Genomic DNA, 72,089 nt, shown 5'->3' on the forward strand with positions numbered 1-72,089 from the left:
ACGGTTTCTAGCACTTCCGGCTCACTGGATGCCCATTTTCGCAACTCGAAGCCTGCTTTTTCCAGCAACTGAATTAGCTGTTGTTGGAGTTCGATCGCTTCGCGCACAGTTTCACAGCCACCCAGAAAATCGTCCATGAAGAAGTCCCTCACTAGTACACTTGCTGCCAAGGGATAGTTTTCACCCTCGTCTGCTACTATCTGTTGGAGGCACCTAGTAGCTAAAAAACTAGCAGAGGCAGTTCCGTATGTCACCGTTAATAATCGGTAGTCTTCTACAGGAGAGTTCACGGAATTGCGCCACACAATTCTTTGAAAGTCAACATCTTTTCTATTTACTATCACTGCCCGATACATTTTGGCAATGTACGCGCATAAGGCCACTTGATGTCCACGAAATCGCACCAAAAGTGGGAAAACGTCGTCTTGTAGCTTCGGACCCACCATTAGCCGTTCATTGAGAGAAACCCCGGATGTTGTCTTCGCACTGCCATCAAAGACCACTCGTAATTTTGTTGTTGAACTCGTGGGTTTTAGAACTGCGTGGTGGGGGAGGTAACAGCTCTTCTCAGGTGCCACGTTCTTCTCTTCTGGGGGAACAAGCTCCATGTGCCCCAACCTCAGATATTCTTCCATGAACGCACGATATTGTTCCTGAAGTTGAGGCTGTTTTGCTAACTTGCGTTCACAATGTAACAATCTTCTGACTGCAATGTCACGTGATTTTCCCAAGGGCGACGCATTCTCCTTGAATGGTAATCTCACTACATAACGGCCATATTCGTTACGGTAGTGGGTATCTGCAAAATGCTTTTCACAGTTCTTCTCTTCTTCGGACAAGTATTTTTTGGGAGTAACTTCTTCTAGCTCCCAAAACTTACGAAGGGTTGTGTCCACTTCACATGACGCACGATATGCCGCCACTGTTACGGCTCCACTTGTGGTACCTACGCTACCAGAAAGCACCCAACCAAGAACAGTCTCTAGAGCTACGGGTGTACCCGGTGGTCCAACACGCTTTCCACTGAGCATTAATAATGGAAACACATCCGCTCCAAGAAGCACGTCAATAGGGCCTACTATATTGTAAGTGGGGTCCGCTAGCTTTAACCCTTTCAAATGTGGCCAATGTGAAGCACTGGCACAGGGTTGCTTTGGGAGATCAGATGTTACCTTCGTCACTACAATCGCTCTTGTTTCGAACGTTTCGTTCATCTGACCAAACGGCTGAAACTGCAAGTCCACCATCGCTTTTGCAGATCCTACCCCTGCTCCCGTTATGCCCGAGATCACCACACTGGATTTTATTTTTTGTAGTCCGAGCTTTTGCACGCACTTTTCGGTTACAAAACTAGTCTCTGACGCACAGTCTAGCAGAGCTCTGAAGGGATATGACACACTGTTTTTTCCCTTTATTTTTACAATCGCTGTACACAACAGAACATGCGGCACACTTGCTTCGGAAGCAAAATGTGACGTGACACTAGAATCATGCTCTGGTAACGCATCATCTCGTTCGAAATGTAACATTGTATTGTGCTTTTTGTCACACTTGCGGCAATTTCCGGATGAACAACTGTCCTTCCGACAAGATTTGCGCATACAATTGAAACACAAGTTCTTTTCTTTCACGAGCGCGATACGCTCCGCCACTGAACGATTGACGAACTCGGAACACCTGTATAGCGGATGGTTTGAATTACATAGTTCACACAAACTTTGAGTCCGTTGTGCAGTTGTCACGTGAGAAGATGCAAGCCTCTTTTCTCGGTTTTTCACTGTATCACTGCTTGCGGAGTGTCGAGTCTTCCCATTGGTCGAAACAGCCAGAGCGCGGGCTCTGTTGTCCAGAAATGCCGCCAGCTTGTCGAAAGATGGCTGTTCACTGGAATTTAACGAAAGTTCCCACTGTCTTCGAGTCTCACTGTCTAGTTTATCCGCGGTGTGATAAACTAAAACCGCGTCCCAATGCTCCACTGGTTGCTCAAGCACTTTCAGCGATCGAGTACACTCCATCGTTGTGCCAATTAATTTACGCAACGCCGTTGCCGATTCTTGTTGGATGGGTGGTTGCGTAATTAAGCGTTTGAGAATTGAGTTCACAATTTCACGTTTATTGTGATACCGCGCGTTCAGAATGTCCCATGCTTCTTTGTAATTACTGTTCGTAATTTGCATCGCCTGAAGGAGTTGGGCTGGCTCCCCCTTCAGGGATGTTTTTAGATATTGCAGTTTTTGAGCACCAGATAATTTATCGTTGCTGTGTACTGAGGCTACGAACAAATCGTGGAAGGAAAGCCACTCGAACAAATTACCTGTAAATGTGGGTAACTGTATTTTTGGCAATTTCACCTCACTACTTTGCTTTGTTTCTGAAGAAGAAACCGAACTGTTTTCCACAACTTGTAAATCCCTTAGCACCACACACATCTTCAGTAATCGATTGTCCATTTCCGCTAGCTCTTCTTCTTCTTTTTGAAACTGCTCATCATTTGAAATGGTTGCAATCTCATCCAGAAGCTTCGAACAATCCTGTTGAAGGTCACTGACCCTTCCCTGGTGAACCGCTATGAAGCTGGTTTCTGTTGCCGATAAAGCAGCGATCGCTTTCTCCTCCCGCGTAATTTTCGCTTTCAGAGTCCGTTTTTTGATTGCTAGAGCTTCCATAGTTATTTGTTTGCACGACACAAAATGTTTTAATTGAAATCACTCACACTCTGTCTGTAATGACTGTGTCCTACACTGATCCACGACCGGAGGACCATTAAATATGTACGAACCAAGCAAAGGTATTTTGCTATGCACATATATTAAAATTAGAGGGTTCTATAACTGAATATATATATTTCCTTAACAACTGGATCAAACAATTAATTAACATTAAATTACATTAAATTCAAACTATGGAAGCTGTATTGTCCACTAAAACACTGTAGGCACGACGACGACCACAAGCTCACATCATAGGGACGCGCACACACAAAAGCAACTGGTCTAACGGCTCTTTTTAAAAACACACTTGTCCGCCCAAAAGAAAGAAATTCCGAGGGTTGACAAAAGTGAACCCCGGAGCCCTCTGCAGGAGGGAAAAAATACTATTTGAGGACCAGATCTTCAAGGAAGGGCGATCGGCCCGAACAATGTTCATTTCTTCTTTTTCTTTAAAATTTATTTATCTATGAATGCTGAAGAAGAAATATCGATTAATAAAAGAAAACCTCTGATAACTTAATGTAACATGTAGCACAAAAAGCAAAAGGGAGACAAAGTTCTGCCAAACTTCATTTGAGTCCTCCAGCAGTTCACCATTTTCTTGTGAAGCACTGTGTGGACAACATTGATTCCTTTCTGCGAAATTATTAGCGTTTGACCTTGGTCTGCTTTTCGAATTGATGCTTTGCACACTTTCTTGTTGTCCAACACCTTCTGTATTCTTGTGCCAACATCTTCAGCGTCATCGCAATTAATCGCATTTTTCAAAATAGCATGAGTAGTTGATGTCAAATTTCGAAGTGAATCGTCACTGACGTAAAATGAGTTGTGAACTTAAACCACTCACAAGTAAGGGACCATATGGTTGTCGCGCAAATCAGATGCGGACATACGCCATCTGATTGAGCATGAAAAGATGTGGAGAACACAGAAATTTAAGGTGCTAAGGGCCATAGGGAGCGGATCGAGGAAAGACTAAACATTGAATGTCGGCAAAATTGAAGAAAATCAGGAATGACGGGAAAAGTTAATTTCGTACAAACAGGGAAAGAAAGTCAACCAAAAGAAAGAAACTAAACATAACAAGGGCATCAAGGACGAAGAAAGATCATAATCAGGGTTGCCATCCGAACCGCAGTGTTGTCAGCGCTGCATAACATTGATATGGAAGATATAGCACAGTATAGCAATTTATGCACAAGGAAAAATATTAGTAACACAAAAGACAATTGAAAAGACTCTGTACACATGCGTAAAAAGGTTTAACGTAGTCGCGTAGTCGTGAGTGAATATTACACCCGCGTGAATACAAATGGAGGAAAATAGAGAACAGTACGCACCATTTGTAGTTTAATTGCAGTTGACATGAAGATCACGAATGAATGCGTGGTCAACACACAAACATTTCTCGCAATGAGCACAAAGGATGAAAGCAAGCTGGTCACACGCGGCTCTGCAGCGTTCCTCTGTGAGTCCTTTCTCAAAGCAATATGCGGAAGGTGGTTCAAACTGTCCAGGATGTTCATTGGAGTAGCCACATTTGAAAAACGCACAGCGTATCATCTTTTGGAATCGCGTAGAGGAAAACTGGTGATGAACAAATGACTGAAGGCGAAGAAAGTTCTCACGTTGCCACACATTAATACTGGAGAACACTAACGTATCTGTGATGAACTTGACCATGTTTTTGAATGGACGAGAGAAGAACACATCAGCAGGTTGTATAAGGCCTGTACATTTCGGAGGAATCAGCTTTTAGTAGAACTGAACACCATCAGAAACTGTCATGTTGTAAAGAATGTCATCCTTGTTTGGAGTCCAGGAGTCAACCAAAAGCAAAACACGATCCTTACCCTGAAGATAGGGCCACAAAACTTCCTCCAGGAAGATTTGCAAATCCCGTTTGGTCATATTCGCTGATCTGCTTGCATATGCTTTCACATTGGGGAATTCAGCGACCATGCGCGCTGGAAAGTTACCACTGGGTTCCGAAACAAGAACATACATGGGTGGTAGCAATGTACTGTCCATCCCAATCACTGGCAGAATCATATAGGAATGCGTCGTTGCGGTAACTGAACCTACGGCACCAAAGATTGGGTTGCTTCCTTTAATGGCAAGGGTTCTGCCTGAATGCAACTCTTTAGCAAATCTCGATTGATCTGTATTGAGGACCTGCTCTGGAATCAACTCGTGCTCTACAATGAAAGACTTGATCTCGTTAACAAAATCTGTGCAGAACACCGATCATCATCCTCATCATGGAACGATGCTCCCAAACACTTTCGTTTCTGTGTTATCATGTGCACCCCCTTCACTTTCATGTCTATATCTTTCCTCCTTCAAGTACATTATTCACTCACGACTATCGCTAAACCTTTTTACGCACGTGTACAGAGTCTTTTCGATTGTCCTTTATGTTACTAATATTTTTCCTTGTGCATGAATTGCTATACTGTGCTATACCTTCCATATCAATGTTATGCAGCACTGACAACACTGCGGTTCGGATGGCAACCCTGATTATGATCTTTCTTCGTCCTTGATGCCCTTGTTATGTTTGGTTTCGTTCTTTTGGTTGACTTTCTTTCCCTGTTTGCAAGAAATTAACTTTTCCCGTCATTCCTGATTTTCTTCAATTTTGCCGACATTCAATGTTTCCTCTTTCCTCGCTCCTCTCCCTATGGCCCTTAGCACCTTAAATTTCTGTGTTCTCCATATCTTTTCATGCTCAATCAGATGGCGTATGTCTGCATCTGATTTGCGCGACAACCATATGGTCCCTTACTTGTCAGTTACCTGATTTAGATCTGCTGCATCACGGTTCCTTCTAGTCGTCCTCATTTCAATGTGTTGTTCTCCGGAAATGTGACGATTTACAGTTAGCGAAGTCATAGCTTCATGGACAGCGAAACACATATTCACTGTGTAGACCCAAAGCAATCTTACATTGTAAGAGAATACCCTTCCTTGACTCAGACCGCCTCTTAATTAGCGTTTGTTCAATGACAAGGCCTGGCTATAAACCAGTCTATTGACAACTCGATCGACGGATTGTACAGGCATTTGATATGAACTATTCATATAACCAAGGATAAGATTCGGAAATTTGTACATTTTGCGTATTGTATGTGTCCAATTGCTGCAAAGAGATTGAGCATATGACTGACAACAAACAAGTACCAGTGTCAATCACCAATACGCTCAGCATGAACAAATAATTTCAGTTTCCACATACTCGAGATACTGCAACCACAATCGTGATGTCCGGAAATATTCTGCAAGAAATTCTTTGTACTTCTGGAGATGGCGTTTCACTATAAGTAATTTACTGCAGTCATATTGGCTTAATACGTCAAACGAGAAAATACACCTTGCACCATAAAACAGGTTACATCTCTGCCATCTTAACGCATGCTGTACTGGTACTGAGCTCGTTTGAACGTTCATGATATACTCAACTCCTGATATTAACATTGCACACACACACACACACTCAGACACACACACACACACACACACACACACACATATATATATATATATATATATATATATATATATATATATATATATATATATATATATATATATATATATATATATATATATATAGAGAGAGAGAGAGAGAGAGAGAGAGAGAGAGAGAGAGAGAGAGAGAGTTTTTACCATTAAACACTGTGAAAGTCAATTTCTTTTATTCATATTTATTCATATTATAAAAATGAATATCATAATATGCTTTTATTCATATTTAAAAATGGCCGCAATATACACATGGTATTTTTCACATAATTTTTTTTCTGATGCATTCTCTAAGAAGTGAACCGAAAATTTAACTTTTCTAATGAACGGTAGAGCTTTTATGCACATTTCAATGTACTGAGGCAAAATTCACTAGCGGCCCTATTGATGACGTCATATCTTGATATTCCTGAGTGGGATTTTGGTGGATTTTGGTTATGTTGAAGTACAACCATAAATCTTTCAAACAAGGCATATATCTTTTCCGTACCAATTTTTCCCGGGTGTCACCTAAATGAAGGGTTCTGCTACTGTACTGAAAAGGCAGTACATATGTAGCATATAGACAACGTATGCCCCGTACAGATTTTCGTACTAAACACAAGGATGCCATATATTTGTACAACATACCACTATCTGAATAATGGATTTTTCTCAGTGTAGGTGGTGCGATTATTGTAGAGTATCAATTTTACAGTTTACAAAAAAAAAAAAAAAAAAGTTTGTTTTTCTTGAGTTTCTTAAAAGCTACACAGTTAGATTCACCTCATTCGTATTACTTTGTTCAATTGAACGAGACTAATCGATCGTCATTTGTCTTATTAATGGACAAACGTTCACCCTGTCAATTGGCTAAGAAGGAACTATATTATAAGGGACGTGCTAGAGGATATGGCAGCAGGAAAGAGTGGGAGGAGTCGAAGGAGGATACAATTGATGGATGGTGTTTAATCCTAACTTATTTAAATTGTTTAGTTTTTGTTAAAAGATGGCAGTTCAATATAACTTGTCAACAGCAGAAGAAAAAGAAGCAAGTCGAGTAGATACTTGTTGAAACTGTGTAGAGTAGTAGTCAGTGTGAGTGTGTGTGTGCAGCCTATAGTTACAACACCGTAGTATTGTCCATGTTCATTTTATTCTAACTGTGGAATTGAGAGAGACATTCATAGTATTATTAAACCGGACTATTACAAAGTTAGTTTTTGTCGATTTTCTTGAAAACTACACATGAGAATTCACCTTCAAGCCATGTCAGTTTGTTCATTTCAATGTGATATGTCGATTGGTATGTAGTTTATCTTTCAACAATACAGGGTCTTTCAAAATGAATATTTTAGTTTTAAGGCTTTGTAGTTACATTTAAAGACAATTATAAGTAATACATCTAATGGAAGAACAACACAAACAGATTTCACCTCAAGTGTTCAATGTGAGCACATTCGTCACACGGCACACATCGTGTCAATACGCGAGATAAGCCCATAAACTTACTACCAGGATATGGCACAAAACACATTCAATTTAGGAGAGTTGATGCAACTGTACCATCTCTTGGGGATTTGCTGACCCTCAGATGCAAACATTATGAGTGTTTACATCGCCACTTAGGTGAAATGTCGATTCATCACTGAAGACGACACTATTCAGAAAATCTTCATCGTCACGCAACAATATTTCATTTGCGAAATTGGCACGTAAACCGTAGTCTGTAGGCTTGTAACAACTTGCAAACGATAAGAACGTATAGTAGAGGCAATATACGGTTTGACCCGGAAATAATTGCAACACAAATGGTTTTTTCGTCTATCACTTCCAAATAGCGTTGCTAATAATATATTCAAAATCCGCTTTCGTAATGCTTGGGGAAAGTCCGCCATCTTGGATTCAACATGGCGGCCACACCGAGACATCGACTCACACTTAAATGACAATATCTACTCACAGATTTAAGCTGAAAACTTCGTTCATGCGCCATTTTCAAGATAATAGCATACCTTAAGGGGTGCAAGTTTGCATGCCTCTATGTACCACCGCCATATTGAAAAATGGCGGCGATTATTAAAAATATAGTTTCTTTTTCAATTGGCAATAATGTTTTATTGGAAGATAACTCAGAAACTAACAGAGATATACAGAAATTTCTTGAAATAAACGTAAAAGCTCATGATCTTAGCTTTCCAACGAGGGTACTTATGTTCGTTTATCTTACAAAGTAACGGAGCTAGTCGAATTTATGTGGCACTGGGTGTGCGATTTTCGATAATATGACTTTTTTTCTCAGGTTCCTGGTAGAAGCTAAGTAGACGCAGTATACGGATTGACCAGTAAATAATTGCAACACAAATAATTTTTGAACCAGGATGTGTAACAAGGTGTATTTAGCTACATATTAAAAATCTTCTACTCACCTCCTTGGGGAAAGTCCTCCGAAATTTCGAAAAATATGACTTCTGAGATTTCGTTCAGATGTCGCTACAGATCGCGATAATCCATCATTGAAATGAAAGAAAATGTGAAAAATTGCTCAAAATTACGATATTTCTTCAGTCCTTGTTATGGTTAACGCTACATGTCTATTTGAAAGGCAAGAATTAAAACAGTGTAGCAACCTCTTCACTGAAAAAAATGTCCTCGTCTTTACAAAGTTTACACCGTTTTCCACATTATCACAAGTTTTTTCCAGGCAATTGTCACTAATTTATATTAGTAATAGATCATGTTTCTGGCATGAATACATGTCTCTATTGTTTTCATGTATGTGTATATATAATGGATAACAATTGAAACAGTGTAGCTATCTAATCATTAAAATGAATGATCATCTTCATAAAATTCTAGAATTTCTTTACACATTGCACAAGTTTCTCTCACATAATGCCCACATTCAATGTACAAACTATATCTACTTTGCACCGCATACGTGTATGTTCATACCTTATATGCATATTCAATACATAAAAACTACATTAATAACTAAAACTAATAATTTTCATTTTCAAAAACTTCAGTTTTGTCTCACATTATCAAAATATTTAACCAGAAACTGGTCACAAATTGATGTACAAAACTGTCCATACTCCTTGCATCAACACACCATACTGACATAGTTTTCTGCGGATATGTATATTTAGTAAATGGCAAATAAGAAGCACACCAACCAGCATAGAGATATTTCATTGAAGAGGATGAGTAGGGATGCAGCTGATACTAAAAAAAAAAAATACTTGATTTCTTAACATTATGTCAGCCGTTCCGAACTGAAGAGGAACTTATTAATATTACGAACGGTTTAACTGCCCAAGATCGTGTCAATGTTGATAAAGCAAAATGTGTTGGACAAAATATTTTACTGAAAATGAAGGAAAATTCGTCACACTCATTGATATTTTCGAAGAAGGATAAAGCCATTACAATGGCAGACAAAAATTCCATACATACGATTACCGGATCAATCAGTATGGAACATAACAAGCTTTTCCAAAGATTAGCAATTGTTGCTATGATAGGAAACATGAATCTAGAAGACGTTTTCTCCTATGAGCTTTGTTCTGTTCCAAGAACTTTATTTGAAGATTATGAGAATCTACGACCAGCAAATAAATCAACACTGGCTAATGCTTTATGGAAAATGACAAGTTCACCTTCAAATACACCAACGTCTTGTAAATATGTGATTGACGGTGGATGGTTGCTCCACCAGATCAATTGGCCAGTGAATCATACATTCAAAACAGTATTTGAGTCCTACGTTTCTTACATGAAGACACACTTCAGTGACGCTTCAGTTGTTTTCGATGGTTACATTAGGGGTCCATCGATAAAAGATTGCACACACCTAAGGAGAACTAGAGGTTTGAGCGCTCCTGAAGTGCTCCTTTCTCCAGAAATGAAACTTTCTATGAAAAGGGAGAGACTAATTCGAAAATTGGGTTTGCAGCTTTCTGCTGTTGGATTTCAAGTTTTGTATTCAGACAGGGATGCTGACACACTGATAGTCAACACAGCTATTCAAGAGTCACGAAACCAAGATACTTGTGTTGTTGGAAATGATACTGATCTGCTCATTCTTCTCCTAAGTCTATCACCGTCAAACACGAATGCTTTGTTTTATAAAACAGAAACTAGGATTTGGGACATTAAATCTACGAAAACAGACCTTGGCGAACTCTGTAACAGTCTTCTATGTATCCATGTATTTCTTGGTTGTGATACAACATCACGATTTTTTGGAAAAGGAAAACAAGTGGCATTACAACTAGCTAATTCCGATGAGGCCTTTCAGAAATCCATCTGTATTTTTAATTCTAAAAATGCCTTTAAAGAAGAAATTATTCGTGCTGGAGAACAGGCAACAGCAAGGCTGTATAAATGCAAGGAAGATGAATCTCTTGTTGCTTTAAGAATAAGAATGTTTTCTAGCAAAATCAGTACAGCAACAGATTTTGTACGACCAGAAAACCTTCCCCCTACTCCTGATGCACTTAAATATCATTATCTGCGTGTTTACTACCAAATCATGGAATGGAAGAGTCTATCCTCTCAAATGCGACCAGAAGATTGGGGATGGCGACTACATAAGGGAATGTATTTTCCAGTGATGATGGACAGGAAACCTGCTCCTGATAATATATTGGAAATCATTCATTGTAATTGTCATGGAAATTGTATACGCATGAAGTGTTCTTGCAAGAAGCATGGTCTGTTTTGTACATCATTTTGTGGACAGTGTCTGGGACAAACTTGTGATAATGTAGAAAGGGAATCAACATTTTGACAATGAAGACGACTTGTTTTAGTAATTAGGTTGGTGTGCTGCTTATTTGCCATTTACTAAATATACATATCCGCAGAAAACTATGTCAGTATGGTGTGTTGATGCAAGGAGTATGGACAGTTTTGTACATCAATTTGTGACCAGTTTCTGGTTAAATATTTTGATAATGTGAGACAAAACTGAAGTTTTTGAAAATGAAAATTATTAGTTTTAGTTATTAATGTAGTTTTTATGTATTGAATATGCATATAAGGTATGAACATACACGTATGCGGTGCAAAGTAGATATAGTTTGTACATTGAATGTGGGCATTATGTGAGAGAAACTTGTGCAATGTGTAAAGAAATTCTAGAATTTTATGAAGATGATCATTCATTTTAATGATTAGATAGCTACACTGTTTTAATTGTTATCCATTATATATACACATACATGAAAACAATAGAGACATGTATTCATGCCAGAAACATGATCTATTACTAATATAAATTAGTGACAATTGCCCGGAAAAAACTTGTGATAATGTGGAAAACGGTGTAAACTTTGTAAAGACGAGGACATTTTTTTCAGTGAAGAGGTTGCTACACTGTTTTAATTCTTGCCTTTCAAATAGACATGTAGCGTTAACCATAACAAGGACTGAAGAAATATCGTAATTTTGAGCAATTTTTCACATTTTCTTTCATTTCAATGATGGATTATCGCGATCTGTAGCGACATCTGAACGAAATCTCAGAAGTCATATTTTTCGAAATTTCGGAGGACTTTCCCCAAGGAGGTGAGTAGAAGATTTTTAATATGTAGCTAAATACACCTTGTTACACATCCTGGTTCAAAAATTATTTGTGTTGCAATTATTTACTGGTCAATCCGTAAACTGCGTCTACTTAGCTTCTACCAGGAACCTGAGAAAAAAAGTCATATTATCGAAAATCGCACACCCAGTGCCACATAAATTCGACTAGCTCCGTTACTTTGTAAGATAAACGAACATAAGTACCCTCGTTGGAAAGCTAAGATCATGAGCTTTTACGTTTATTTCAAGAAATTTCTGTATATCTCTGTTAGTTTCTGAGTTATCTTCCAATAAAACATTATTGCCAATTGAAAAAGAAACTATATTTTTAATAATCGCCGCCATTTTTCAATATGGCGGTGGTACATAGAGGCATGCAAACTTGCATCCCTTAAGGTATGCTATTATCTTGAAAATGGCACATGAACGAAGTTTTCAGCTTAAATCTGTGAGTAGATATTGTCATTTAAGTGTGAGTCGATGTCTCGGTGTGGCCGCCATGTTGAATCCAAGATGGCGGACTTTCCCCAAGCATTACGAAAGCGGATTTTGAATATATTATTAGCAACGCTATTTGGAAGTGATAGACGAAAAAACCATTTGTGTTGCAATTATTTCCGGGTTAGGCCATTTTTTCTCGTTTGTTTCTTCTACTAGTAGTTGTAAGTGTCTCCATAAAATTCTCCACACAGACAGTTGCACTGTAACTACAGATTTAGTCTTTGCAACGTAAAACATATAAAGCTGTCTGCTCACTATTCGCCATCTTTGCTACTAACGCTTTCTAACGGCAGACAGAGAAAACAGTGCATGTGCATGCGTGCGTGCTAAACTGTTTGAATTGCTTTTTCGTTTGATATAGCCTATTATTTATCATTGTAAGTTAATTGTAATAAATACTATAAAACCTTAAAACCTCGATATTCAGTTTGAAGCACTCTGTATTTTTGTTAAATAGAAAATGAAGTTTAAGTGCTAATCATAAATTTTGACTATATCTCATTAGTCATAGTACATACGGTCATCTTGGAAGCGTCATAATGAAGAACTTGATGATGCTACACGTCACTATCACTTTCAACATAATAAGTGGCGTAGTTTCTTTCAGCATCAATTTCTACGTTTACAAAATAATTTATTTTTGTAAATTTTCTCGAAAACTACGCATCAGCTTTGACATTTATGCATATCATTTTGTTCTATTCATAGAGTTCTGTTGATTGGTATATGTCTGATCTTTGGATACTTTTTTCCGTTAAATGTTAACAATAGTGTAGAATTTATGTTTTATATGTATAATATATAGAAATACAATTAAGTAGAGTGTTGTATGTACGAAATTAATCAAAAATATCCCGAATTGTTGTTCTTCTAAACAAAATCTATATACCGTGTTAACTTGCGTAATAGTCGCACTTTTGTACTAATTTTTAGAGAGAAAATCCAGCTGCGACTATTATGCGAGGAAATCTGCGATTCAATTGTGACTACGATGAAAACAATTTCGAAATTTGATACATACAGCATTGTGTCAACATAAAAAATAAAAAAATGAAAGTCGCATGGCAACGAAGGTGGTTTGTGTCGCTTTGGCACAAAAGACTGTCTGCCAACTAGGAAGTGATTTTTACAATCACAACCAGATGGATATTTGAAAAGCTCGAGGAAATATGATGAAATGCCAGAGCAGACGAGGTGGTTGTAAACTGGTGCCATACTGAAATAAGTCATACTTGGAGGGGTGCGCAGAATGGAGAGTGGAAGTAGAAGTGGAAGCATCTCTGACAATGGTTGACAAATAGGTCACAATAATATGTGTCAGTAAACACAAAAAGTTCTTTAGCTCGGACTCGCGCAAGCAATTTCGAACAAAGTCTCGTTCACAAAGACAGAAGTCACGTAGACTGAGACTTTTATGCGGGGAAAATTTTTGGCGAATGTTTTACTTCAAATCTGAGGTGCGACTATTACGCGAATAAACATGGTATTCATCAATTCAAATTTTGTTTCTTTCAAAATAGCCCCTACAGATTTAATATACTTGTGCCTGAGGTTTTTCCAATCTTCAAAGCACTTTTATAACGCAATTTTGGGTATCGCGTCATCAGCGATTTTGTCTACCTCATCCGTGCTTGCAAAAACATCGTGCTTCAATGTTTTTTTTTATTTCTTATTTCCAGGAATAGGAAGAAGTCCGGGGAATACAGAAGCTGAGACTTAATAATAATGTTGGTTTCTCGCCTAAAATTTACGACAAGTAATGAACTGTGAATGATGGAAATTTGACATTTTCGGAACAAATTTTGCTGCCACATGTTACATTTTCAAAACATAGTTGCCATGAGACAAATGATACGCATACATGAGCAACAACCTCTCTGACAGCAATTCAGCGATCGAAGTGCTGGACCGTCGAAGGTAGTCATCATCTTCAACATCTTTACGGCCCTCTTGAAAATATTTGTACCGCCCATAAATGCTTGTTTTATTCATAGAAGGTTCACCAAAAGCCATATTCAACACTTTCAGTACGACGCTGCCCTTTATTCCATTCTTGAAGAAAAATTTAATGCAAATTCTTTACATTTTTTCACTAGTATGAAAAGAAAATCGCTGAGCACACAACAATATGCGTAACTCTATCTACCTCCAGCATTCCAATAAATGTCCAACATCTCTACCAATAATACAAAGGATGTTATAAAATAGAGGATCTGCCTATACAACAAAATCGTGAAGCCATACATCAAAGTTTCGCCAATCAGACTCTGTGCTCTGACAGATGCTCGACTGTTTGTGTGTGTGTGTGTGTGTGTGTGTGTCTTCATTGAGTTAATAGGATGAAGATACATATAGGCAAATCCTCTATTTTATAACATTCTTCAATGATACATTAAGATACATCAGAGACAAGTGAACCAACGCAAAAATAACAACAAAATTGTTACAATTGTACTTATATAAACTCACATATTCTGAAATTATGCGTATTTTTGCATCAAGACTCACTCATATTGTTTTCCCCCTAACACTAATGCGCATTCCTAACAGTGACACCCATCCTTCTAACAGTGATGAACATAATCCTACCAATAACAGACTAGCTACTTGCAGTTCTGTTGCACTAAAACTACTAAGCACTTAAAAAATGAGCAACGTATAAGTAAATCAATACAAGTGTTTACTTTTCTTTCTATCAGTTCTTTATATCGCTCTTAACAAATAATATTTATGAAAATCTAACTCTTAACTGTAATGAATTGACATTTAACCATGATTTACTGATGTGTAATAACTTCTATTTTAAATAATAAAGATAAATTAATATAAGTTGCATTCAATAAATGTTACACACACACACTAACATAAAAAAGCACTTAAATTAAAAATGCATTTCTTAGTACTGTTAAAGTGAAAACTAAATGCATACCAGGTATGTTAGTTCAAGTTTGCCGGTTTTACCGTTAGATGTCTCTAGCAATATGCATACATTTCTATGATGCGGCATGTACGTCATTTGTTTCTGTAAACATTAACCTTCAAAAATACACAAGTCACATTCGGCCAACAGAATAGCGTGAGAGTTGTTTACCTCAGTGAATATGGCGAGTTTTGTTCCAAGTAATGTTAAATCGCATTTGCGGCATGCATTGCTGTTCTTATTTCATCAAAAGAAAAAAACAGCTGAAGCTCATCGGTTGCTGGTAGAAACCTACGGTGAACATGCTCCAGTGATTAGAACATGCGAGGCATGGTTTCGTCAATTTAAAAGTGGAGATTTCGGTATGACAGACAAGGAACATCCCGGTGCAGCGAAAAAGTTCATAGACGAGGAATTGCAGGCGTTATTAGATGAAGACCCAACCCAATCGCAAGCAACATTAGCACAAACACTAAATGTGACTCGAGGAGCAATTTCCCAACGTTTAAAAGCCATGGGAAAAATCCAAAAGTATGGAAAATAGGTGCCACACCAACTGACGGATAGACAAATGGAAAAGCGAAAAACCGTGTGTGAAATCCTGCTTCAACGGTTCGAAAGAAAATCATTTTTGCATCGAATTGTCACGGGGGACAAAAAATGGATTTATTTTGAGAACCCGAATCGCTTTGGCCGTAAGACAATGGTGGGACCAGTGTGGTGTGGTGTACTACGAGTTATTAAGACCTGGTGAAACGGTGAATACGGATCGCTACAGACAACAAATTATTAATTTGAATCATGCGTTGATCGAAAAACGGCCGGAATGGGCCCGAAGACATGGCAAGGTTATCATGCAACATGACAACGCACCGTCTCATACCGCTAAACTGGTGCAGGAACATTAAAAACACTTAATTGGGAAATATTACCGCACCCGCCGTACTCTCCAGACCTCCCTCGTCGGACTATCACCCTTTCGCCTCAATGGGACACTCACTTGCAGAGTAGCGCTTCGCTAATTTTGAAGACTTCAAAAATTGGCTCGTTGAATGGTTTGGCTCGAAAGAGAAAAAGTTTTTTTGGAATGGTATCCATGATTTGCCTAAAAGAATCCAATGGTCATTATTTTGAATAAAGAAATTGTGAGATTCCCTGAATACTAAGTGTTTTCTTTCTCGAAAAAAAACCGGCAAATTTCAACTAAGACACCTGGTATTTCAGGAACACAAATCCATATCCTGGTGAAAATTAATAGATACAACGAAATGAGAAATCAAATCAGCAAATATAAACTTCATGGTTAGGAGCAGTGGTGCCCACAAGGGGGGGCTATGACGCAAACTGCGTCATTGAAATATTTGGGGGGGTTAAAAATCTATATAAATATGCTTGAGGGTGTGTAAAAATTAATCGAAAAGATTTTTTTTCATGGAAGAACACCTACGGATAGACAATTGAGGGGGTGCGTCATGGACATGAGGGGGGGTGGGCACCACTGGTTAGGAGTTATAATTTTATACCTCCTACTTTTTTTTCCATCTTGACTTCAATCGACTGAACAAAATAACTATTAGTGTGAAATTAACATTTAGCTCTTAAGCCTTAACGTTATATTGTTTAAGTTGAAGACACATTGCAACACATTACAAGGGACATGTACAGATGTTGTGAAGAATGAGAAGGACATTTATGCTTATATGCGAATGATGCGCTGTGTAGAGAGCGCAGGTTCAGCTAGTTTATATATTAAACTGCTAGGTTTATATGTTTGTTTCCAAAGAAAAATGTATATGTTTGTCTGCAATCCTTTCGACAGTGAAATCTCCAAAACCACACGCACTAGAAACGTGCCGTTTTCACTGGTCAATTTCAAATTTTGTGTAGATTTCCCAGTTCTAATTGAATATTTAAAAAAACAGCCCGTTATTTCTTTATTACATTTTTTAGGGCTACACTGGAAGTGTTGAAATTTTACAAAAGTAAAACATCATATCCTATGAGTTATACATTCCAACACCATATAGTTGTATACAGGAGTTGCATATCTCTCAGGCATTTGTTTCATGATCAAATCATAATGAAAAACGAAGGATAACCATTTCTCCAGTCTAAGAACAATCTTTATTGTTTGGAGTGTTTTGTTCAATGAACACCATATATCACTGACACTACAATTAATTGTGCATATAATGTATTTGCTTTATTACATACTGCATGCAAGAAGAAACAAAACACTGATCATACATGAATTAGAAACTCCAACAGGAAGTAGGCTCAAATCTTGCAAACGGTGCAAGATATTGAAAAAAAATCGAAAAAAAATCCCCTTTATAGTAACTCTTGCCGATTTTTATCAAGACGTCTTTCACTTGTGTCTGTAAAGGAACATGTACAGATGTTCTGATTAATGAGGAGATTCATGCTTATATGTGAATGATGCACCATGTAGAGAGCGCAAGTTCAGCTAGTTATTATTAAGTATTTTGTCTGTTGGCAGGTCCTGGGACTAATGAGTTTTTTTTCCTTCTTCTTCTTGATCTTCAGTTTGGGCCTGGAAATGTTTCTTCCATGTTTCTCAATTTTCAGCTTCCTCTTTTAACTCCAAATACTTTCTTCTAGTTTTCAAGTCATCGATCAGTTGTGTTCTTCCCCTCGCTTTTCCTTGTTTTCCTTCCATATTTCCTTCTATGGCGGGATGAAGAAGACAATTTCTTCACAAGATGTGTCCAATCCAATTGTCCTTTCTACGAAGAATGCTGGCCAGAAGCGTCCTCTTCTCTCCTATTCGTTATAAAACGTATTCGTTTGTTACTCTTTCTGTCCATTTTATCTTCTCTATTTTCCTCCAACACCACATTTCGAAGCTCCCTAAATATTTCTTCTCTAACTTCCGTAATGTCCAAGTTTGTGAACCATAAAGTCCAATGCTCCATATATAGCACTTGACCAATTTCTTCCTTGGTCCAATATTAAGGTTGCTTTTTAAGCGTGACCTTTTCTTGTTGAACGCTTCTTTAGCTATGGCAATTCTCGACATGATTTCTGTGGTGCAATACGTATCTTTCGTCAAAATACTTCCCAGATATTTGAAATGGTCAACCTCTTCAAGTACTCTTTGTTCTCCTCTGACTTGTAAGGGCGCATTTCCACGGGATATTCTCATGACTTTCGATTTTTCGATGTTCATTTCCATTCCATATATAGTAGTTTCCCAGTGTCAATTACTTTGTGAATCATCTTCTGTAGTACTTCTTCGGTTCTAGCTGTAATAATCGTAACATTTGCATACCTGATCTTGTTAATACATATCTAAATATATATAGATAATACGAGTGATCATTATTTGCAGCAAGTATCGTGAACATATGAAATAGTTGACAACATTACTTTCAAATTTCTGACACTCAGATATCGACTTTATTGTTCAGATATTGACTCTGTTAGTCACAGTGGCACAGCGTCTTTCTCTAACTTGATTCACAGTTGGATTCTTTGACTGTACAATAAATTGACTGTACAACTACAAATTGACTGTAAATTTCTACCCCTAGTATTTCTGTAAATTCTCTTTTTCTGTGCTTATATTCAGCATTTTTGTAAGTAGAGTAAGTAGGTAAATATTTGTAGCGAGAAAATCTGGTTGCTCGTGAAGATACATTTTTCTCCCTTTCACACCAAACTGGGCTAATTAAGCAATTTGTTAAGGCTATAGATATAACCGATAGGAAGTTTACATATCTTCCTGATAAATTCCTTTGTCTATCAAATGGTAACTAAAATTAATGATAGTGTATTTACTAGTCCCTAGAGTTGACAATCTCAACATAGTCGAAAGTTTGAAGCGTATCTGACAGAGAAAGAAAAACGAGCATGAGTATGTTTCAAAAAACTAACACAAAACTTTCTCGGAAATATAAGGGAGTCCAAATACAAGGAATTTCTGGATTAAATCATCAAAACTTATAAGGGTTTAAGATACAACATATTCTTGAAAGTGCATGTCATGGATTCACATCTGGACTTCTTTCCAGAAAATTACAACGATGTGTCACATGATAACGGAAAAAGACTTCATAAATACATAAGGACCCTTGAAAAATGGTATAAAAGGAAATTGGTGCCCACAATGGTAGCGGATTATTGTTGAGTTATGATTCGAGACAAGAACGACATTCACAGCGAATGAATGAAATAAGACACGTAACATTGCGGGAACAAATTTCTGTTCAATAAGTAAATATATATGTGAATGTTGTCAAATATTGTTAAATAATACCTTCTGAAACTCCCTTAATAATATAAGCTTCCTTTGATTTCGGTCAGTATATATATCATTATGTGAACACTATGTCTACAATTATATCAAAATGTGAAAAGGAATTAAAAATTTGATCACTTTTCAACTATCCCTGATGCAGAAAAGTAATAATAATAATAATAATAATAATAATAATAATAATAATAATAATAATAATAATAATAATAATAATAATAATAATAATAATAATAATAATTCAATTTCTTATTCAAATTTCTTTGAGAATCACAAATTTTTTCTTCATTTCCCTTAACAGCGACACACACTTATTATTTTCGAAGTTGAATTGAATTATCATTACAATATGAAGTGCATATAGTGTTCCCTCAGAATGTGGGTGCAACATGTAAGTATAGTAGTGAAACAAAATGGCTGGTGCACCTGTACATTTGAAGATCAGAAGTTCATTTTAGACTGGTTGGATTTCAAGTTTGAAAATGTCATAGAAGTTAAAAAAGAAAGAACACTTAAAGGAAAATGAATAGCGCAGATTTACTATATGTATGCTTGTTCTGTTAAATTGTATGTTGATATTTTCTTACAAATATTCTAAACTTGTTATTCATAAAAGTTAATATTATAAATAACAAAGTCTAATTCCATGCTTCAAAATGGCACTTCCTTCTGTAGAGTTGTAAGTTGTCGTCATTACGAAGAAAACTAACTCGCATAAAGGAGTAGAGGTTGATAAATTTTGAAAGCAATATGATGAAAATGTTTGAAGTAAATAGGTGTGCACGGGCGAAGTGGACGGAAGTTGCATAATGCGGAAATTTACAACTTCAAATTACCAAATACCAAACAGTGTGAAGATCGAGAAGTAAATGGTGATTTTCATTAACAAATTAAATGTCTAGCATATAAAAAAAAGTCTCACACGTGTTTAAGTGGAAAAGTCTTCATACATAACGTAATGTGTTCGTTCACACATGTTTCGTGTCCAGCAAGAAAAGAAGTAGATTATTAGTTAATTCTAACAATTCCTCTTGTGAATGTTTTGTCTAATATACCACATGTCTGAATGAATAGTATATATCAACCCTAAGATAGAGAGATATGTCGTTCACATACGCAATACGCGTGTGAATTAAGATTCAGGCAAAAGATCTTTGGATAAATTGTAAAGAAGATATGATCATAATCTAAAGCAGAATCTTTAGGAGGTGGACAACAGGAATTCTGGCTTGATTGCTCTGGGACATGATAGAGTCCAATGATTAACATTTGTTTCTGCGGCTGCGATTCTTCAATCTTCTTGAACCATAGATCATTTTAGCAATAATTTTAACGACTAGAATGTCGTCGTTCATTAATCGACAACGTCTTTTCAGTAGTATTTACAAAGAGTGAAAAGTTCCATGAAAACCAGTTTCACATGAACAACACTTTTTCGTCCTTCATTCGATTTTATTTTGTTAAAAATCAAAAACAACGATAGCACATATTATACGCGATCAATTGAACTCATTTGATATTCGCCATAATTTGATATGAGGTAGATGTTGACGAGATTAATACACATGTGGAATATTAGGGTGTGCAGGCCTTTGGTTCCCGGTTTATTGCGTTTAAAGTTTAGTATGAACTCAGAAAAAACAAGAAACATGATCGACTTAACTCATTCGATATTGACCAAACTTGAAATGATGGTAGACCTTTACGGCATGATTAAACTTACTACTTAGCATGAAATGTTATAGTGTAGAAACCTATGGTTTACGAGTTATTTGCCATCAAAATCGGGTCTGGAGTAAGTGAATTCAAGAAAATTCGCTAAAACACAGTTGATGGGATTCGTCTGATATTGATTTAGTGATAGAGCTTGACGAGATTAGTGTGCGTATGAACTATTGTGATATACAGAGCTTCCAAGTTATTTTCCATCGAAATTCGGGTTAAAACAACTATATTTTATTTACTAAGATTAATCCTCAACTTTGATGGCCAATCCGTCCGAAACTAGAAACGTTCACAACATGACAATTTACACTCATACTAAGCCCATCGAAGTCTACCACCATCGAAGATATAGTGAAGTAATAGAGTTCTTTGCTTTTCGAGTATTGTCCATCAAAATTGAGGTTTGGACATAGTCAAATTTTCGCAAAAAGAATATTCAGTGGAACACATTCGATGTTGAAGAATTTTGGCATGGTTAGACCTTTTGAGTAGGGCTCGGATTTTGGTGTTCCACCAAATCATAGAATTTGATGTGCAGTCGTTGAAACAATGTTTTGAAGTTGCCATAAGACTATTGGGATTCCAAATTTGAAATTTGTGTCCATCAAATTCCACCAAAGAAAATCCTTTCCACCCATTCAAGAAATTCTCACTAAATAGGCTCCAAATCTTAAATTTTCATTTGTTATTTTACCGATGTAGATCTCAGTTCTTTCTTCCAACTAAATTGAATAAACTCACAAATTATTGTCTTTCGTAAAATAAAAAAGCCTGAATCAATGTTAGAAAAATATAATCCACAGCAAATGTAGCGATAGGGAGTAGTAGAAAACTTTATAGTGTAGAAAAACTGGTGGAAGCTATCAACACAGATTTCACTTTATATTTTTCTTACCTGTAAGTTATTCATACACATATTCTTAAATTAGAGGCACAATACATTTCCAAGCAGGAACAATATAACATACTTTAAGCTGTAAAGAATAGTCTGCAGGAATCAGCAAAATCCAGACTTGAAAGTAATTTGGCTAGAAGCTATACTTTTCAAAGCTTGGAGATCCAACTATTATAAAGAACCTGAAATTTGCCATAAAAACAGAATTTGACCCTTTGATGTTTGTAGACGTTGAACGCTCTTTCTCGTATTATAAACACTTCTGGCAAACCAAGAAAATCTGACACTTTCCCGCATTTAAACTCATTGTCGAATTTATTTCCATTTCACTCTTCCACGCCTTGAAATGTCAACAAATGAAAGATCGAATTATGATTTTAATTCACATTTTTTCTTGTTCAATTATACTCGTGTTTATCAAGTGGCCAACTATCTAGACTTATAAGGTCTTATGCAGAGTCGTTTTGACGTATGAATAGCGTCATACTAAAGGCCTGACTACTGCAAGAAACATATGTTAGTCGAACTCTTTAGTATGGCACTAATCACACGTCAGAACGACTCTGCATAAGACCTACAGAATTTAGTACAAAAATATTAAAATTATGATATAGTATAATTATTAATTAAGATAGTTTTTGTTCCACTTAAACTTCATTTTTTATCATTCCAACCACCAATTTTAGTACTTTTTCACCTAAAATCCGATCCCTATTTATGAGCTTAGAATGCGACTGGTGCATAGACTTTTAGCTCTCCAGTTATTTGCCATCAAAGTTAGAGCTTAAACTGATTTGACTTGCATACGACGAAAAGCTTATTACACAAATTTATTAAGCTTTTTAATATCTCTAAGCGTTTCAAATTTGGTCACGTGGAGACCTTTGGTTTCTGAATTATTAGACACCAAATTTCAGGCTTGGACACCAAACCTTAAGGGAAAGTAAGTGGAGTGTGTATCTATGATAAAGGTATATTAAAATCAATGAAGGACATTTTTCTGCAATGGAGAAACTTACAAGTGTTGTAATATAATAAATTATTGATGTAATTAAGATAGCCAGTTATTCAACCTAGGATCAGTATACGGCCCAGTCATGGATAAAAAGAAACATGTTACTAAACATAGCATGTTTTATTTATTTCTCTAGAAAATTATATGTATTTTATTAGCAACGTCAACTAATATTTACATTTCTTTACTGTATAAACAACACAGTTTAGAAACCATCAACTACATCTGTAGCTTCTCTTCTGAAGTCTATATTAGCGTAAATTTTTCCATTTTGGATTCCTATTGCATTAGCAGCTGTGCCGTAGTCATCGTCTCTGGACATTACATGACCAATTGTTTCTAGTCCTTCAACGTATTGCTGAAAATAGTGAAAGAACAAGTTATGAAATTAATACGTATTAATATTTTTGATAAAACAACGAATTACTCTCTTGATTACTCACAACCAAGCTTTGTACCATATTTTCAAGTGGCTTACAAGTTTTTTTAACACTTTTTTTTAAAAAATTAATGTCTGATTTAAAACTATATCTGAAAATTAGCTGTCCGAAACATTGAGGATGAAAAGAAATTCATTTCTAACAAAGGTAGTTCACTAAATAATAGAATTGAGCATGGTACAATCGTGTGTATCTTACCTTCTGAGCCATATCATCAATTCAAATTTTGTTCCGGAAGGAAGGAGGAAAATTCCACTGAAATAACTAAAGTTTCACTTTTTCCGTTAGTATATTACTGTGCTGTTAATTAAAATGCATGTATATTTCAAACTCAGAGAAGGAATTGCTCTACCAGATTATTCTCCCTAAATGAAGCTCTTGTCTATAATGCAGAACCTTCATCAACACAATTTCCCTGTTGTTTCTTATGAGCATGCTAAGACCTTACGGAACGTTATGACTATAGTTTAATATACATTTTACACGTTAAGCTTAGTTTGATTCCAATTTTTCTATCGTTGAAACTTGTCGTTTGAGAGTGATGTAGCCAGGTCCCTACCCATGGCAGAATTATTCTGTACCTACCTGTCGCTGTGAAAGACGATATATGCTGTTAACATGTAGTAAAGATAAAGTAGCCGCAAAACGCAACTAGTGTTAACGCTGTGTAGCCTTCAAGCAACAGATACTAGTATAGACCTGATTCAGGGTATTATAAGTTCGGGAATCTTTACTGTTGAGAAACGAATAATAAAACATACCCTGAGTGGCTCAGAAACAGAATGTTCTCAGCTTTATGACACATGTAATGAAACTATGTAGCAAGTATCGAATTGTGAAGAGCTAAAAACTCAAGGTCTCTCTGTAGAATATCTCATATAAGATATGTGCATATACGCGATCAAGCGTTGACATTAACATCTATAATAGAAAACAGAAATACTACCTATATATCACACATTCATTGCATATTTTCCATAAAGGGGATAAATATTTGCATTTCATGTGCGATATAGGCGCTTATAAACGGTATGAAAACACTTAACAGTATGCTTTTATTAATATACAGCTTTCCCACGCTTTACAATTGAAAACATTCAACACTGTAATGATCATTTTGAGGGGAAATGGAGAAAAACAGGTAAGATTTTCATGTAATGCGTTGTTCCAATAAACACGATATACCCCTATACGAAATGCTGCTAAGAAATCTTAATAAGGACGTTGATTGATTCACGCAGATACTGTGACGAATGATAGCTAATTGGTTTTCGCATAACCACAAGTAATTACGTAGCACAAGGTAAAATATCTGTAGCAAGTAACATTGAAATTTCAATCCATTGCTTTAGCCCTTTCGTACTATAGAAATCAATTATTCAATACAAAATCACTGTTCAAACTATATGTGCTATTCAATATATAATATAACTATGATCTTTCCTAATTATTGTAATACTTTGAAAATCTATCATTTAAGCTTGAAGAAGAACATAGAAGTAGACACCTCAAAAGGAAGAGTCCTAAAAAGTTTTGTACAATTCAACATATAATTATCCATTTATCTATTAATTGTAAGATCATCAACCTATTCATTTATCTAACTAGTTATAAAATGCTCGATTGAAATTCTGAACAGCATTTCTATGATTAAGATTATTTTTAATTTGTGAAACACTTTGAAAATCAGGAACTTACTGATATCAAGTATAATATTTTGTATTAATGACATTGGAATACAAATAGGGTTGAGTGATTTGTTTCTTTAAGTATATACATATATAATACTTACCTCTAGAAAACCATATTCATAATCTATCTCCATTGGGAATAGTTGGTGATGTATTCTCGGGGCATCAACAGCTTCTTTTATCGGTTGATTCATTATTAGATTGTTTATTGCAATCTATATGAAATTGAATATAACAACATTACAGGAATATTTTCTAAAAAAGAATTAGTAAATACGGTAGCTACAAATAATTAAGGAAGTGACCTAGTTACTAAGTATTCTAAGAGTAAAACCAGCATTGTGGGAACTATGAATGAGTTGAATCGTATTTCCACCTATAGAAATACGCTAGAGAAAAAATTTGAATTGGAATGTATTTGTAATTTTTGTTATATTTTATATGAATGTTGACACAGCATTATACTCATCTCTAGTAAATGATTTCGAATTTGTACTTTCTATAAAATTTATGTATACTGTAGGTGTAGTGAGTCTATATAGTTAATATTCAAGATCTACAATCTGTCCAATTCTAAATCAACTTACGAGTGCAACTGCAGTAGTGATTTTAGTTCCTCCTGCAGCACCAGTGACTAATTTCACGTTTCCATTGGCATCTACAAATATGGCTGGTGTCATGGACGAAAGAGGACGCTTCAAAGGCTTGATGAAGTTAGCAGGCGAAGGAGGGACGCCAAAGGCATTTGTTATATTCGGGGAAGAGAAGTCGTCCATTTCATCATTTAAAATTATTCCTGTTCCTCGAGAGCGGACTTTCGCTCCGAAGCTGAAAGGTTGGATTCATTCAGGAATCAGAGATTGCTTTTCTTAAATCTATAGCTTAATTCAAGTTTATATTTTACCGAATTAATGCACGATTTTGTATTTGCTATATATAAGATGGGAATTAAAATTTTATTCAAGTTGGAAATACGTTTTAGGATAGGAACAAAGCGGACAAGGTTAAAACTCGTACCATGGTTGTTACTACTCATGGTTTGTTTCTTGCTCCATCACATGAACATGAGGAATCGTATACAGAGGACAATGAGCTTGACGATAACAGTTTAATAATCGAAATGTAGTTTACGGTGGTGACGCAGAAAAATAAGTCTGTTTTATTATTAATCTGGTTGGAATGCAGTATGAAATATTAAGTATATGTTAACTAGTGATGCTGTAGGTTGAAGAAACGAGAAAAAACTTTTTTAAAATTAAATGTTTTATATTTTAATTTACACTCTATGACTCTATACATAAAATTATTAATCTATGAACATTAATAAAATACTGAAGTACTGAACAAGATTGTATTATTGATAAAAATAAATACTTTACATGTTACGTTTCGATCTTCTAACCAAGATCCTCATCAAACATACACTAAATCTGTATACAATGTAACCATACTAATATAATAGCCACAAGAACCTACCTGCTCTCTCATTGGTCGGAACAGCTAGCCAATCAACGACGCCCGTTGAAGACAGCCTCAGTCAATCATATACGTCCAAATCTAAGACTGCTCGACCAATGAGAGAACATCTCAAAATAACAAGAAAAAGATGATGAAGCAGCATTAACATATAATTCTCTGTATTTGTCAATAAGCGTTTTCCATTCTTTATTAATATTCAAGCCTTTACTCCAGTTAATTAAGTCCTTATCCTCTTCTATATGGCCATATTCAGAAACGATTTCAGCTGTGATTAGCGTTATGCTATGGATTTGACTAAAAACGTAATTATAACCTCCTTGTTAAGGAACATTTTGACTATGCCAACCACGAATGATCCCTATATCAACAGAGGCAAGCCACGACCCTCCCGCAGGGCTGCCTAATAACATTAGTAGAAAACAAAGTAAAACAGAATATTAAACACTTTTCTGTTTGACGTTCCTCTCATAATGTATTTGAACAATCCTACGAGAAAGTCATGGTTTGGATCTTAAGATAAAAGTCAAAGTTAATATCAGTAATGTGCTTTTGAATGGAAATTATAATCGCATGTTAACCAAATTCTTAATATGAAGCTAATCACAAGTAAAATTGTTTCTGAATATGATCCAATATATTTGGCTTTAGTGGAAACGTACTGTAAAGAAATCCTAAATTTACATCACGTAATCTGCCATACGTGATATAAGACTTACGATAATGATTACCAACTACAGTAAAAATACATAATAAATTTATCAGTATAGAACTTACAGAAGATTTACGGTACTAGTTGCAGCTACTGCATCTCCATTCGGAGCTATAACTGAAACATGTGCTGTGCCATGATCTGGGACAAAAGCAGTTTCTGCTCCATAGTGGGTAGGATCATTCCAAGTTCTCCTGTCATTAATATTTTTTCTAATGCTTTCTATATATTCATCAGACGTAAGATTACTTAGCACCTGGAATAGAAGATTAGGTTCATACACAGATATAGATAAGAGAAAGTTCAATGCAACTCTCCTCATTTATTTATTTTTTGCTTGAGTGGAGAGCTTTTGCATTTTCTTTACGAACCCCCAGTGTTCCCTCCTCACCGTTATGTGGTTGATTAAGGAGGTTGACCATGATAGTTTTTGCAAACTATTGGTTTCCTTCAAGTGAATTTTCAAAGTACAGAGTCTATAATTTACTAGTTCCCTCTAATAAATTGTACATTTTTTAGCTGGTGTTCTTCCTGCAGTCGTCATTACCTAACGAAATGCTTTTGTGTACACTTTCCTATAACAATTTAATTTATTTTTCATTTAATACTATATTTTTGTTAATTCCAATAGATTGCTTTTGATTTCTATACAAAGCTAGTTGCTGTGCAAAGTTAAGTTCGAAATTAGTGATAATGAACCTTTGTAGTCTCACCAGTTCATACAATAGTGTAAACAAACGAATTACTGAAGTGAAGGTAGAAGAATGTTTTATCTTCATTTCTGTACATTAGCGTGAATTTCAGATTTCCATGTTGAATGATTAGTGTTTTCTTTAAAAAATAATTGATATGGTTTAAGAAAATTTCATTAGGATTCTGACATTGCTTTAAAATACCTGTACAAGACATTTTCATAGCCGATCAACCTTTGAAAACACAGATAACAAGATATAAAAGATACTTTGCTTACAATTTTCAGTACAGAACTCCTGACTTCTCTTCATTGGCAAAAATTATTCCAAAGCGCTACCCCACTTTTATCTTTTGTAGCTCCATTCCTGGGTTCATATTCATACCAAAAAGACTTCAATGTAGAATAACTATAAGAGGCAACATTTTTCAGGGTGATCATTTAATTTGCACCATTAAAATTTTACTTAATGCAATGAAATTTCCGAATGTAATACTACTAATGCGCATATATGATATTGCTTAACATAGTATACTGTACTTATAATTTATTTTTGGTCTTAATGGCTTCAGCGGCGAATATTCATCCCTCGACTGGATAATAATGAGTTCTCAAACATTTTTTATTTCATGGTCTTTGTGTTACCTGGTGGATAAATATGGATGTGTTGCTTTTTCTTAAGATTTTCTTTTTTACTCATTGGTATCTATCAGCTCTTTACATAATTCATACTTAATTACATATCCCCCTTAATAATCTAAATTATTATTGATATAACATTTACACACCTCAGAAACATCTACAAAATCGGGGTCTCCCAGTAACGTTCTTTTTGCATATGTATACTTAAAAGTTTCAATAATTCTTTGATATGTAGTTACGGGATCATCTGCAGGTAGCATTGGATCAAGAACTCTCATAATAAAAGACAGAAGTGGTCCTGAGCTAGGAAGAGGAACTGTGAAAAGTGTTAAGTTATTTCGAAGATTAGCAACCACTGGATCATTCCATTGAACCCTGAAATAGATAATGTTCATTTTAAAATTTTCCAGAGTACCCATTACTGTAAACAACACAGTTTAAAGATTAACAACTTGCTTGCAAATTTTGTCATAATATAGTTAATTGACTACCGAATGATGTCATACATTTATCTTTATATTTCACTAAAAGAGTGGAAATGAAATAAAATCTTAAATTTATCTTCCGACATCATGCTCTTTTGGTTATAGGATATGATTGATTAATGAAAATAAATGATTATCAAGAAAAATGTGGACGTAAAATGTGAAATCTCGTGATGTTGTCCTTGAGAGACTCACATGGCCTGGAATCGAAAGAAGTATCCTACGCACTAAAGGTGAGAGATGTATTATTTCTGTTTAAAAATTTAAACTGATTTATCAAATTACAAAGTTGTAATTCAGTAGCTCGGTACTTACTATTAGGTAATACGAAAGAAATACCTGATGTTTCCAAGAGACAAACAATTAGAACCACAATACCTGGGTAATCAAAATAGTCGCCGTCTGCAACCACACTTTTGCGATTGCTCAACCAACGATTGGATTCCATAGAGAAAGAAGTCTGGAATATGGAATGTGAAGAAGTTCTTAATCGTATGTTGTACGGCCCGATCATCAGGAAGATTACAAGTGATCGAGATGCCGGAGGAGGTGGTAGTCAGTGGAAGAGATATGAGTGAATACAGCCGATGAGGAAGGATTTCATACTGCAACTAATAGAAAGCCTACATTGCCTTTTGTTAACATGTGAGAGAGCATTTCAGTCAAACATGAGGACATCATGTCTATTGACCATTGCTGCGTACTTGTGGACAAGCTTGTTGTATATTTCATGGAGTTCTGTACTGTAACAATCTACATTGATGGTTTCACTTTACCAGAGAAAGGTATGATATATTACTCCTTATATAGACCCCTGTATAAGCATTCAATTCATTAAATCATCCAATCGAATTCATTAAAATATGGGAGACAAGGACAAGAATGAATTGTTACGACTCTGCAATGAAATATATGAAACAGGAGAATGGCCAAAAGACTTCCTGAAGACGACCATGATACCGGTGGCTACGAAATCGAACCAAAGAGATGTGAGGGTTATAGAACTATTACTCTCATATCTTCTGCAGCTAAAATTCTGCTCCGAATATTGAACAGAAGGTTGTATGGACGAACAAATGAAAAAGTTGAGGAACAGTTCGGGCTTATAAGAGGTAAGGGCACAAGAAATGCAATTGGATTATTAAGGTCGATCGGTTAAAGATTTATAGAAAAAAAGGGAAAGAGGTTTATGTTCTATTTATTGATCTAGAAAAGGCTTTTGAGTGCGTGAACTGGAAATTGTTGTTGTGATTTCTGAAGAATATTGGGTTGGAATGGAAAGATCGAAGACTCGTAAGAAACTTATATATGAACCAACAAGTAAGTGTTAGGATAGCTGAGGAACTGACAGAGGAGAGTGCAATTGGAAGGGGAGTTCAATAAGGACGCTGTCATCATTTTGGTAGAAGGTAGAATGATTAGATGTATAAGATTTGCAGACGATATGGCACTTGTAGCAGAATCTGGAAAGAAAATCAACAGGATGTTGAAAAACTTGAGGAAGGGATTTGAAGAATATGGGATGAAAATAAATGTTAGAAACACAAAAGCCATGATGGTTGGAACGAAGTTGTCTGTGTCAAATATAAAAATGGGAGGGGAGAGAATAGAACAAGTGAATAGTTTTCGATATCTGGGTAGTATTCTTAGTAATGACATGAAGTGCGAACGTGAAATAAAATCAAGGATAGGAACGGCAATGAAGCCTTTAGGAGGAAGAAAAGTATGTTTTGTGGGAACTTGAATAAAGAGTTGAGAAAAAGACTCATAAAATGCTAGGAACAAATTGTATCATGAGGGACGTGTTAGAGGGTATGGTGGCAGGAAAGAGCGGGAGCGGGCGAAGGAGGCTACAATTAATGGACGATATAAAAGCAGAAAGATCATACGTGAAGACGAAGAGGTTAGTGGAGGACCGTGGCGCATGGAAGCTTCTAAACTGCGGCAAGTGACCTGCAATAAGGGCTAAAGGCCTATGACGATGATAATGATGTATAAGCAACTACAACTCTTATGGGTGAAGAAGTTGTTCAGGAAACCGTCCTGAATGTTGATCGCAATTTAATGTGTGTTGTAGCACATTCACTTTAACCTCAATCCGCTGCAGGAAATCTTCCAAGTTATTCTTTACACTGATAGAATTGCACACATCCAGATTGCGATTTATAGTGTATTTCTAGTTCATCTGCAACAGCATGAACACATTTCAGAGGTTTCGTTTTCAGTACTAAAGAGTTCATCCAAACATGATATTGATCAGTGCTCACGGGGTCATTTTAAAATCAAACGGATGATGGTGAATTCATCTATCACTGCTGGCCCAAATGCATTGTTAATGTTGTTTTCTTTCTTGCCTGCTGTGAAGAATGTCACAGTTTGAATTCGTAAACAAAAACCACCCGCAATTGCGTGTTCTCAAGTATGTACTTCCACAACGCACTGCCTCTTAATTAACTGGGTACCGCTGCCTATTTGCTGGCCTGTACATAGTAATGATGGCTATAAAACAGATTGTTTTAGTTTTTGCATTTTAGAAAAATGAAACAGGTTTGAATTTGAATTTTTGAATTGATAATCTTAATTGTCTATCTAATGAGTAATATTATTAAACTATTGTTTTATAATAACTCTACTTCGCAGAATAAATAAATGTAAATCATTCTTTTTAACTTCTTGTAAATTTCAATAATTTTTGTCCAATATTTTCATAAATAAAGTGATTTTAATAGAAATTTAGTTTTAAATAATTCTCATGTATTTTATTAAAATAAAATTTAAACGTTACATATTTACGTACAGTTTAAATAACCAATTACAATCCTTTTCTGAATTAATAAATTTTTACCCTAATTTAAGAAAACTTCAATATTTTATTTTAAGAAAGCAATAATTTTCTATTTTAGTGATTGATGAAGACTTGAACTCCAATTGTTGAAATTAACTGATAACAATACTTACATTTCAGGATATGAGTTTACCGGACATAAGAAATAACATTCCTGATTAAGACTTGTCAAGGCGATATATATTAACGTAAGCGGTTTATTTTATAGAAATTGTTTCGGAATCATACACGCACATCAACTTTTCGTAAGCGTCATTGTGCCTAAGAGGAGGGAATTTTAAAGAAAGTTTATTATTTGAATATGTTAAGTAAAGATATTTCTTTTACCCGGATTGATTTTCCTCCAATTTTTATGTATCGCACATAAATTCTTGTAGGGTCTATATTTCCATTATATTTTCCTTTTCTTTTTATAATATGTTCCACATATCCATATCATTTCAGCATGGTGTGAACCGGATTCGACCAACTGGAATGTATGTGAATTTCACGTGCAGCCCTCGCAGTGAGCTACGATGTTAGATCTTGGCACAATATATGTAGTTGAATTGCCATAAGTTTAGACGAATTATATCTTTTCTTGTGATCAACAGCCATTTTATTTAGTTAATCTGTGTCTACTTTCTGATTCAAACCAATTTCAAGTGGAAAGCACAGAAGGTATTTGTAGAAGATATATTTTTATATTTATTTCACACCATTTCAATTTTAAATATATTTTCTTTACAGAAAAGTTATTTTCTGTAACTAGGTATCATATTTTAGGAAACAAGATAATGAATCTATATACGTTATCACTGTGTATTTTAAGTGTTTATCATGTCTATTAACATTAATTGTAATTTTTAGTTTTTTCACAGAATTAAGAATATTTACATATCCTGTGTATTTTATGTAATCTCAAGGATAGTATTCGAAGAACTGAGAATATTTTTGTAATGCATGTATAGCTTTAAAGGTTTTTTATTCACAGTAAACTGAACTATACCCCAATAATAAGCTTGTTCAGTTTCATGACAATCGCTCGTGCGTTTCTGTAATAATTTACATTGTGCTAATGATAATTTTAACCTTTTAGATTTTATTGTGAACTTTAAAGCATTTGAAAATTATATAAATAGAACCATATATATATATATATATATATATATATATATATATATATATATATATATATATATATATATATAATATTTGTGCTTTCAGGAAGTTTTATCAATTATTTACCCAAGGAGAAAATATTCACAAGTAATAAGCTATTTTTTTTCCTTTTATTATACTATTTTATACTTAACATTTTGGTATCTCCATATATAAGAAATGTTTTGCAAAGCAAGGCTAAAACTATAATAGCGTTTTGTTATAAATATTGTTTATTTTGAAGATATTTGAAGATATAAATATTGTTTATTTATTTGAGTGAGGAATATGTTAGAATTATGAATCTGTTTATATTTAAAATTTATCTCAGAAATTTATAGCAGAATTACAGCCATTTAAAGACTCAGTATTATTAACCATTTTATTTTAGCTTAGTCAGAAGGAATGTTACAACATTCTGATAACGAACTCTCTTACCTAATATAGAACAATTGGAAACAAACCTTTTACGACCTTAATTTGAACTTTAACAACTAATACCAAAATCATTATAAATCAAGCCACACAGAGGGAACTTGAAACTGGATTAAATATGTATCAGCATTTGTAATTTTGATATCTTGAAGATTTAATAGTGTAATTTTATTTCAGCGATAATGTCATATTTATGAATACATAAATAGCATTTAGTGATATTCCTTTTATATACTTTTGTATTATTCGCTCAAGAACTTCGAAGTAATTACTATATTGTGCTATATAAAGAAATATGAAAGATACTCTTAGTACATTTTCTTGTAGGCATACACCGGACTTTTATGTATATACTCCAAGTCGGTTATGAATTTTAAGATAGATATTTTGTCTATAAACAATTGTTTGTGCTAGAGCAATTTAGATACTATATTAATAGTGTTCTATTACGTCAGAAAGACGTAAATTGTGCGAAATAACATATTTTGTGCCATATTGCCGTATCAGTAGTTATAAATATTACTAATGGAAGTTTGTATTTTTAGCATAACGACTATATGAAACTCATTTATTGAAATGAAATGAAATCTTTCAGTTTTACGTCCCACGTTTGTCCGGTTAGGCTAGAGGAGACGGTGATGATGAGGAATGAATGAAATGGTAGAATGAAGAAAATGGGAGGAAACGGAAGAACCCCGAAAAAACCCAAGAGCACGGTGTTTGTACACCACAAAGTCCACACGGCGCGAGCTGGGATCGAACCAGGGACCCCGAGCACTGGAGGTGAACGCTCTACCACTGAATCACCGCGCCCCCTAACTCATTCATTGAGCAATAATCAAAATTGATATAACTTTAATATCTTCCCAGACGTCTATATTATGTATTCATCTTCAAGACTATCAGTATTGTAAAACGAGAAGCAATATAATGCCAACTACAAATACATTTTGATAACTTTAAGTATGTTTAGTATTGATTTACAACTTTTTCAGGATTATAGTATGGCTAATGATTACTACTAAAGCATTTTAACAACAACAACAAATATATTTTAGCAGTGTGTTCAACAATAACTAATTTATATTTTCTCTGGGTAACTTTTACATTAACCTATATAAATTGGACATTTGAAAAGTATATGAGATAATAAATATAACTCGTAACTAATTCAAACTACATACCTGCAATGATTGTAAATTTTTAAAGGTTTTGAATCCATGTATTGAAAAACAGAATTTGTAGAACCACTTGTCTGATAAATATTTTTAGGAAAAATTTTTTAGTTATCCAATTTTTTGGAAAGAGACTATTTTTTTATTTTACTATAAGATTTGCTGTTCCTATTTACATATAATAGTTTCGCATAATTCTCTCAAATGCTCATGCATAAAATTATTTTACGTATTCAATATGCATCAGCATTGGCGAGTAAAAGTATTGATATTTGAATATTTGTATTTTCTTACGTAAAATTCTTCTTAAAATCACTATTGCCAAGAAAATTGTAATAAAAATCAATTTTTGAAATAAATATTTTGCAGGTGTAATTTATAAACAATGTGTTGCGGAGCCGCATAGTAGTCGATAACTCTGTCCCGTTTGGTGCGAGCGGTCTCGGGTTTGATTCTCGGTAGGGGCATTCGGTCGGAAAGGTGTGAAAGCTTTCTCAGGCCAGACACCCTGAGTAAGGTTTTCTGTTTTTCTTCTCATTCTCAGGCTGGTACCTAACATAATGGTTCTAGATGGCTTCCTTCCTTCCCCTCCAATTTCACGGGTAGTGTGATCGCCGAGAGATGTCACGTTATCCTTCATACGTGACGGGCTAACATGTCCATAAATGCCAAAAGCCCAGAAGGATAATTCCTAATTATCCCATTAAACTACGTGGATTCATAAGTATTTGAATTTTATTGCTACCTGTACGCAGCAAGATCCTCTTCCGTAATGATACCTCCTAATTCTTGTACGTCTCTCGCGAAGACTTTGGCTAGTTCTCCTGTGTAGAAATCTTCACCTCCTACTTCAGCTATTCTTTCAAGAGTCTCTGCTAGCTTCGGACGAGTCATCATATCTCCTTCTTCCCATATTGTTCCTGTTTCAGGATTTATAAATATCTCGCTAAAAGTAATGACAAAAAAATATATATTAATTGATCGTTCACTCAATTTTTAATAAAAGTGCAAATAAAATGTTTTACCTTAATTTGAACTAAAGATTCATCACCGACAACACCACAGCTCTATCCCTCTTTACTTTCTTGTTTTCTCAAAGTACCCATTTTACAGAGATTGAGCGATAAACTGAAGTTCATTGGTAACCCAAAAGTAAATCCTTACTGACTGTAATATCTTGTTAGTACTGGGTATTACTCGTAATGACGTTTATTTGACTGTGGCTATCAGGCCTAAATGTAAGTTTCTCCCTTTAGAAACTTAAAACACTAGCAAGAATTTCAGAAGCTAGTAAAGAACACAAGCAAAAATTTCCGTTTACAGCAATTTGTTATCTCAAACCGTTCCTGAGATATAAAAGAACACTTGTAAATATTGCTATACTACTTAAAATGATGTATTTGTGATAACTTTTTTAAAACAACTGTAGCTTTCCTTGGTTCTATATCTCAGCATAATAACCTTTTGGTAAATATAAAAAATTCTCGGAATTACATAATATAAAGCAGTGCTGCAAATTTTACTACTGTTCGACCTACACTCATGTCCAAAATGATTGTCTCATATCTATAACTGTCTTCTTGTAAGAATATGATTTGATAATGATTTTGCAGGATAACTTTAATACTGATACTATGTGTATAATCGGGAAATGTATATTTGTGGTATATTTCATAGGAAAAGAATTATAAATACGAAAATTAGGATGAATAAAAGAAAATGTTAAATGGACAACAAAGTTTTATTTTCGTTTTATTGTTCTTATTTACTGCTCTTTTGATATGAAATTTGCCACATACATGTCTTTGCCGATTATACATATACTTACATTATGAGAAATACCTGGCGAATTCGTTATCAAATTATATTCCTACAAAAACATATTTATAGACATGCGACAATAGTTTGAGATTTCAAATTGCTGTGAACGGCATTGTGATTTTTTTTACATATATTGAAAACCAACTCATTATATGATTAGATGTGTTATTTATTCATTTATAAGCATTTTTTCGAAATAAGGATTTCTGAAACTAACCAAATTTTGAATCTCTTGTAACTAAGTTTCTAATTGTTTAAAATACGTCATATCATGGTCGTAGTGTTTGACACTAAGGTACATCGCATGTGCATTTTCTCTTCTACCTCATTTACGTTATTATTGTTGTAGTGCTCTCCTAAATTTCGACTATATGATACTTTAGCTTCCTTAGTTTGCAGCACTTAATAATAAATTTAATATTATTAGTTTTCGTTGAACATGTATATTTGAAATATTTAATAGCCTTAGGTAGTGCTATTTGAACAAAAAAAAATATAACTATATATTTGGTTTGGAACACTGTTACTTTGGTGAAATGGCAGAGTATGCCAAACAATGTCACACTGTCGGTATTTGCACGGTACAAAATTTCGGCATTTTTAAATTATTATTTAAAAAATTACAAGAGAATATCAAAATAAATGGTCCACCATTTATCTTACTATACATTGTGGCGAAAATCATAATTTTGGAAATTATTCTCGTCAATGTAAATTCATATTTTTGTATTTTGTTTATTCGTTTAAAGAAACGAAGACGAGAAACCTTTCATGTACAAGAAAATTCACGCAATTCAAATTACGTTGTAACATTTTGATGTAATAATTCGTTTGTGTGAATGTCACCTGTGCTAAAGCTTTGCGAAATTTATTACTTATGATGTGAATTAGTAGAAAGATTTCACAGACTTGATGAATATCAGATTTTTTCCATCTTTAAAATTTTCCGAAATACTGGAGAACTTCCTTCTTCCCGAACCTTCGATGTAATCTCTACAATTTGAATTCAGCAGAATTCTTTGTATACATATAACATCTAGAACTCTTCTACATCAAAAATCGGAAAACGAGATGGATTAAAAATTAACATTAGTTGGAGTAGAAAGAAAACTGTTAGAGAACAAATTCGTTCCCAGGACTCAGATTATCTTTATCTTCAAGTCAGTAAAATCTGGTCTATCCACCATGACACTACACAAACACTTTGTCCGAACACAACATTGAAATACTCAAGTTATCTGGAAGGTTTATTCTTATTTCACATTTCATGTTTCTCATTTTCATATTTCGCATTTCCAAAAGTGTATTGTTTAATCAAAACTGAAGTTTAGTACAAAGGCTAATAGCTGTGATGTGTTATGCCTACATGGCATCTCGTAATTATATCTGAATAATATAATTTACCATGTTTAGTTGGATTTTTAGGGTAAGATATCAAACTATCCCCACAGTACCTATTTAACGTATGCTGAGACTTGTTAACAACTTAACTCTATTTGAAATCAAATGTTTTAAATAGAACTTGAGGGCTCGTGTTATTTCCTGATAACATTTATACTGCAGACATGCTGCTGTCTACAAGTTAACCACAGACAATGTGCTATATTTGTTATGCTTGACTGTGCCTAAACGACAATAAGTATTTCTATGGTGAAGAATATATATCTTCTTGATCAGTTCTTAAAGAATAAATCATCACGGGTGGCATGTTGAAAACTAGGAAATTATTTTATTGATTGTTTATATTATAGTACTTACCTCTATTTATTAATAATAAATACTATGTAAAGCAGTAGGGTTTTACATTGTTTTCAGAAAAGTAGCCATTGAAGGACGTGATTCGGAAACCAAAATTAATAATGAACTTTTCTATGTAGGATATCTCTACCATTTTCCATCTCGCAAATGAAAACAGTTCAACCGAAAAAATATCTTTGATTACATAATAGAAGAAATAAATTTTCTTATTTTACACTTAAACACTTATTTTTAAAATAATACTGGAAAACAAAAAGAATTGGTGAATATCGTAGTATCCCATAAGTTCTTTAATATAATTGAAACATTCGGATTCCAAATATGCTAACAATTTTGTCTCTATCACTTACCGTTTTTGTGATTTACGACTTCAATCATTTATGTATCTTGAACATTGTACTCAGGCAAACAACCCATAGACAGAAGTTTCACAGAGCACTTATTGCTACGTACAGTGCTTATAAAGATGGCTTTACCTAAGTAAATAGTAAAAGTGTGTCACATGTCACATATATTATAATCGCTCGCCGCAGGTCTAGTGGTTTTGTGTGCCTCTGGTGCATGTGGTCCCAGGTTCGATTCCAGGTGGGAGCACACCAGTCATAACGCTGGGAAGTGGGGCAAGGGAGGCGGGCGCTCCCTAGTGCCATCGTCTGGTCTCTTAGACATATTGTAATGCATGCCAAGTAAAACTATTCAAAAAATAGCCCTCCGCTTTCTCCCCCAAGAAATTAAAGCTGGCGTCGTCACTGGAGCACACAGGAAATTTAATTCCATAATCATTTTATTCTCATTATTCTCCGTCTCTTTTAGCCTAAAGGGCATAACTAAAGAGACATTACTTTTAAAAATATGTTTCTTTTTCACTTTTTACATATACCATATAGTAACTTTAGTAATAGCTAGTTGAAGGTATAATGCACATATAAAATGAATACATATAGAATATACTTCCTTAATTCAAGTTGTGGTTAGTTTGAATTAATTGGATGTAGATTTTTGTTTGTGCTGAACTTTTGGCATGTCACGCTGAAGCGTTCAACAGTAGTCAGCAAACATTGTTCCACTTCATTGACCCTGATAGCATCGTCGATGTCTTCTGATGAAAACGTTCATCATGTCCGTCGCTGACTGAAACTAGGTTATCTGGTATGGAAGTCAATATGTGAGTCGAAGAGATCAATTTTGAGGAATATGTTGGAACCCAATTGCCGTTACCCACTGATGTGCTTCTGCACAACTTTCATGCAGTCAGCAGATTTATAATTTCCAATGAAATTGGCTACGACTGACTTTATGCCATCCATGCATCTCTTTAATAATCAATCAGTAAGTCTTGGAAATGGCTTCTATATTTTAGACCTATATAAACATATTCTTTCACTTCCGCACAAATCAACTCAGGAAACTTGCTGCATATGTATCGAAAAGCTTTTGAGTTGTTGTCTAGCGCCTTCACAGAATGGTTCACGAATCCCAGCTTTATATGAAGCGGTTGCATGTTAACTTTGTCACGATCAACTTACAGCATATGAAGGATGTTTTTACTTCTTGGCTGCATTCTATCACTGATTCTTTATGCAGTGTTCTTCCCATCTCTCTTATCCCATTCGTAGACGAAGCACAGTATTTGGTGCACTCTGTATTCCCATAAGAATAGTCATTACTTTTAAATCACCACAGATACACAATTGTACTTGCGATAAGATACGGTATTTTCTCAAGAAGTAGTGATATGGTTTAATAAGTCACTTTCAGGTGAGTAAAATATTTAACCGGTACTGACATGTATTTGTTTCTGTTATGTAACAGTATTTCCTTCAAACTTATTTTACATGAATCTATGAATAGTTATTAATCGTTGTGTTTCATCCCGAGGTTTGACACAAAACCTTGAATTCCGCGCTGTAGCAAACATTGTCATTAGTTGCGAAGAACTGCTTTTTAAAATTTTTTTTTGGTCTGTGCCGAAACTGCACAGTCGTTGTACCAAACCTGTCAGCATATTTATCTATACATATATTCTCATCAGGACTTATATAAGCCCACATATATTTGCACACGATTCTTCTAAATTTGAAGTAGTTATTGCCTGAAAAATAAAATTTTGACAGTGTCTTCAAAATCTGACGAAATAAACTAAAACGGTTTTCAGATTTGAAATCAGGATGAAATACTACATTAGAAAAGATAAATACTATGTCAGATATCTACAGTTTCTTTTCATTGTAATCTATGTTAACATAATTTTACCTTAGGGATTCACTTTTCACAATATAATCTAGCTTAGATTGTAAAGCATCTGCCAAATGGTGTGAAACACGAATTCCATTTTTGCATATGTCGATGGTAGGTTGAACTATATCCTTCCATGGGAGTTTTCCATATAATTGATGAGCTTCCCAATAACCTTTCAGAGAGCCAGGTACAGCGGCAGCAAGCCCACCTAAAGATTAAAATCCAGTTCAGTTCTATTTTCAGGACTTTATTATTATTATTATTATTATTATTATTATTATTATTATTATTATTATTATTATTATTATTATTATTATTATTATTATTATTATTATTATTATTATAGTATTGTGTGTTTCAAATGATAAGCGGCATGGCCTTGAGTTGGCTTCACGCGGCGTCCAATTGGCTTTGAGCGGTGTTGACAATTCGCGACAAACAGTCCTGCACGCTGACTTCTCAAGCTACTGCGAATCTTGACAATACCAGAGGCGCTTATTAGAAATATTGTATTAGCACATCAACTGCTCACTTTACGAAGTAGAGAAAAGAATTACGAACGCATACGTGAAAACTACATCTTTTAATGTCAACTGGTTGTTATGATACATGCTTTTAAAGATTTCCATATAAAAAAATTAGTAAAACGAGCGATGAGTCCCGCGTCTAATTTCCAGTGGATATTTCTTCAATTTGGAAATATAACTCAACTTTTATTACAGAATAATCATGGGTGTAACCAGCAGGTTGTTCTAGGGGAACATTACTTTCAGGGGGAGGAAAGCTTTTCACACATTTAAAATAGAACAAATGATCTATTTCAGAATATGAAAGCATTTTAACTCATCATACATACTATACACATGTTATATTTTCACGATGCTACCTTATCAAAAGACGGATCTTGACAATACTGAAGTTGAAAACCGGATTGTAGATGAATCAATAAGCTATCCATAAGAAAACAAATGCTGTTTATAGCAGTCTGTTTATCTGACTTTGTATTTATATGGTTAAAATAGTAAAGGAAAAACACTCGAAAAAATATCAACTCAGATATTATTATGCAATGATCTAGTAGTGAGATCATACGGTGTGCTCCCAGTTAGGGAAATGAGAATATAAAGCATATGATTAATTTTAGTTGTTTTAATTAGGTACAGAAACCGTATTGTGATGATTGATTTTTTTATTTTCATATTTTATTATAAACGTTCCTCATTTGCATTAACTATTAAATAAGTTTATTAAACATATACCAGACGAACCTCATTTTCGAGTTGGAAATAGTTTGGAAAGACAGGGCCCCCTTTTCCCCCGTGGCTACACGCCTTAGAAATGTGATCATTTATAGGAAGTTCGTAATATTGTTTTGAAATTTACTTCGGGATAAATTCTTCCTTATTCGACAGAAAAAAAACAGTATGTTTTGTTTATTTTTTCCCTTCACGTTTCACTACCTTATAATACATATATACGACCACTTATTCCCTCTTTCCTCCTTCAGCAGGGATTCAAAAGCACCAGGCGTCTGAATGGCGTCGAAAATTATCGTAGCCGAAAACAAACTCGATCATATGGACTTGCTTAGGAATCAGACGGGTTGTTTTTGTGTGACCTAGACCAAGCCCAAGAGTGTTATTTGTTATGAAAACTGAGAAGGAAACCAAGGGGGCTAGTTGTGTAGGAACGTAATTTCTCTTCTAGCACAAATAGAATTCACCAGTGTCTGGGCTGTTTCGTGGTAGTTCGTTTGTTCTCCAAAATTATAGTTGACAATGTCTTTAAGCAAACCGAGTACAAGTGCGGAGTTTTCTTTTTTTAAAAAAAAGTGTTACGAAATCAGGCTCGAAGAATTATTTTTTGTGTTTACAAATTTCTTTTAAGCCCATGATAATAAATTTACAAGACTCAGATTCAGACAATGACGAAATATTAACTGACATAGACGATATTGAAAGTAGTGTTGAAGACGAGTGTTTAGCATGTCCACTGGAAAAGTTAATAGGTAAGTAATTTAATATACTTCTAGGATGCACAGTCAAAATTCTTGAGTTTGCTGGAATAGTATATTTACATTGTGAATAATGTTGCCAATGTATGTGTCATAATCTCAACTGGAGGAAGAGCGAGAAAAGAAAGGGGAGTCCGTGATCCGGCAACACCGCGCGGAATATCGCGCACCATTGGCTATTGCCCGTGATGCTTTACATCTGAAACATACAGTAGTAGTAGTAGTAGTAGTAGTAATAGTAGTAGTAAATTCAAACATGTAATATGTTCATTAACACGAAGTAAACTCATTATGTAGTGTCTAAATTTACCAAAAATGGTAAATCTATATAAAAAGGTCGAATCCGTCAAGGATCTTGGTGTAACATTTGACTCTTAGCTCATATTTAATCTTCATGTGATTGATATTAATTAATTATAGTAATCGGCGATTTAGAAACTGGTAGAGCTTCATGAGCCACAACACATATGATACTGTACATATAACTCTTTTCAGACATAGAGTCAGGTCTTTAACCTATATGTTTTGTCACGATAAAAGCAACAGCAGAGCTCCTTCGTGGCTAAGCGGTTAGCGTACGCGCCTACGGCGTGGGAGACCCGGGTTCAATTCCCTGCGGGAGCTCATGTGGTTCGGATTTCACGTTAATAGCCTCGCTGCTGAACGGGACGTTAAACTCAAAATCAATCAATGAAAAGCAACAGCAAGCGTTATTGAAAACAAATTGTACAGTCAGTACCTATTAACATATCATTCAGCATTTCAAGTTGTGAAATATATTTCATCAACACCATCAAACTTTGGGAAAGGATTCCTCGCACAAAAGCTATATATGAAAACAAATGTCTGGCATAAATGCGCCATTTCCTATCAGAATCGGGTTCAAGAACATACCGATTATGTGTAGCCCTGGATTCTATTAATAGACCAGTGGATATGAAATGTGTAACATGTTTCAGTTTTTGATTTATCATTTTTCGTTTGTAGAAGATCTCATTCATGAATTTCCTTCTACGCATTGTAGTTAAATCAATCGCCACTCCAGTTTCACATATCTCGCACATTAATAAAATCTACTTCTCAAAATAACCACTAACTTTTTATTTTTTCCGACCTTAATCAGATATTATGTTCTCGAGTTATGATTTTATTGTTTCGGCAATAATTCTGAAACGCCATATTTTTTACCCACCTTAGTTTATTATTATCATTATCATTAGTAGCAGTAGTAGTATCAGTATTAGTATTTTTATGTGTTTTAATGTGAGGAATAATTTTCCAAAATTTATTGGGTTTGTTTCCGAACAATTTGTATATTGGTAGACAAAGTTACCTCAAATAATTGTGAATCATCGTTCGTCAATTGAAATCTTACAACAATCCAAAGAAAAATATTCCCTCTTACGGTTGTGAGAATATGTTTTTTTTTTTTTTTTTTGAAAGAAAATGGAAGGAACTCAAGTGTCTGAACGACGTAGGTGTTTCAACATACAAAGAGCATTTCGTTTGTTTATATGTGATCACTACATCAACATCTCCCATCACAATTATTTCTGGCTTTTTAAAACTGAATCCGCTCTATTTTAACTCACGTAGCTTCTCTATTAACTCAGGATGCTGGAAAATTATTTTTCAACGTAAATCGAACCCGGAACTCTTCACCTGAGTCACACTTGCTGACTTAGAGTGTATAACAATATGTTATTGTTAAAGAAATAAATACTTATAGTCTGTGTATTCAATATTTTACATATTGTTTCAGCAACCAGTCATCTGAAATCAAGAAAGCATTTGAAATAAACTAGCAAGACTAAAAAGAATATAGTACTAATAAACATCATTTTGAGAGAAATAAGATGTCTTATTAGACTTTTGACTTTTTTTTTGTTGTTGTTAATTTTCTTATAGGAGAACCCTACCTTCTTGTGAGAGAGTGGAATTGCCATTAAACATGTCTTGGTGAGCTCCTAAAGGTGCAGCTTCTCTGGCATTTAACGTTACAGCAGTTTGGGTTTCCTTAAAGTAGATGGTCATGAAAAAGCCTCCTCCAAGACCCATACTTTCAGGAGCGGTTACACCGTCACAGAACAAAGTAGCAATTGCTGCGTCTACGCCAGATCCATTACGCTCCAGGATATTTCTATAAGAATGATTTATTTCTTCGTTAAATTCAGATTACATCCACTCCCATTCAGATGATGGCAATATTAATGAAAATCACCAACTACGGCGATTAGTTTAATAGTGAGCTTAACGTCATGTAGTGCATGTATAGTGCCATTTAAACATGCTCATATTTTTGGATCAAAAGATCTTATATATTTCAGGCAAAAATTTTCTTGTAGGCTTTATTTCTGGAGAACTATATATTGTGTAACCAAACCCAAAGTGTCACTTAAGTAAGTATAATGTGCTTATTCCGTAAGAAATACGAAAACTCGATTTAAGGACCGTCTAAAAATTTTGTGGCCCCTGATCCAAAAAATACTATATACGTATTTCATTCAATCAAAAATTTTCTTGTACGCCTTATATCTGGAGAACTTTGATGCTAGTGGTCTACAGGTCCACGATTATTTGCATGCATGGAGAGCATGCCCGCGACCGTTCGGTCTATTTGATGGACGGGTACCGCTCAAATGTATCGCACCCCGCCCCTAGTTCCTCAATATGCTATTGAATGCTCGTGCACATGGTGCACAGTCAGAATTTGTCCCCTAATTCTGACTCGCCTAAGCGATGTAACCCCCATTCTCTGAGGTAGTGGGATACACCCAATGCGCGGCCAGACCGAAGTCCTGAGTGCCTACCAGTTGACCTACTGGTTGAGGCAGACTGCTAGCGAGCCAGTCCTATCATGCTCTGCAGGCATGGCGCCCGAGCGTTATAAGGCAAGCTCACCTCCCTACCGTGTTCACCGTTACCCAAATTCTTGGGATTGGATTCCACAATCTACCGAATCCTACGGTATGACCACAGCCCGGCAGAGTCCAACCCAAATCCGGGACCCCAAGCAATGCCCGAGGGGCTTGTTCAATCCCGGCCCTGCCTACCTCTATCGTTCAACTGGCAACCGCCTTGTCGTGTAGAGGTACCACGCACACGTCGAGATACTCCCGTATCTCATCCCGGACCCAATGGTACGTGTTAAGTCACCATTTGAGTTTGGTGCCAACCCATACCCACAGAGTTTCCTCACTTTAGCAAGATCAGAACCGTTACCTAGATTCCTGGGATTGGTTCCTCCCCCACCTCCGTTTGGTCCTCCCACAGGCAGGAATCCAACACTCCACCCCCGCCCCCCCGGTAGGGTCGTCCAAGCAATACGGGACTTCCTCTACTTACGGTAGAGGTACACCGTACATTACCAGAGCCAATGACTGATATAGATCGTTTGCTCAAAGGCAGACATTGTTATTTCGGAGCCGTGTCTCCCCTGGTAGGCCCGCCCAAACAATACGGGGCTACCTATCTTTAACGTGTTTAGGTACCACGTACACGTTGTAGCAAGCTACTCATCCGAATTCCAATGGTACGTGTAAGCCACCATTAAAAGGGACACCCACACAATTCCTTCGGTAGGGTCGTTCAAACAATACGGAACTACCTCTTCTTACGTAAGAGGTCAACCGTACATTACCAGACCCAATGGCTGATTTAGACTGTACCTTTAAAGACAATGGCCATTTGGGAGCGGCGGCTCCCCTGGTAGGGTTGTGGCTCCTTCACCCAACTCACACTACTGGGACGAAGGAGTGACCCACTTCCTCAGCGCTCCTGAGGTACGAGTATGCGCTAGGTATCCCATCCCGGACCCAAGAGAACGCATTACACTCTCTTTGAGGGCAGTACCTGCATCATCCTCCCGGTAGGGCGCTGGATCCGCCCATACTCTTGGACACACCAGCTACCCACTCATTTTAGCGTGTTGGGATACCACGCAGCCTTATCTACCGGACCCAAGGGGATACCCTAGGGCTCACCTCCGCCGGTAGGTTGTTGACCCTGTAAAGCACACGCTGCCATATGGCAGTTAAAGTATCGACAGCGAGCCAGGCTTACAGAGTCACCCTATCTCCCCCGTGTAGCAACCGCTCCTGGAAAAGGATGCGAGAGCGGACAAATCACGGGGGTCCCTCCCCCTTTCTCAGCACGGGCTTGGGACCGGCCATGGCGAGGTTATCTGGAGAACTACATATAGTGTAGCTACACAGAAACTATCACTGAACTCAGTAGGATGTGCTTATTCTGTAAAAAAAATACGAAAACTAAATTTAAGGGCCGCACAGTGGAGTATTTGCGCTGAAAACCTGGCCAAAACTCTTTGCCCTGATATTGCCGTGTTAGTTTTGAATAAAAAGGTAATATTTGAGCAAAAAAACAGTTTACACATTATAAATACTCAATACTACAATTGGAAGTGGTGATAAATAATATATTCTTAAGAAGCCAAGGATTTGTAAAGTTGGACATGTAAACATACATTATTGAATCAACATGCACTGTTATCTAATTAGAAAATGAGTGCTAGTGGAAATAATGGAATCTTTTCGCATCAAAAATAAGATATTATTTATTAATATAGGCTTCCTCGGAGAGTTGTCCTATCGGTACTATTGCATGTCTTATTACAGTTGTTCCATGCACTAAGACCTTATACAATGTCGGTGTCATGGAGTGCCATCCATAATGCTCTACGTATAATTTGGCTGTTGCATACTATATTCTTCAAACCTTTTCTCATGAATGTGGTGTCCACTTGTTATTGTTTCCAGGATGACTTTCAGTCTGGTGATCAAATCTAAGTGTTTCCTGTGATTTGTGAGGCTGTAGCTGGATTTAAAAAAAAGTCTGGCCGTGTTTCCGTCATTGGTGCTACCAAATCCCTGTTTAGGTACATCAACCAGGAGTCCTAATTCTTCCTTACATTTCATCTGAATTTCCTTTTCTCTTTCACTAACATTCTTCTTCTCTTCCGGACTTCTCGCTTGCCACTTCTTGATGTTCAGTTTGTATGAAAAATGGAGAACTGACTCGAGGAATCTAATCCTGGTGTGGAGGGTTGAAAGATCAAATGTCAAATTTTCAGGGTTTATGGCACCATGTTTTTCAAGGTTATTAAAATCTTTTGACGTCAACCCACTGATATAACACCTTGCAGTTGACGTTGTTCCTGATGCCGCGTTACATACTTTTCCGTCAACCATTGTAAGTAAAAGCGTGTGTTTGATGATAGCTGGGTTGTCACCTAACTGAACTTCAGTGTTCTTTAACGCTTCTATTTGGTCTTCAACATACTTGATCTCTTCTACTGTTATGTCTGTACTTTCATGTACAAATCGTATACGTATCGGTCTGCACAACCTAGTGGAAGAAGGGGTTGGGTTTTGCCAAATAACTTTTTTCTTATCCTTTACGTTTGCCATCAGTTTAATGGGAACAAACGAACTCTGGAAAATGTTTCCATCACTTTCACTTAAATTCTGGAACTTTTGCTTAAATTGTGATTGCTGTGACCCATCACACCCCCATTTTGAGACCAATTCTAAGTTTCGTTTCTCTTCAACAGAGACATGTTCCAACATTTCCTCCAGATACTTACATCGGGAGGTTGTGTGGTCTAGCAATGCCTGCAGTTTAAGTTCAGAGAGTGATTCGGTAACGGTAATTGAATCCTCGGGTGGATAGCACTGCTTTTTAGCCTCCTTTACCAATGAATAGCAGGGATATATCTTTTTATTTGCATCCCGTATGACTTCATACTGATGTTTGGTAAATTCTGCATCTATCAAAATGCCTAATGCCTCAGTAGGTGTATGTTTCTTTATTTCAGTATGTTCGGAACTTTCTAATACCTTTCTGAATTTAGAAGCCCTAGTTGGGGTTTCCGTGATTTATTTAAACAAATCTGCTGCATCAGGATTCCCTGCAGCCCTCAGGCTCATGGAAGCAGCAAATGTTAATTCTTCATTGGTAGTCTGCTGTCTCAACTCTTCAGTTTTCCTCCGTTTATCCCTTTCGCTAGACTCTTGAAATTCTTTTTCAGGGCGGCCTGGAACTCTAGATGAAAATGTTGGCACCTTTATATTACCCGCCAACCAATCTTCATTCTGCTACAAAAATCTTTCCTCCTTGTTGCGTGACTGTGACCATCTTTGTTTAAATTGGGTTTAAAATATCGGAGAGACGGTTTCAGGGCACTTCTTTGAGCTTCGGGACATTTTGTCATTTCTGCTACTCTGTTTTCCATGTATAGTATCTTTTCTTCAATAGCTCTGATTTCGCATTCCTTAATTTACTCGTATTGTTCTCGCCTTTTAAACACTTTCTCCATCTTCAGAATCCCAAAAATATAATAAAAAAATAAAAACTGAGTATATAACGATAATAATGTTTTATACTTACTAAATATTTTATGTGAAAGTCAATTAAAATGACGGTTAAAGGGTTTCGTTTCTCTGCATTTCTGGCTCATATGTATATATTTTATTTATAAATACGTGTGTATATATTTACAAAAACAATGTTTTACAATTCTGTTATTTATATTCACCCCTTTTACGCACGTACATACAGTATAATAATTTGATTTTTGTGTTTTAACCTCATTATGGGCAGTAAATATCACTTCGATTTACTGAAAATCTATCTGCATCATGTTACAAAAGTATATATATAAGGAAAAAGCAACTGGTTGCGGGAAATTTTATTTTTGAATCAAGTAAATAGTATACCACTGATTCAGAATATCAATGGGATAAAGCTTGACAGAGCTTGACACAGTGTTAGAATCACTGTGGTAATAAATGTTCTGCAAAAATTTATAGTAAAACAAGTATTCTATGTTTAGACGACTAGAAAAAATAAAAGGAATAATAGTAATGCAAATATACGTACATAAATCAAAAGCTCTTACATTCCGTTACATCCAAGAAAAGTACGAAGTTGATCCTTTTATATACAGTCTCACAGAAAAATATAAACTGATCGAATACGAAAAGAATGAACTTGTGAAACACACACCCGCGCAGACTGATATCCAACCATCAACTAGGCTTGTGACCCACCAGGAGTGACTCAGGCAGCGGAAGTGGTCATTGTGTGACTCACAGATATGTCCCCTTGGCGCGGGAGTGCTTTTCACACCTATGTGACGGATTTTAAAATTTGCCTTTTTGGCCAGGTTTATGGCCGTAATACTCCACTGTGGGCCGTTCAAAAATTTTGTGGCCCTTGATCCAAAAAATCCAATATATTTCATTCAATCCAAAGTTTTCTTGTACGCCTTATAGCTGGAGAACTACTATAGTGTAGCTACACAGAAACTATCACTGAACTCAGTAGGATGTGCTTATTCTGAAAAAAAAAATGAAAATTCGATTTATAGGTCGCACAAAAATTTTCTGGCCTCTGATCCAAAAATTAATTATTGGCCAAGATCGCAATCTTTTGATGCATTTTTTTTTTTTTTTGATCATTTGTAAAATTCTTGTTTCTATCATAAATTCCATGCAATTTGGTTATCCATGGACACTACTCAATACAAACAGCTCGCAAAATCTGATGAAACAGAACAGCACTGGGAGAATTGCATGCAATGATCAAATCGTGTCCAATCAGATAGTGCGTATATTTCGACACAAGAACCAACTTTATGTAAATTTTAAAACTTCTAAAGATTCATTCTCATGTCACTTGACTCTTTTAAAGGACCGATATTATCGTAATGGATGTACAATTTCCTGTAATTTGAAGACAGGGTAATGGTCTTCGTCTACAAGGTAATGGTATTTCATCGGGTCAGTTAATTCACGAGGTATGAAAAAGGGATTTTTATGTGAGACTCAAATTGTTCTCTAAAAAAATACGATTGTACTTTAAAAGAGGAACTTAGAAGGTACCTCGTGGCTAAATAACACTAGTTAACAAATTTAAACTATTTTTTACCACATGAATAAAAAAAGTCATTTTGAATAAATGGACTCTCTTAACAGGAAAATGGCAATGAAATGTTCTTAACATTTGTGTGTGTGTGTGTGTGTGTGTGACAAGTGAGAAATTTGATTCTGGCAAAAACTACAAAGTAATTAATTAATTTTTGTTGATTCACAATTTTAATTATGCCAATAATATAATTACTTAACTATGGAATTAGACTAGAAGAGTCATTCATTTTACAGATAAAACAACACAAAATGCAATAAACTAATGTTACTTTCCCTAAATTAGTCTTTGTCTAAGATACTACGGAATAATTATCTCTGTTTGTGATAGTTAGTTAAATATGTTACGTACAAAATATAATTGAACATTCCGAATTACAAATTAAATCAATATTTCACTTTTATATAACATATTTTTGACTATACAACAACAATGTTCTACAATGTTTGCATTAGTATTAAACCAAAATATACAGCTAATACATGAAGTAATATAAAAGTGCCAAAAACTTTTAATTATTTTTTTTAAGCTTTTGTATTACGTGTCAGTTTTTCAAGTAAAATGCAATAGTTATCACTCATTGAGTGAAAATCTTATCTACCTTAATACAGCTGCTCCATTTTCTACATGTCATTCACTTCCTTCTTGGGAGAAAAGTCTAAGTAATAATGTGCTAAGGAAATTTTAGCACACACTGCGCGTATATTATTCATGATTCTAATAAGGTTTTAATCTAACAAGGTTTAAATTAAGGTGAATTTTGTAAAGAGAGGAAGTAGAAAATAGTATTTTGTTTTAATAAGAACATGCTTAACATTTTGATTTCCCGGCGTATATGTTTCTTTCAGAGGCCAGGTGAGTCAGTTGCCATATTGTCACATATAGGATACACAGAGTGTTTCAAAGCAACATCGACAAGTTTGGGTGTATAAATGTTTGCTTTCGGAGTTACAAGCTGCCGAAAACAGGAAAAAATTAACTTTAAAGGTCCATAGCTCAAAAACTTTGGGACCTACCGTAGTTCGGTCAAAACTTTACTTAGGAACTAATATGTGCACTATCCAAAAATACATGTTTCAGAATCCTGTGGTACTCACACAACATTTTTTGTAGAGAGAGAGTTTGACTACGGTCATATAATTTGAAATACTCACCAACTACCTCTATAAAAAATGTTGCGGAAGTACGGCAGGATTCTGAAACTTGGATACTTGGATAGGGCACATACTAGTTCCTAAGTGAAGTCATGACCCGACTACGGTAGATCCCACAGTTTTGGAGCTATGGACCTTTAAAGTTCATTTTTTCATGTTTTCGGCAGCCTAGACCCTATAACTCGGAAAGGAAGCTCTGTGCGCCCAGGTTGGTCTATACTTTTTGTCTTATCTTGATGTCAGGAATCATCTCCCAAACGTTGTCGGTGTTGTTTCGAAACACCCTGTATATAAGAATTTCTATATTGTTATCAGTACAGTAATCAAAATTTAGAACTAATTTTGCTTAACATTTTCATGTAACGGTGTAAACATTTTCTAGATTACGTATTTGATAATTGGAAGCTTTACGTCACTTCGTAGAGAGATTGCACTATAAGGTAATCCTACAAAATCAAGAGTACGTATTTCGTGAATGACAAGAGAAAAAGATGAGAAAGTTTAGTGCATAACGAAATCGAATAACTTTACATTTTATGTGAAATATTTACTCCATTATTCAAATAGCTAGTATAAAGCTAATGTTTTCTGAGAAAATAATTATACTCGTACTATTAAAAAGGATTTTTACCTGCCAATAGAAGCACATGGGTACCCATTTGACACTACCGCTGCTTTCGAATATATGCCAAGGAAAGAATCGGATGGTGGCAAGTGCTCTGTTGGATTCGGAGGATCAAGGTCTTCATTTTGTGTGCTGAGCGCTAATACACTAACACAAATCCACAAGAATAAAATTGCCCTATGGAGCAATGACCTTGTGGTACAAGAAAAATAAAATTGTAATACCTATGTTATTAAGATATGGAATCTTAAAAATAACATTAGTACATAAACATCTTAAAATATGTTGCTTATAATCTAATGCACCTTGATGAACCTCCATCGTGTGTACGTAAATACTTGAAAACAACGAAATCATTGTATAGAACTTTCTAATATTACAAAATTTAAAATATTATTGAAGTAGCGGAAAACAGTGAGAAGTAAGAGGCCGGAAAGTTATTGGTTATTGAGGAAATAATGGAGGAAGGCTTGGAAACAAGCAGGATCTTACCGTAGAAGATCAAAAAGATGTCCGAAGAATTAACGACTTTGAAGGTAAACAATAATGGCGACGGGAGTCTTTGAAAACAAAAAATAATACACCAATCTGGGGAAGTGTAAAAGAAATTAAATTCTTAAGAAACGAAGGCACGGAACGATGGCAGTAGAAAATAAGAAAAAGTACAGCTCACAGATGACGAGAAGAACCCTAAAACAGGGGTAGCGGGGAAAGGTCAACGACACGGTCAAGTCCATTTTCGGTTTTTGAGGTGTGGTGTATACTTAGATGTTGTCTGCCACTCCGGGTAAAGTTATACGGTATCTGTGCTATTCCGTGGTGTCATTTGAAACCCCTGTGCGAAAAGTGGGCGAGCCCATACCTACGTCACATTACTTCTGCTAGGGTTCTTCTCGTCATCTGTGAGCTGTACAGTTGATTTGCTGGTTAAGATTAAGATTATGTGATGGCAATATGAATCTGAGCTCCTGTCATGGGATAGCAAACCACTTGTGGTAGATAGTGTACCACTATGTGTAAAAACAAATGTCGCGTATCATTAAATGATATTCAAGAATACCTTCGTTTTCGTTACATACCGAAATGTTTGAAGCTTTCATTAGGAGGAAACAGAACTGGACCCATTTATTTTTAATATTTTTGTTCAATAATAGCTTAAAATAATTAAATTAGAAACTTAAATATGAACTTACTTTCTTCAAGTGTCAACATTGTTACAAGGAACTTTAAAGAGAAATCGTGCTCGTGAACACTGAATCTTGAAACTTCACTCCAAAGAGCAGGGGTATTGTGGATTTAGACCCACGTACGAAACATTTTCTCAGATCGTGAACAACAATCTTCTTTAAGAATCTCCATACGTAACTCAGCAAATGAGTCGTAATAGCAAGGGCGCCGATCCTGGAGGGGGCAGCGGGCCCGGGATCCCAAAGCTCATGTGGGCCCCCCTATTGTATTTATGAATATACACTATTTGGCATAATTTGAATGTAATTTGTCTTAAAAGCCTTATATATATACACCTTCTGCATCTGAATGCCTCCTCCTAAATTTACAGAGAAATCGGCGCACTTGCGTAATAGCAACCGGGTGGTCGAATCTCCAGACGTAACCCTGCAGAATAAAAAATAGGATGCTCGAATCCACGCCAGGGAGAAGTGCTTTTTCCTTAAGTAAAATTATGACACAAGGAGAATTAACGGCTGATAGCAACACGCCAGACAAGTCAGAAAAAAGTGCACTATTGAAATATTGATATAGTGACGTCAAACACACCAAGAAATACTCTGCTTCATACGAAAATATCGTTTGTATAAAACAATAGCTAATAACACTCGTCAGTACTTGAAACGTGGATTCTTCATTAAGAAATTTAGATCCTTCATTGCGTTTTTATTAATTGAAAAGCATCGTTTCTTCATTAGTGTGCATTGGAAGTGAAAGGTATTTTTTACACAAGCCAATAAAAATCCAAACTAAAAATAATCACTTTGTGTATAAATAGGTATTAATATTTTTGCACATATAGTGTAATTATTTCGAATTAATCACACGATTTAAATAATGACGGACGTACCGGAAGATGTGGTAGCAGGGAAAATAGGGAGGTACCGAAAAAGGCTACATTTGATGAACGATAAATAAACACAGAATCGTACGTGAAGACAGAGAGAGATAGCTGAAGACTACGGTGCATGAAAGCTTCTTGGTTGCAGCAAGTGACCTGTTAATAATGAATGAATACATATGATGATGATGATGATGTGATTTAAGGATCTCGAATGATTATTACCCAGAAACGAAGACCCTGAATGAATTTTGTTCTACATAAAGTCAACATAGCCTATTTAACAATGATTATGCTCAGTGGTGCTATTCTAATCTTTTACCAACCGGTTCTCTTTCTCTCTCTCTCTCATATATATATATATATATATATATATATATATATATATATATATATGGTGTCCACCAGGGAAGTGCCATATTTTGAGGAATGAGGAATGATAGTATTGGTCATGACAAGCAATCGATCGAATGTCAATGAAAAGCCACTTTATTTTGAACATATTGCTTCGAAGGTATATATCTCGAGAATTAATGAAGACATTGGAGTCATTCAAAAACGTGTTGCAGATAGGTGTCATACGTAATAGACATTAGGGGCCGTTCACATATTACGTAACGCTGTTTTTGATCAATTTTAACTCCTCCCTCTCCCTTGTCATACTTCGTAAAGCAAGGCTGAACCCCTCCCCCTTTTTTACGTAACGCTTTTTGATTTTTGTTTTCTCACTACTTTTGCTTATTTTGGGAGTTATTACAATAAAAAAAATAATTTTAATGGCAGAACTTTTCTTTACAAAATGCTTGTATTTTGAATATATTTGTAGTGTTTTTTTGGCCAACAAATCAAAGTATTAGAAAATGGTAGTACCATAATAATATTTTAACCCTATAAGGTTGTTTAATTAACCAGTCTTAATTTTTCGTACTTTCATACTGTCGTTTTCCCAAGAAGATCACAGTCAACCTCTTAAGTCACTAATGATTGACAAGGAGGAAGGCTGAAGAAGATGCAGGAGAAACAGTATCCAGAGAATTGACATTGACCTCTTTTTTTCTGGAATCCAGAATGTTTAATGTATTTGAAATTTCACAGCGTCGACGATACAAAGAAGTTCTCTTCCCGGTAGATCACAGATTCGACGTGGCTGCACACATGAAGGAGCAGGGACATTTTGTTTGTGAACAAGCATTCGGTCATCTTCTTTGTACTTCAGTTTACCCCTTTTCAAATTCTTCTTGTCCTAAATCAGTGCCAGAATGCAAATAAACTCGATTTCTCTTGGAAAATTCAAATCTAAAGATAAAAAATTCAGTGTGAGATGAATAACCGACGAATTCGGTTTTTAATATCTTATTTTGTTTGGATCGTTCTGTCGCGGAAAATATTATTTCATGAAAAAGAGTTTCTTCTGTTTCACATGCGAAACCCCTTGGAAGAATAGAGTGGGTAATTATTCAAATCAAAAGTTTTAAATCTATTCTCAGAATTGGGATACGAGTGGGAACGCGAGGCCATTTTCAAGCGGTAGTTACGATCGCTAACAACTAACTCCAGAAAAGCGTGTATCGTAAATGCATTGTGGCGATAGCCACAAAAACAGGGTTTTATTGTATTGTAATACACACAGAATTCGTCTCCAGTGATGCTGATGTCTAGTAGCATCTTCAAATCCCTTCTGCATGATTCAATTTATACAGACTGTATGTTCTCAATTATCCAAAACAATATAATTATTTATTTATAAAAATGAAAAGATCTGAATACAATTGTTTGTTTAAAAGATTGCATATAAACCTGAGAATAAAAATAAAGGTTACAGAAAAAACACGTTACGTAACGAAGACTTTAACCCCCTCCTCCCTCCTGTCATACTTCGTAACGCAAGCCGAATTCCCTCTCCCCCTTTGCCGCGTTACGTAATGTGTGGACGACCCCTTAGATACGTATTACATTCATTACACTCACAGATTGCAGTATCCTGGACAAAATCCAGGAATTCATATTCAAATTTCTATCTGCCCATTCAAATTTGTCTGCCTATTGAATTCAAACAATTGAAAGTTGTTTCTTCTCACAACAATACAAGCGAGCAGAAAAGTACAGGTGTTTTCACTAATTGGTTTGGCTTCTTTCTTTCACTCTTGGTTAGGTCATGCGTGTGTGCGTTTATGCGTGGGTATAACAAACAGTTCTGCGAACTCGAGATATTTTTAACAACCGGTTCTGGCGAACCGGTGCGAACCGGCTGAATAGCACCACTGATTATGCTCTATCCTATCGTGACATCTATCTATACATGACTTTCTGTCTCTTTGTTGGTGTCTGTAAATTAGTTTTTTTTTTTTTTTTTTTTTTTGTGAAGTAGTACAGACCATTGAAGACATACGAAGAAAAAAGGCCACTGGAGACGATGACATACGAGCAGATTTGCTCAAGGGATCAGGAGACAATGCAATGATAGTACAGGTTTCACTTAGTAACAAGATCTCTATGATTGGAGAATGGCCAAAGGATTTTCTTGGTGTTACAATAGTTGCATTACCCAAGAAAAAGCAAGCAAGGAAATGAGATCACAGAACCAATAGTCTAATTTCCCAAACTGGAAAGATTATTGCGCACGTACAGAACAGGAGACAGGAAATAAAATAGAAGAGATGTTGGGGGAGTGTCAATTTGGATTCCGGAAAGGAAAAAGCACCTGAAATATTACTGGGAAGTAAGTTATATCAGAATGAGTTCTTGACGTAAAGAAAGAATTGTGTTCATGCTTCATCAATTTGCGAAAAGCTTTCGATCGGGTCAATTGGATCAAAGTTCTGAAAATACTTAAAAGAAATCGGGGTCAATTAGAGAGACTGATGACTCATTCGCAACCTGTACATAGGACAACGAGTGAAGCTGAGCTTGAATGAAGGAGAAATCAATAGTGTGGAGATTGGAAGAGTAGTAAGATAAGGATGTAATATGTCATCTCCATTATTGAACATTTTCATAATGAATGTTTAATGAAGGAAGCATTAATTGAAATTGGGAATTTAAGGTCGGAGGGCAGATCATTAACAAGGCCAGGTATGCAGATGCTATGGTTATTATAGCTAGAACCGAAAAAGGATTACAGGAGATGATGGAAAAATTAATTGACACTGGGAAACTATATGGAATGGAAGTCAATGTCGAAACATCATGTCATTAGAATGTACTGTGGAAACTTACCCTTACGGGTCAGAGTAGAACAAAGAGTACTTGAAGATGTAGCCCATTCCAAATATTCGGAAAGTATTTTGACGAGACGCTTACTACATCAGAGAGATAAGATTAAGAATTGCTACAGCCAAAGAAGCATTCAACAAGAAAAGATTACCTGACTTAATATTGGACTAAGGAAGAAGCTGGCCAAGTGCTGGACCGTATGCTTCAGAGACTTGGACATTACGGAATTTAGAGAAGAAATATTTAGAGAGCTTCGAAATGTGATGTTGAAGGAAGATGGAGAAGATAAAATGGACAGAGAGAGTAACAAACAAAGATGTTTAAAACGGGTAGGAGAGAAGAGGACGCTTTCAGCCAGCATTCTTCACAGGAAAGCTAATTGGATTGCGAAGAAATTGCCATCTTCATATCGCCATAGACGGAAAGACGGAAGGAAAGTGAGGAGTAGAAAGATCAATGAAGAACAATGGTCAATGATTTGAAAAATAGAAGAAAATATTGGGAGTTAAAAGAGGAAGCTGAATATCGGGAAACATGGAAGAAACATTTCCAGGCCAGAATCTTAAAAAAAGAAAACTTATTATTTCCAGGACATGCCAACAGGCTGAATACTTAATAATAATAATAATAATAATAATAATAATAATAATAATAGTAATAATAATAATAATAATAATAAATGTACCAAAATAAATTTTAAGTAAAAAATAAACACTGTCGTAGTGGGGTTTCGGTTGTCGTGAGGTTGGCAATTATACATTTAGTATTCTCAGAGAAACCTATTTTACCCAATGTAATAAGGCAAGTAAACTTGGTTAATCAAGTGAAAATCAGACGCTAATTTGTAAACAGGTATTTAGTTATAGAGTTTTATATATTCTTGCAACTCCATCGTTGCCAATAATCAATACTTCGTTTGGACCCTTGGATTGGGTATTGGATATACATAAGTGAAAATCTGAAATATAACCATTGGAACATATTATACGTTCGAAAGGAAATTTCCCTTAAAAATCAGTGGGTTTCACGATGAGTTTCAAAGGTACTGTGGTGTGGTGTGGGAGAAATGAAGCTATAGGAATGATTTGCTCTTTCAAATGCCTGATGAAAGTCAAAAAATTACACCGCTGGGTTGCTAAGTGAATATTGCCAGCCAATCTCTAATCGCTTGCAGAAAAGAGTGATTTTCTTACTCCCTATTCTTACAAATTGGTACTGTTCATACAAGAATACCAAATATAGTTGTAGTCTGTTATTCAAGCAATGGGCCAAAATTTATAATTGGAGTTCATTACTATAATGGGTCTATTATTATTTACCAAAGTTGCAGTGAGTCCTTTGGGAATAAGTACTGTCAATTCTGTGAATTTATAATCTTACATACGCGCATCACTGAAATATTCATTTACTAAGGCTTTTAAAGTTTCTCCTATCAACAGGGAAAAATCATTGGTACCATTCAGCTGGAAGTCCATCAACAAAAGTTTCTTGAGTGAGGCGTTCATCACTCTACTGCTTTCGTAATCAAGAATATCTGAATATCTGAATTTCGTAATTAAGAATTGTTCTAGCTGAATCATAATCGATCAGTGGAGAAAGGTTGTGGAAAATCTGTTGAGCGTTTTCTTCGCCGCATTCTCTAAACACTTCTTTTCTATTTCAGGGAAGGAAGAAAAAGTGTGTTCCCTTCATCATCTTGAATACGTATTACTAATTTTCTCGCACCATCTTGTATAACGTCACAGAGTGTTGGCTCTTCCTTGAGGTCGACTATGTCACATTTATTTCTAATAAGTTCACCTCTCATTCTGTGCCTATTCATGATTAAAAGTTTTGCTATAAATTTATTAACAGTAGATTGGAATGTACGATTTGAAATCGTAGAATGTTGAGCATCACATAAATATTTGTAATAATAATTATACGGGGTACTATTATATCGACTCTTTTCAAAAGATTGCCATCTGGAGAAATTAGAAATTTGAGGTTTGAGATATCGGTGTTACAATTTCCTGAGTTCGAAAAGTTCTTTGTTGTATCACTCAATAGTACCATTTAGTTGTATACTCTTCACAGAAATAGATGTCAGCGAGAAGGGAAGTGTTGAAATAATAATATACTTAACCATGTTAAAACCAAGAGTTTGGTCTTCAGAACGCGTTATTGGGTTGAAGTTTTAATCCATTTACCATACTCATGATTTGGGGAGAAGATAGATGGAACATCATGTGTGTAAAATTCATTGCATTCTAAACTATTATGTGATCCAGATGGTGAATACAGATTTACTATTTGTATATTCCTTAGTGTGCAAGTCATTATTCTGTCGGTTGGATGAAATTCTGTACGTGTGAAGTTTAGATCATTCTAAAAAACTATTGTAGGACCTGTGCTGTTTGTGGTATGGTATAAGCTGTATTAATATTGAGCCATTCTAATTCAACTTTCTGTAAGAATGAGTCGTTCACGTGCGACTATAAGAAAATTGAATATTGAAACTTCTTTTATAGATGTCAGCAATTGTTCATATTGATGGTAGCTATTTTGACTGACATGATTAATATGACGAAAACACACTAGAAAAATGTAAATCGTTTTATCAGTACATTTTTTTCACTCAACATATTTTTGCCGATAGGAATCGATATGCTAAACTGAAATATCCTATAAATGTCACTGTTGAACGAAATGGAAATGTCATGTTGCCAAAGAATTGTCGGTACTGTCTCATTAAGTTTTAGATCAGAAAAAGAGACATGGATTGAAAATTGTATAGAAGCAGGGTAAGGTTATAGTACTAACTTGTTGATAGGGGATCGTGTGGAAACGGTATATTCAGACAGTTGCTCAGTTTTCTGAGAATGTGTTTTACTCAATTCTTGTCGTTTTGTACGTTTTCGTTTAGTTTGGTTGGGTGAGCTGGATGCACATCTTAAGCTTTCTCGTAGAGAGGAGTACTCCTCTACTTGTTCATCTGCTGAAATACACAGAGAAGAGGGAAACGGAACACTAAGACTTCCCAAGGTTGATTAATTGAAAGTTATATTTTCTTCCGTTATCATAGTTGGAATTATCTGAAGAAGGGGTGTATGTGATCATATGGGAACAGTTACCAAACGCAAAGGTATTTGAGCTGAGACGTTGGAGTATTGGAACTGTGAGATCAATTGGTTATATATTCAAAGATTGGGGGTCGTCAGCCTCATTATCATATGAAATTCTTTTGTCACGGGTTGTACTACTTGGAGATAAAAAGTGTGGAAAATCACTGATATTGTTCAAGTCAGATAGCACAGATGTGGTGTTATCGTGCAAACTAATATCAGAAATGCCACTTTGGAGACTCTGGAGCTAAACTTCATTTCCTTGATGCGGAATAAGTTCAAGGGTGGAAAATTTAGGAACAAAGTCCGTCATTGGTGTCAAATTGGAGGGCCTTGAAACAGATATTCGTCAAACATTACTGGAGACAGCAGAAGCAGCCTGTTGTTGAGGACGGAGGAGGCTACCCAAGTGTAGATGTTGGAGAGAATTGCATTGCATGTATGCCTTTTGTTGACCATAATAGGTAACACAATGATCACTATTATGAATACTTACGGACGAAGGAATGGTGAGTTTCAGTTCCATTTTAATCAACTTAGTACCAATTCTAATATGTTAGACATGTTCAGTTGAATTAAGTTCACCCTGTACACTACACACACACACACACACATATATATATATATATATATATATATATATATATATATATATATATATATATATATATATATATATATATATATATATATATATATATAGGATGTTTCAAAACAATACCGACAACATTTAGGAGCTCATTCCTGACACCAAGATAAGACAAAAAGTATATAGACCAACCTGGTGCACAAATGCTTCCTTTCGAAGTTATAGGCTGCCGAAAACGAAAAAGTGAACTTTAAAGGTCCATAGCTCCAACACTATGGGACCTACCGTAGTCGAGTCAAGACTTTACGTAGGAACTCATATGTGCGTTATTCAAAAATACATATTCCAGAATTCTGCGGTACTCACGAAACAATTCTTATAGAGGGAACTTGGCTACGGGTATATGATTTGAAATACTCACCAACTACCTCTATAAAAATTATTGCGGAAATACCGCAGGATTCTGAAACATAGATTTTTGGATAGGGCAACCAGTTTCTGTTTGTTTCATAAAGTGAAAGTTTCTTCGATTATTACTACAATTTCCAATGCTTTAATTAAAAAACACGTGACCCAATAGTGAGATGAATATCAAAGTTTCGACAGGAAAACCTGGACCGTTCATGAAACCAGACATCTGTTTTCTTGGAAATCACTCCTGTTGGTTGATATTGGAATTGGTAAAAGTTAAGATGGTGAAAATTAAAAAGAAAGCACTTCTGTTCACTTCTACAGTGCACAGAATTCTAATTGAATCTATATCCTCAGGATGATTAGTGTCGTCCAGAAGATCTTCACGTCCTTTTCTGAATGTGGCACAAGAACGCTACATCGATGTGCTTCGCTAAGATACAAGGACCCTGACATGTGTTGAATGATGACTGGGAATTTTGGAAATAACGTATTCTACAATTTAGTGACATGCCTCTTCAAGATGACACTGGTTCGACTGAAGATGACAATAAAGATCTCTATAGTGATAAGATGATGTGATGATGCTAGTGAATACTCCGAAATGTTTACAGAGAAATTTGAGAGTGCAGTTATTCTTAAACATTTCCACCGACCCGTGTTATTCCTAGTGCGGTACATTTTGACATCCTGGTACCTTGTGTTGTGCACCGGAAGTTGCAAACATTCCACCACCCAGTGCTCCGAGGAGTATTCGCGCACTAACAGTACCTACCTTCTGTGTTTTAGCCCTCGAAGATGCAGGAATTATTGAATAATCCACACAGGTATCAAATAATTTTTCAGTTTTTTGCATTTCCAAAAGCAATGACGTTCGAGTCATTTACAACTGTAGTAAACACACTAAGTTTTACAAATCAATTTCTCGTGTTACGTTACCTTGGGTAACAATCAGTTTCCACGTCCAGTAGTTAAGGCCACATCCAATTATTACTTATTGAAATTAGATCATTTATAAACCAAGGATTTTATCATGTATCATCCTCACTACATACTAGAACTTCCTTCTACGTACTGTTTTCAGGAAAAGACATGCAGAGTATTGTTTTTAATCCCTGTAGTTCATATTGTTACCAAATGAATAACTACAGTATATAATAGAATTTGCACCTACAAACCAAAATAAAGCAAATTTAATTACAGTATTTCTTTTTGGTAATATTACTCAAGTCAAATAGAAGTTTTCTCTAATAGATAAGATGATTTACGAATGAACACAGCGTGATATAAACCTCTTGTGTATAACTGAATAAACTTATGTTGGAAACGAATTCAGCTCAATAATCTCATAAGATCAAATTATCTATACATGAGTTAGATAATCTTCAACTTGCTTTGCTAATAGAATGTAGGATAAGGTGCGTTGCAAAATGATACGAACGATACCAGATATCGTCATATTATGTGATCGGAGAGAAAACGGAAAATAGAAGTGAGGGTGGATGAAACAGTGTTGTATTTATGTTACACGAACACAGGTACTGTAGAAATATACACGTATAGAGGACAGGGAGAAACAAAAATGAAAAATCAGCCCAAGAAAAGTGTTGCAAAATGATACGAACGACGACATGTTTAGTGTAATAACATGTAACATAACAGGTCTCTGCTAGGAACATAGAGGGCGCTAGACGAGAAGGCAAAATGTATAGCAGACGAGTGATAGAAGTGTAGGCTAGTTTACTACAGCGAGGACATCTGTGTGAGGTGACGAGTAAGAGAAGCATAATGGGCCCTGGCAAAGTATTATCTAAGTGCGAAACTTGCCAAATAATGGCATATAAAGAAGAAGGTGCATCTGTTAATGAAATTGCACGTCGAATTGGGCAATGTGCTTGTGTCCTGAACAATTTTCTTAAACTTGGGATGCGGTGTGAAGTAAGGAAATCATCAGGAAGGCCGCGTTAATTCACGCCACAACAGCAAAGACAGGTTGTTCGAAAGCTAAATTGTGCTGGAATATCCCTTACACAGTTGGCACAAGACCCTAACATTCGTGTACATAAGTCTACCCTATCAAGACCTGTGAAACGCTGTAATCATATCTCTGATATAAGAAGCGTAAGCGTCAGCCACAACTCACCGAGCAGCACAAGGAGCGACGGGTGATCTGGACCAAAATACATGTGACCTGGAAGCAGAACGCGTCGTGTCATCTTCAGTGACGAAAAGAAATTTAATTTGAGTGGTCCGATGGCTGATGATACTATTGACACGATCTGCGGAAGTAGGAGCAGATGTACTCCAAGCGATAGCAAGGACAGTCGGTAATTATGTGTGGGGGCAGGGCTTCGGTTGTTATGGTACAACAAATCACGAATTTCTTACATCTCATATGAGATCAACCACGTAGTAAACAGTACTTGCAGACAATTTATTGTCATTTACCTTGCGAATTGCTGGTCCCGAGTGGATCTTCCAACAGGACAATGCTACTGTCCACGTTGTTGGAACTACCAAGGATTGCTTTCGGGAGAAAAACGTGATTGTACTTGATTGGCCTTTCAATTTCCCAGACAAAAACCAGATGGGAAATCTTTCGGAAATATTGTGTCGCTCAGTGATCGCCATCGGTACCCAGTACAACAACGTTCGTGAGTTGCAGGATGCCATCATCGCTGCATGGAATCAAATTGATGTGACTCTGCTGCAAACGCTGGTAAACATCATGTTTAATCGAGTGTTCAAGCTGGTCTATATGCAATGGCTCATTTATTGTCTGTTAGAACTAGCTTTTGTATTGCGCTCGTATCATTTTGCAACAGTCATTATCATGTTGTTTTGATTGTTTTTTTGTTTTCAATTTGGTTAGCCGTGGAAATGAATGAACTATCCATGGTCTGTAAACATATCCTCCTTATACATCTCTACATATCACGTATTCCATCCGTGACGTGCACTTACTAAAGTTATGTCACATATTTGGATCGTTCGTATCATTTTGCAACATACCTTATCTAATATAGAGGAAAAGATCAAATAAATAAAACTTGACCATTCCTTACGATACCACTTCAAAATAGAACTAGAATTTCATTGCTAACAATGGAATGTAAGAATAACACTTCAAAACTCTTGTTATATGCACTCAGAAATTAGAACGTCTTAGACTCAACTTTCAGTATTCAACATTTTTTTTTCTATTTTTAAAATAATCCTTTGGTAAACTATTCAACCATCAATATCAAATTCATTTCATGACAAATTCTCCCTAAGATCAAATCCTGAAACATGTCCTTTAACCATTTAATATTCTTATTAATATGTCACTGTTTTTCGCATTTGTTAGTAACTACTTATGATTCCTTGACTATTGCTTTTCAACCCAAGTAGTGTTCCTGTACAGTATGAAAAGAAAAAAATACGTTTGCATTTTGTGATTTCTTTTAAAGCTCAGCTTATATGAAGCGTGGGTCTACAGTTCAAGATAGAATTCGACCCACAGTACTACATTCAATGCTCTCTGATAGAGAATCGAAAGCGGGACCACCTGTACCAAAGATGAAAACTCTAATCACTTTTATTTCACCCCAATTTCCCGAATCAGTATATTTGTCTCCATGGTCTTGAACTTAATCACTTTTCCACCTTAATCCAATTGCGACAGAGATAGAAACAATAGAAATTAGAGGAATTGAACAGCGGATTGCACCTCATGATCGTAAGCCTAACGTCTCAGACCGCTCGTCAACATTACACTAACTCTCTAAAGTAAGGGGGAAGGACATTACGTCTTTACTGAGAATAATTGACGATTCGAATGTAAAAATATTGATTACTTATTTACGTAGAAGCTCCACCACAACATTTTTTTTTAAAATTTGCTCCATTATAGCCCATTATGGATACCAAATAAAGCATTATAATTAGTTAAGATTTTTTTTTTTTTTTTGTAAAAACAAAGGATAAGAATGCAAAGTTTTAGTTTTAAAATGTGGGATAAAGAAAAGAAAAAGTGCAGATTTAAATGTGAATAATCCATTTAAAGAAAAGCATTTAAAGAAAAGCAGTACTAAAATTAGATATGTAAGGACACAAAATTCACTTACTTATGTAAGGATCTGCCTCAAACAATCCCTAGAACACTATGTTATTTGAGTCACAAGTCCAGTAAATTGTCCAAATAGATAGTATTTAATATTTAAATGAAAGTCACAAGTTCAAAAAAGTGTTAAAACAGAAAAGTGTTAATACTTAACGTTTCAATGTATTTCTTTTCAGAGAGAATGCATCTCGTGTCACTAAGTCAAAGCATTAAACAACACCGATCCGTAATAGCCGTGATTGCTCAGTTTGATGTTGCACATTTCTCCACTTTTTATTCAGTAGCTTTCGCCTAACGAGACTACAATACTACAATAAATCGAAAGTATTGTGTTGCCGCATATCTTCAGTGTTTCTTGTTTAATTATCCTAACTATATATAAAACTACATGAACTGACTTGCTGACATAAAATAACGGGTACTTCCGGTTGACGTGAAAAGTTGAAATTCGTCATGGAATTGTAGCTTTTCGGGACTAACCAACACAAAAATTGCCAAAAGTGAATAGTTCTAGGTTTTACGGAGTCTAAAGGGAGGATGAAGAAATTTCCCATGTTATTTAAATGGTCGTTTTTTTGGACCTATAATCTCATATTTTAGATACGCTTACTTGGAATTGGAATAACAACTTGAAATTCGGTATGCTTGTACGTTTTCGTTAACATTACCTAAGTAAATCACCAATAATAAAAAATTCCAACTTTAGAGTGATTTTATAGGCAACTGAAAAATCTTTCCCATGTTACTTACTTGGGATCTACACCCCAAGATTATTAGGCACTTCCTGTAGGGCTACAATGATTAAATTTGGCATGATTGTAGCTTTTCGGGTCTAAACAGTACAAAAATTGCCAAAAATGAATACTTTTAATTTTTAGGGAGTCTAAAGGGGGTGAAGAAATTATCCATGGTATTTAAATGCACCTTTCTTTAGATCTATAATCTCATGTTTTAGGTACTTGGAATTGAAATAGGAACTTGAAATTCGGTATGCTTTTACGTTTTCGTTAGTATTACCCAAATAAATCACCAAAAATAAAAGGAAAAGAAGCTTCAAATTCTGTAGGAATTGTGGATTTAAGAGGTACGAGGCCGTAGACTGAGCAAACATGAGGGTCTAGGAACAAACCCCCCAGCTGGCCTAATTCAGTAAATATTAAGAGCAAATGCACGAAATTCACTCTTGATGTTAAGGCTGATATACAAGAGATGCAAGGTAAGTAAACGTGAGGGTCTGGAGGCGGAGCCCCCAGCTAGCCGAACGCCAGTTTTATATATAGCAATAAAATACGACGGCTATAGCAATAAAATACGACGAGGAAGTGAAGAAAAGTTTTAAAAAGTACTAAACGGGACATTAAGGAAAGTTGTAACCAAAACACACAATTAGGAGTGTTTATTTGATCTTTTCTTTGCAAGACCCAAGCTAATTTGGGCACTTTAATACCAAATTAAATAAATAAACTAAAATTAAGGCACAGTGTCTACATAACAAGCTCGATTGTAGTGATGAATTGTATAGTGAAAAGGTATGCTCTTTTAGAATTCTCTTTATATGGTTTAAGGGGCATGGTAGCTCAGTGGTAGAGCGCATATCTCTGGTACATGGAGTCTCAGGTTCGATCCCCGGCCAAGTAAGTTTGTGGTGGACAACATAGTGTCCGTGGATTTTCTCGTGATACATCCATTTCCTCCTACTTTCTGGTTCCACTAATTGTTGCATCATCATTCACTTGCCTTAATCATTGTCTCCCTTAGCCTAAAGGCATAATCATGGGAAGTTAAACTGAAATATTTAATTTCTTTATATGGGTTGTTTACACGTGTACATACGAGTACATTTCTCAAAGTATGTATATACATTTTATCTCAGGTCTACAAAGATTTAATTTAGGTAACTCGACACTGAAGACCTGGGTTTGAGTTCAAGTGAAACCTTATGTAGTTTGGACCCGACGTTAGACTGTTGGTCTACGTTACAGTTTCGCTGCTGAAGAAACTATTTTTTAACTTCAAATCAACCAATCTTAAGTTACAATTCACTCATATTTCATTCTCTACAAATCGTCTCAATTATTTCTTACTTCTGCGGCATCTTCTGTAAACTTGTTTACCTTAGTTTCCCAATTATATCAATATATTGAACTGCGAAATAAATGTATTTGTTAACTTGTCAATTTTCCTTGTTGAATATCTTTCCAATTTCAGCTGTATTATCATCTCTTTTACATAAGAAATATCTTATCTATGGTATATTGATAGACAAAAGTACGATATAAAAGGTAGTTAGATACGTCAAGAATGTGACACAAAACTGCAATACCATAATCCGGATAGTTTTAATCTTTGGTTACAAACTGTATTAAGGAAGGTTATTGTTTATCTTGACAAGGAAAGCAATTACAACGTTGTATTTTGCTGATCCTTCAAATAAATTTATGATATCTTGTATGTGGTGCTATGCTCGACTGCTATGTCGGTTGTTGGTAACTGAGCTTCTAAGATAAAATTAAATAGGTAATTGCAATATGTTATTAAAAGTAACAAACCCTTCCTAATGCTGCCTTCCCACGTGGTCACTGAGTGACGTGACTTAGTTACGTCACTGTCCTTTTCTGTTTTTCCCCTCCCTTTTATTGCCAAAATTATGTATGGTGTTGCCAGGACACATAGAAATACACGGAACACGCACAAACACACATATAACCCTTCATGGTTCGAGATTGCAGTGTCCATTCGGCGACTGTCCAGTTCATATGGTTCGTAGAATCATTTCTACCGTCTCAAGTTATTCCAGTTTGAGAAATGGCTGTTAATAGTAAGCAAGCACTTCTTATTTTGCTGCTCAAAAAGAAACGTAGAGGGAAAAAAGAATATATGTGCATCCCATGCTATCATACTTTGTATCGTGATCTGTGTGCAGACAAAATAAAGTTCTTCAACTATTTCCGTATGTCGAAACCTTCATTTGATGAACTTCTGGAGTTAATACGGACAGATATTATAGGGATTGACACAATGATGAGAACAAGTATTACGCCAGAAAGGAAGCTAGCTTTAACTTTAGGGTAAGAACGACGAACTCGGACGAGATACCATAATCGCTCCACATATCTATTGCAAAAACATAATATAAAAATTTGGCATTTGTCCAAGAGTTATGTGGGTGTAACCGACGGACTTACTAACAGTGCAATATTATAAGTCCCGCTACGTGATAATAATAGTAATAAACGTAGATCCAGAAATGATTCATTTAGCATTAGGGGTGGCTGAAAATCTTATGATTAATATAAATGAGTAATATCCAAAGAACAAAACATAATAGACGACTAGACAGGGTTGGATTTACCACAAGGCCCACTAGGCCCGGGTCTAGGGGCTCAACATTTGAGGGAAGCAGTTTGAATGAAAATTTAATAAGCAAGACGAAAAAAAGTAAAAAGTATAATAATATCAATAATAATAATAATAATAATAATAATAATAATAATAATAATAATAATAATAATAATAATAATAATAATAATAATAATAATAGAAGTCAAATTAAACACTCTTCAAATAATAATTGATTTAGCAAGTCTATTGGCTTCAATCATTGGTCGTCGAAGCTAAATGGAATTTTAACGTTACGAAGAGACTAATGAATATGGTCAGTGGCGTATTTAGGGGGGGGCGTCCGGGCTTAAGCCCCCCGAAATCTTACTTAATATAGTAAAGTATATGAAATATCTTGCAGAATTTTCACATAAAATTTTCAGGCAAAGCCCCCCCCCCCGAAAGTTAGCAAAGCCCTCCCAGAAACAAAATCGTAAATACGCCACTGAGTATGTATAGTGTACGTCATTTCCCCCGCATCCCTCCATTGCATGTTCTTTCCTCAACACCTTGTGACAATATCAATCTAGTTAAATTTCAACAATCCTATTATTTTAATTATTTTAATGAAATTCCTAGTGTTTGAATATTCAAACTATTACGTCCGAAAATTCAAATCGAATTTCTTTCATTATAGCACTAATGCATATTGTAAAACTCAAACTTATCATTCTCTGTAACTTTATTTAAAACAACACAAACAGATCGTGAATTTGCAGCAATTCAAGGTTTTCTTCACAGCATATGCAAAATGAAAATCCATTAAAATAGAAAAAAGGAAATAAAGGTATGCATAAAATAAGTGTTTTCATTATTATTATTTTCTATTGTGTTAAAAATTTCTTCCTTCGGGGAGGAGTGGAAAACCCGCAATTAGTGCAGGACGGAAAGGTCTAGTGTGCATGTTTCGTCTGGTCAGCATTTTTTTTAAACATACATTGGGATCAACATACACTGGCAACCTTGTGCAGTGACGGTCACTGCAGTATCCCCGTGCAAAAGCTACAATTTAAAGTAATGCTTTTCCTCGAGTGACGAACACTGAGAGTTGCGCGAGAGCGGTCGGTGACGGCAACAATTTTAGTGACGGCAACTGTAGTTGCCTCGTACGAATATTACAATTTAAAGCAATGCTTCGCAAGCAGTTGTGTCACCGAGTTGCGTCACTCAGAGACTGCGTATGAATAAGCAGTAAAGTAAACAGTCACTACAGTGTATTTCAATCACCTGACATTAACTCATAACTGTTCACTGTATTTATAAGGTTACGATTTCCCTAAGAAAATGAAAATGATGTTTAAGTGTATGAACAAAACAGAGCTTTAAAAAATACACTTTTCTTAAATGAATTAGACCTATTTCTTATAAAACTAGAATTAACATTTCAATGCAGTGTTGGGTAAGTTACTTGTAAAAATGTAACGCGTTACAAGTTCCTTTACTTTCTCTTAAAATGTAACGCGTTAGTAACGCGTTACTTGCCCCAAAAAAGTAACTCTTACTTTACTTCGAAAGTAGCACGTTACTAACGCATTACTTTTAGGTCCGAAACTTTAAAAATGTGAAAAAAATATGACTTAAATTTTCCGTACTACTATTACTATCGCTATTATTATTATTATTATTATTATTATTATTATTATTATTATTATTATTATTATTATTATTATTATTATTATGTTATTATTGCACATTCTGAAACCCTTTATGTAAATGCAAGGACAAATTTCTACTTGATATATGAACATTTTCATATAATGTAACATTAATAAAATGCCATACTGCGTTACTTGTAGGGATGGACACGAGTGAGTTCGAGCGAGTTTTCTTTGACACTCGATTCGACTAGAAATAGACATCTTTGAGCTCGACCCGAGAACTCGACTCGAAAAATTTCCTCCAACTCAACTCGAATCGCGTCGAGCCAAATCCGGTGTGTAGTTTCGAGTACATTCTTCAAGTATATTGCATAGACAGTATAATTATTATCAATGACACTACTACTACTACAACTTATTATTATTATTATTATTATTATTATTAATAATAATAATAATAATAATAATAATAATAATAATAATAATAATAATAATAATAATAATAACACTGTATATAAAAATGAAAGATAGGCGTTTTGTAGTTGAATACTAAAAAACTAGTTGACTGCCATCCTCGGTAGTCGTGAAGTCTAGGAGTCAAGGACATTGTTCACGAGCTTCTGAATTTGGGTTGAGGGTCTAGGTTGAGTATTCGGGCTCCAGCCAAACAATGTTGAAAGTTATAGGTTACTGGCCAAATATCTTCAAAACTGCTCGGCCCGGGTTTAGAATTGTCAAGGACTCGAGCAGCTCGGCTCACAGCTCATTCACTATCGACCCGAACCGAGAAGTGAGCCGAGCCAACAGCTCACCCAACCGACTTAGCTACAGCCCTCAGCTCAGTTGAGCCGAACTGAGCAAATGGCTCATTCCTACCAAGCCAGCTCGAGCCGATCGTTCACCCCAAGTGAGCCGGCTCGAGCCATCCTCTTAGTTGAGCCGAGCCGAGCTGAACTTGTTATAAAAAATCTCTTGTGGTCTCGCTATCGAGACGAGACGAGACGAGATGCGAGCAGTGACCCCTCTCGTGAGCAACACTAAAAGTGTTCCATATTACTGTTTAGCTTACATTTCTCATGGCTTTCGTTTTCCAGTGTAATCAGACCATGATTTTAAGACGACTTAAAACGAACGAGCCATTTATCAAACTCGACTGGACTCGAAACTCGACGCGAAAAACTGAATCGCCTCGGAA

The 72,089-nt window shown here is 35.6% G+C and overlaps 2 protein-coding genes across 2 annotated transcripts in view; both read right to left on the reverse strand.

Moving 5' to 3' along the window:
* LOC145660869 (uncharacterized) overlaps positions 1 to 2,666 on the reverse strand; it is a 5,091-nt gene extending 2,425 nt beyond the window's left edge. Inside the window, exon 1 of the mRNA XM_081726298.1 lies at positions 1 to 2,666. This exon is cut by the window's left edge and continues 2,425 nt beyond it. Within this exon, the coding sequence (XP_081582424.1) occupies positions 1 to 2,666 (2,666 nt within the window).
* A 20,574-nt stretch (positions 2,667 to 23,240) lies between these two features.
* LOC145694737 (scoloptoxin SSD14) lies at positions 23,241 to 52,613 on the reverse strand. Its single transcript, XM_081771320.1, has 9 exons — positions 52,432 to 52,613; positions 44,622 to 44,842; positions 40,704 to 40,896; positions 35,617 to 35,817; positions 28,938 to 29,166; positions 27,524 to 27,714; positions 25,858 to 26,098; positions 25,372 to 25,485; positions 23,241 to 23,497 (listed from the first exon to the last, which is right to left on the reverse strand). Exons 2-9 carry the CDS (start codon positions 44,758 to 44,760, stop codon positions 23,345 to 23,347), a joined length of 1,461 nt encoding a protein of 486 aa, XP_081627446.1. The 5' UTR covers positions 44,761 to 44,842; positions 52,432 to 52,613; the 3' UTR covers positions 23,241 to 23,344.
* Between the last annotated feature and the right edge of the window lie 19,476 nt (positions 52,614 to 72,089).

The sequence above is a fragment of the Thermobia domestica genome, chromosome 9 (genome assembly GCF_964235325.1).
Source record: "Thermobia domestica chromosome 9, izTheDome1.hap1.1, whole genome shotgun sequence".
Taxonomy (NCBI): Eukaryota; Metazoa; Arthropoda; class Insecta; order Zygentoma; family Lepismatidae; genus Thermobia; species Thermobia domestica.

Excerpts from the sequence above, each read along its gene's own strand:
- LOC145694737 (XM_081771320.1), bottom strand. The coding sequence starts at position 44,760 with ATGGGTCTTGGAGGAGGCTTTTTCATGACCATCTACTTTAAGGAAACC. Across the intron at positions 35,818-40,703 it reads GTGAAAAGTGAATCCCTAAG|CGAGATATTTATAAATCCTG; the intron begins GTAAAATTATGT and ends CATTACTTTTAG. Across the intron at positions 26,099-27,523 it reads ACTAGTACCGTAAATCTTCT|CTTCGGAGCGAAAGTCCGCT; the intron begins GTAAGTTCTATA and ends CCAACCTTTCAG.